General features: G+C 31.2%; 1 protein-coding gene across 1 annotated transcript; it reads left to right on the top strand.

Moving 5' to 3' along the window:
- The first annotated feature begins 531 nt into the window (after positions 1-531).
- Positions 532-29,660, top strand: LOC143054167 (uncharacterized). Its single transcript, XM_076227086.1, has 8 exons — positions 532-644; positions 5,543-5,970; positions 6,713-6,791; positions 8,007-8,428; positions 12,027-12,195; positions 14,227-14,423; positions 18,448-18,496; positions 25,320-29,660. The coding sequence occupies exons 2-8, from the start codon at positions 5,620-5,622 to the stop codon at positions 29,537-29,539; spliced, it is 5,487 nt and encodes a 1,828-aa protein (XP_076083201.1). The 5' UTR covers positions 532-644; positions 5,543-5,619; the 3' UTR covers positions 29,540-29,660.
- Positions 29,661-52,371: the final 22,711 nt, after the last annotated feature.

Raw genomic sequence — 52,371 nt, 5'->3', positions numbered from 1 at the left:
GTAGTCTAGTAAAATATAGGAACTCAAGGAACACAATACTAATTTTTCATTTTTTTTTTTAATAATTCTTTGTCTTTGATATGAATTAACGTTACCTGATGCATTGCGTTTCTTTGTTTACATTGAACATGACGTCATAACTTAAATAACGTCACAAGTAAAATCGGATAGTTACGGTATTTACGTTTCTTTTTTTTTAACAAATATTTAATTTACAAAAAAATAATGCATACAGACTTCGTCCCCATTCACGGGTAATGCCTGTCTCATAACAATGGCCCAACAATGAAAATGTACAAAGTGCCGATACATGTAAATACTTAAAATCAAACAGAAATCATTGAGTTTAGAAAAGAAAATCAGTAGAAATATTATTTCACTCGTATAACGTCCAGATGGGCGACATATACAAAGTGATGACACTATTTCACTAGGCACTGATGAAATTTCAAACTGTAATTATAAAATTTAATTTTTAATTTTTAATTTCAAAGCTTAATAGTAATAATTTTATTTTTGAAAAGCAGGAGCTTGTATAGTCCTCGTGTTGGTAGATAGAATGGCTTCTCAGACCCCAATAAAAAGCTCAACTTCGGTTGATTTAGAGAAAAGAATAAGTGAAATCCAACATCCGTCACATGCAGGTAAGATGATTTAAGTTTTACATGACTCATTTATGCATCTGTAATCCTTTTTCTAAAACAAAAATATCAATAACAGATAAACTAAATTGTGGTTGCTTATATATGAATTCTTCCACTGCACCAAATGTGATACCATATTTTTCCACTAGAGACAGTTTAATTTTCAATGATCCTCCAAAAAGATGTGTTCTCTGAATGTAACGTCATGCATGGTCACCTTTTGTAATGACGTCTCAATTGTAAATTATGTCGAGCACAGTGACGTATTTATCTATTGGAAATTCCATTCTAAATATATATCCTTGTAATGTAGTATTTATAGGTTTGTATGTTTTAGGTCATCTTATTAATACGTTTATTTAGTTGGGTAGGCATTTGATACCTCATACTTTAATTTTAAAATTATAATTTACAAAAATAACATAAATTCAATTAACAAATTCCACAAAACGATATTCAAATTTGTTAAAATTGTTTTGGTTAAATATAATGATTGATTAAAAAAAAAACCTAGCTGTTTTCACATTGGCACTTGTGAGTATTCATGTTACATTGTAGGTACTTGTACAACACAGAATTTAATTAAAAATCTTCTTCATTTCCTTATTTCCCAAAATGAAACATCAGTTATCGCGATAGTAGTTGTATAGATAGGGTTTCTCCTTTCCGGCCAATACAAAAGTGCAAACATTGAATTGTGTGCAAAAGTATGTTATCTCCGATGAGTTTTTACAAACTTTTTATTCTTTGGTATAACTGAATAAATCTCAAACGGGATCATGAAATTCTATTGATTAACACGCACACTTTTTTTTAATTTTAGTTTCTTATTAAATTCAAAAACCTTTTTTTTATCTGCAGCTGTTGAATCAATGATAGTTTCTCAACCTTTTAAACAAAATCATCAAAGAACATGTTCAATTTCTTAATTCTTAAACTGGCTGTTTTACTCCAGTTTGAAGACATATATGACAATAAAACAATGTTTTAAATTTGGTTAGCCCATCTAGTATATATATCTTAAAGAAAAATGAAATGTTGTAACTTGTTATATATATTTTTAAAGTGTGTTTAACTTTCAATACTAAAAGAGGTGGATTTAAAGGGGACAGAGTTCCTCGACCCCTACCCATTGTGTGGGAATTTAAAAGGGAATCAATGAAGCATGACTGGAGCCGGCCCTCTACTAGACAGTCCTTATCCCCCTTTATGAAAATCTCTGGATCCACCACTAACTAAGTAAAAAGGGATATCAGTAGTCGCCAGATAAATTGCACAGCATGTACAACACATCAACCACCGACTTCACTGACGTATGAACTGTTTACAGATCAAAATGGGGTAGGGTTAGGCATGCGAATCTTCCTTTTGCCTTTTAAGACATATGTCTTAAAACTAAAAACGCAACGAAAACCCTACACAGGGTATCAATGAATAGGATGACCACTTCAATATATATACGGCAAATTGGCCCCTTGAAGGGTTATTCTAAATACTATCGTTTATTGGCTCCCATGTAACGTCTTATATTATAGAGGTTAGAAAAAATACATAAAACAACACAACTAATTTCATGCGTCTAAATCGCTATTCTGGAATACATTGATGTTCAACAGGTACGCTCAAAGTTGAACACCTGACAGTCCAGGAAGTATAAGAACAGTTGAAAAATTATATGACCTTTGCAAACTTTGGGAGTTGAAACTTTATCAATAATCACATCTGTTATACAAGACTACACAATTTTTTTACCGTTCGCACTACGTTTCTTGTCCCAAAATAAGTTCATGGTCTGGCTTCGAAACGTAATAAGATTTTTTTGTTTCATATTGTTCAAATAACACTACAAGATGTGAAGATGCACACTTTAAAAAAATGTTGGTCTAATATATCAAAAATTTAAATTATAAGTTGATCAATATTGGGAAACAAATATAACTATAAAGAGTAAGACCATGAATGTCAGTATTTGCACAATCATCAGTCATTTAATTCCATAGCCATCTAGACGAACCAATATAAAAGTAAAACAACAAAATATACCGAACTCCAAAGAAATTTAATTTTGGTCGTATATTGGTATCACGTTGGCGTCATCGTCTGCGTCGTCGTCGACGTCCGAAGACATTTGGTTTTCGCACTCTAACTTAAGTAAAAGGTAATAGAAATCTATGAAATTTAAACACAATGTTTATGACCATAAAAGGAAGGTTGGGATTGATTATGGGTGTTTTGGTCCTAACAGTTTATGAATTAGGGGCCAACAAGGGCTCAAATAAGCATTTTTCTTGGTTTTCGCGAAATAACTTCAGTATAAGTAAACAGAAATCTATGAAATGTTAACATACGGTCTATGACCATAAAAGGAAGGTTGGGATTGATTTTTGGAGTTAAAGTCCCAACAGTTTAGAAATTATGGGCCAAAAACAGGTCCAAAAATAAGCATTTTTCTTTGTTTTTGCACAATAACTTTAATATAAGTTAATAGAAATCTATGACATTTTAACACAAGATTTATGACCACTAAAGGAAGGTTTGGATTGATTTTTGGACTTTTGGTCCAAACGAATTAGGAGCTAAAAGGGTCAAAAATTAAACTTTGTTTAATTTCATCAAAAATTGAACTATTGGGGTTCTTTGATATACCACATCTAATCGTGTATTTAGATTCTTAATGTTTGGTCCCGTGTATAAATTGATCTTCATTAAGGTCCAAAGGGTCCAAAATTAAACTTAGTTTGATTTTAACAAAAATTGAATTCTTGGGTTCTTTGATATGCTGAATCTAAACATGTACTTAGTTTTTTTATTATGGGCCCAGTTTTCAAGTTGGTCCAAATCGGGGTCCAAAATTAAACTTTGTTTGATTTCAACAAAAATTCAAAGATATGGGGTTGTTCAATATGCTGAATCTAACCATTATTATTAAGGAACGGTTATCAAATTGGTCCACATTGAGGTCTAAAGGGTCCAAAATTGAACTTTATTTATTTTGATCAAAAATTGAATTCTTAGGGTTTTTTGCATATGATGAATCTAACCATGTATTTATATTTTGGATATTGGAATACCACAAAGGGCTTGTAAAAATTGTCTTTGGGAGTTATGGCTCAAACTGTTAAGGAATAAGGTGCAAAAAAGGGGAAAAAAGGGTTTCCGCTCAGTAAATGGACAATTACTTAAGTACAAAACATAATTTAAAAGAGGTGTAAGGTTGGTAATTGAAACTCATTTTAATATCTCACCTCTTAAATTATGTATATCGGAAATTTGCTAAAAACTTTATCATTAATAAATTCCATCGGAAATTTGCCAAAAATGTTAATTTAATGAACTTCATTTGAGATTGCCAATATAAAATGTTGCATTGGAGTTATCTTTCTTTGTCCAGAATAGTAGTTAAATCAACTTACATCATGACTGTATGACAATTTATATTTTATGATTTATTTAAATTAGAAGTTATTGTTGAAAGCTCCATTAGAAATTTGAATTGAGATCATTTTTGGAATAAGGGAAAGGGGGAAGTGAAAAAAAATTGGGAGTTCAATTTTCTTATTTCAGATTTCAGAAATGAAAAAGAAAATTTCTTCATATATCAAAGGATTAATATTCAACATCATAGTGAATTGCTAAAAAGCAAAACAAAACCAGTTTAAGTTCATTAGACCACAGTCATTCTGTGTCAGAAACGTATGCTGTGTCAACTATTTAATCACAATCCAAATTCAGAGCTGTATCCAGTTTGAATGCTGTGTCCATACTAGCCCCAACCGTTCAGGGATTCGACCTCTGCGGTCGTAAAAGCTGCGCCCAGTGGAGCATCTGGTTATACTATTATATTATGATATCCTATCCAGTAATGGCTAATTTCATTCAGTTTTTCACAGAAATTGGCTTTAAAAAAATTGAAAACAACACGTTTTACAATTTCTTGCGTCCGAAGCGCTTTTCTGGATAAACCTTCATCAGGAACGCTCAAAGCCAAATATTAGAAATCCGAAGATAGATAAGTACTGAAAACTTTTTAAGAGCTATACGTTAAAATTACCTCAAATAAAAAGCCAAATTTATCTAAAACCAACTTTGCCTGAGGGAGTTGAAACCATAGTTAAAAAATAATTTCAAAATTTATTAACGGACATGTCAGTACCGAAGCCTTTATAGTCCACCAGCAGAGGTATTGACCCAGTGATATGAAAAATTGAAAACAACACGTTTTACAATTTCTTGCGACCGAAACGTATTTCTGGATTTTTCAGGAACGCTCAAAGCCAAACATTGGAAATCGAAGATTGATAAATACTGAAAATCGTTGAAAAGCTTTATGTCAAAAATACCTAAAATAAATAGCCAAAAAAATTGAAATCGACTTAAGCGTTGCGGTGTGAAATCGACTTAAGCGTTGTTATAATCGTAAAACGAGAAATGAATTAAACTTTTATTTGTCAAAACATTACAAATCGGATTTATGGTTTCAGCTTTTCTTTTTTATAATCAAAATAATATTTTATAGTACAACGCATTTAGCCGGTATTTGACACTCTTCCACATACATGTTTATTAATAGAAGACATATTTATTAAAGATCTTGTATTAAAAATAAACATTTTACTATTTGGAAAAGGACTGAACATATAACAACTCAATGACCTACAGAAAGGTCACGGTTAGTTTTTTGTTCTTGATCATGGCTACAATTTCCAAAGTTAGATTCCATAAAAAATTACGCCTAGTTGAGAAGACGTTATAAGTACGAAACAACTTCAGTGTATATGCTGAAAGTCTTTGTGTATTGATACGCTCTTAATTGCATAAATTTTGAATTTAGGTTGTTCTGCACCTTTGCTTATTTGCTTTAAATATTCTTATTAGTTTTCAAATATGTTCTATTACAGATACGATTTTTCACAGAACTACTTTCAGTTATTAACAATCGATTTTTAAGTACTTTGGGAAAAACAAACCTTTGAAAATGCTGCTGGAAAAAGAACTTTGTGATTTTAGTTCGGAAATGTATTTGGACTTAATAATGAAATTCAACAATGATATTGAATTTGAAGAAACCAATAAGTTTTCGGAAGAAGAAGATTTGAGAACTTTGGATGTTGACCAGCTGAAGAATCGGCTAGAAAAAAGCTTGTCAGTGTCAATTGATAAAGTAGAAAAAATGCTAGACAGAAATCTTGAGACTAGTGACATAGTTCGGTTATGTCACATTGGAATAGAGATAGCAAATGCAAAATGTGGACAAAGTAAAAAGAGTTTAAGTTCAACTGAAAGTGAAGACAGCTCACCAAATGAAACGCAATCAGATGAAAACACAGTAAGTTCAGATTGATAAAGTATCGTATAAGTTAATTTATTCCATGTTACCTAGATGAATGCAAAACTGTTGTCCAATGATTTGTTAGGAGGAAGAGTTGGACGGGACATATATTTTATAACGACAGGGTTGAGCAAGTTAGAAGTGTCTCTGATGCTCTTCATATAATTCCAAATAACGGAACAGGTCGAAAACACAAAACTTGGTATTGAACTTGTAAAAATAAATTGATGATTGAAGTTTGAAAGATTTATAAAAACCGGCCGGTTGGTCATTCTTAAAGTTTAAATTGATTTAAACTTAAGATCAGTTGTGGTGGACATTAAGGAGATGCTCATTTTATTATACGGAAGCCAAATGTGCAGGAGGATTTGTTTTGTAGACTGTATTTTCTTTTCCTCTTTAAACTCGACCGGCGTTTTATATCGTGTGGCATAGCTGCTAGATAAATTATTAACACGTTTGTACACTTATATTTGTATAAACTTCATTTCGGGCGCGCATAATATTATATTCCTTAGCATTTTTGGCAAGTTAAACTTATACAATTCTTTTCGTCCAGAATATTGTTTTTCTTCCCTCCCCCTTCCCCGAATACCAAATTTATGCTCCTAGTAGTTTTAGATACGACGACGGCAATAACAGAGTTTTAGGGTTTGATTGTTATTTTTGTGTCAATAATGCAGTTTTGTTAACAACCATGTAAACATTAAAATTAAAAAAAGACATTTTTCCTCTTAAGGCCAAAACCCCAATACAGAGTTCAATTCCGATTGATTTAGAGAGAAGAATAAGAGAAATGGAATATTCGTCACATACAGGTAAAGATATTTATGGCATTTAAATGAAATGTAACAACTTCTTTTGTTATAATGCAATATATTTTTGAATTTCTTAAAAAAAGCATTGTGTTATAAAAGATTCAAATACTGTCTTAAAGTAACTTTTGTATTTTTTTTAAATTTTTAATACACATATCTTATATTCTTTAAAAGAGGTACGAAAGGTACCAGAGGGACAGTCAAACTCATAAACAAACTGACAACGCCATGGCTAAAAATGAAAAAGACAAACAGACAAACAATAGTACACATGACATAACATAGAAAAATAAAGAATAAACAACACGAACCCCATTGTTAATGTAATCGATTAAAAATCATATGGAATTACGGTCTTTTGATATTAAGGATGTACTAAAGTGAGGTTTTGGAATAAATGTCGAATGTTCGGACTCTTTGGTGTTTTTCCATACGATACAAGGTAAAATATTTTGCCCATTAACATCTATTTATCTTTTAACGTAAGACTTAATAGCTCATAAAAGGTCATTCGGTAAAATTTAAGCAGATTCTTGATTTTCTTTCTTTTGATTTGAGACTCAAATAACAATGCAAATATAAGGTAAAAGTCCGAGTTAGCCATATTTTATTATTCAAATATTTCGAAAAATAGCTCCATGACCTATCAATATTTTTAGCTTATTTTGATCCTTTACTAATAATCTTCCAGCTTAAAGTATCAATTTTAAATTCTTGATTTATGTAGTTTACCTTAAATCGCCTTAGTACATCGTTAATTCCAAAAATATGTACATTAGACATTTTATTATTATAGTCGTGCATGTTAGACATATTAGACATCTTGGAGTACATGACGTTCAGATTTAACATTTTCTAAATATTAATACTCTGACTTTTAAATAAAAACATACTCCTATAAAAAAAAATAGTACTGGTATTGAAAAAATGTCTTATAAGGAGGTACTTACGTAGTTTAATTAACATTAAAAAAAAGTTGCACATCAGATATCAACTGTGCACCAAACAACATTGATAACTAAAAAGGTTCTTATTTTGAATACTTGAAAATGTCCAACTTCGTGAAGAGCATATGTCTTTATGACTCAAATAGTTATTATTTTTAATAGCTCAAACATTGATATGCTACTCTTCGCCTTAAGTAGTTTATGCTGTAAATTCAGATCGTCATGAATGTAATAGAAAATCAATCAAGATTATAATACATTTACTTAGGTCCACCAGCAGAAATAGATGACAACACGAAAAGATGGCTTGTGGTTGGCATTTGCTTGCATAGTGTTTTAGCAGCAGCGTTACGAAAATATGTGGAGCCTGTCATTACCAACCTATACAACTCGCTTAAGCTCTCTGATCAGATTGACAAACAAACTTACACAGGACATCTTAAAATATATGGCGCAGTCAATTTCTACCTTAATTACAAGACAATCAACAATAACAAGACGCCTCCAGGTAATCGAGCACCCAATTATGATTACAAGGTACAGAATGCTGTTGACTTGTCGAAGTTATTTCTGGAGACCAGTATGGCACATTATAAAGGGTTCGACGAGTCATGTGATTCATCAGCTTTGTTTGGGATAATTGTTAATACAGACAAGTTTCCAGCTAATGTTCAGATTGCTGCAAAAGATGTAAGAATATATAGGAACATTTTCAAATTCCTAACGTTTATATTTCTATAAATACACGTAACATATATGACATTTTCTTTATAACACTTTTATATTACTTGACCATAACAACTTGTGAATAAGGCTAATTTTGATTACATGGGATCTTGATTGTCAAGCAATGCTCAATCTATCGAGAGAAAAAAAAAACAATTTACTTAATGTAAAATATGATTAACACACATGCAATTTTATAAAGTGTATGCCATTATGAGATATAGACGAACACGTTCTACAGGTAAATAAAAATCAATCAAACCATAAACATTTCATATGAACCCTAAAATAGTAAATCGATAAAAAATATCAAACACTATCGATAAAATCTGTCAATAAAGCAACATGAAAAAATAATTCTTTGCTAGAGCACTTTAATCATATAACCTTTTTTGGATTTAAAGTCCTGACTCTTTTTTTTTTTTTACAATTAATAGACATTCTCCCAGGATGCATTTGAATGGATTAATTTTTTATGGTATTGATTGTACAATCGCTAGCGCATTTTCTATACATTTGTACAACCACTTTGGTCTTCATAATAACATTGCTTTTCCGAATGAATTATCAAGAGCACCTGGTGTATCCAAATAAACAACGATACAAACTTTACATCCTTGTTATTCTTTCGAATTGCGGAGCCACTTCATGGTCGACGCCACTGCTGGTGAACGTTCCTTCCCCGTGGGTACACCAGCCCAGTAGTAAGCACTTCGGTGTTGACATAAAAATCAATTATGCGGTCATTTTTATAAATTTTCTGTTTACAAACATTTGATTTCTTTATCCCAGGTATATATTACCTTAGTCGTATTTTGCACAACTTTTTGGAATTTTGGATTCCTAATGTTCGGCAACTTTGAACTTGTTTGGCTCTATAGCTATTTTGATATGATCGTCACTGATAAGTCTTATGTTGACGAAACACGTGTCTAGCGTAAAATATAATCCTGATGTTTCTTGTACCTCATAGTTTTTATAACATACATTTTTGAAAATTTCATAGTTAAAATTAACATACTTATAAACGTCGTATGTTTGTGTTGTGTCTAGAAACAAAAAAACTACACGTTTTAAAGTGTCTTTATTTTCATGTTGTGTACGCTTCGTTGTCATTACACCTTTTTATACTGTACGCTTCGTTGACACAATATTGCGTTTTTCAATGAATTTTGCGTGTATGAAATAATGCTTTGATATGATTATAACCAATATGCATGTTTAAAAAATAAATAATTTACCACCATAACATGGAGACAGCAACCCAAAATATCCGTTGTATTGTCGAAACACTCTTGGAGGTATTTTGTACATGTAAAAAAAAATCCTTATGAAAGTTGAATTGGTAGAAATACATTAACTCGACAGATGCAAATATGACTAAGCATACAGATGCACACGTCCGAATATCTAATTAGATAGCATTTTAGAAAATGTTTACCATACGACAGTCATTGTACGGTTAGGGGTGGGTTAGGTGCCCGATAACATGTTTAATCCCGCCATATTCTGTATGTGCCTGTCTAAAGCCAGGAGCTTGTAATCAGTGGTTATATATATTTTTGTGTTCACTATTTTTGCAAAAAATAGGCTGTTAGTTTTCTCTTATGAATTGTTTTACATTTGTCATTTCTGTGTGATTTTTTAGCTGACTATGCGGTATGGGCTTTGTTCATTGTTGAAGGCCGTTCGGGGACCTATAGTTGTTCATTTTTGTGTCGTCTGGTCTCTTGTGAAGAGTTGTTTCAATACCACATCTTTTTTTTTATGTAGACGGCAATCAAAAACAATTAATGGATTATAGGCTTTTGGCCTGAATCTCAGAGGCAGGTCCAAGGGTCCTAATCCAGTGAGTACAATAGAGTTACATTAAGGCTAGATAATATGTGTATACAATGAACATGTAACTTATAACCGTCAATTGTAATACAGTTTCTTTAATTAGTTTAGTTTAAACATATTTATTTATAGTGGATTGGGAAACAAGTTTTGCAACTTATATTAATCCCTTTCCACTTTGCGGGTGCGAGTGCTGCCTTGTAGCGGCATTAGCCTGCTCTTTTTCGAAATCTACAAGGGTGTCTTTAACGTGCAAGAGATTTAATGTAAAGATATAAAGATGAAGAGATACTTCTTAATATTAACTGAATTGCTTTCTTCGATTATGTTTTTTTTGTTTGTTTAATTTTTAAGGTATAAGGATTATGTTTAGTTTCCTCGAACATTACAGTTTTTTTTATGTTTTTTTTATAAGTTGTGCTGTTACACCGGTGTCCCAAGTTAAGGAGAGGGTTGGGGGCTCACATGTTTAATCCCGCCGCATTTTTTTTCGTGTCGGTCCTACGTCATGGGCCTGTATAACATAGGTTATATAGATCTGTCATATATTTTTTTTGATAACTAATCCATAATTTATAAATAAATAACCGTTAGTTTACTCGTTTTTATTTTTTCACATTTTTTTTATATTAGTGTCTTTTATAGCCGACTATATGGTATAGGTTTTCCTCACTGTTAAATGTTGTACATTGGACTATAATAATTGCTTTATTCACCACTTCATTTAAACTTTGGTGGAAAGTTGTATCACTGGCCATCACACCACATCTAAAAAGTTGGAATGCCATCTAAGGCATTCGGCAAACTAAGTTCAACGAGCTCCTATGTCTGCTTTCGTCTATGCGAATTTGGACCAACATCAGCATTTTGAAGAGCCTCAAATTGTGAAAAGGAAGTCATTAATGTTTTAATGACTGTTCTATACTTTTTGAAACTTCATTTCCTCTGGAATATATTTATTAACTGTTCATTTCATCTGGAATAACGTTGAAAGTCCCAATTTTCAATACAAACATTCCTATCAGATGTACGCTGGTTAAACACTGTAGTTTTGGCTTTGGGTGACTGGTGATTTAAGTTCAACTATTTTGACTAATTTAACGGATAAACATTTACAATAAAATATAGAAAAAGGGTTGCCGACATCATCTCGAATACCTTGACAAGAAAGTGATTTGTGACGGTTTTTGTCAACGAACTGTACAGTGATTTTTTTAAAACGCACAACGAACGCGACACATTTAGTGGAACGAACAATACAGTAAGATAAAACTTATTTACTGTGATATTGCGTTTATTCTTAGTTCTAGGGAATATTTGAAGGCACGTAGTAATTCAAAGTATAGTTATTTGTTATTGCTTAAGGTATTAATACGAAAAGGTGTATGCACGAAAAGATATTCAGCATTGTTTATCTCATAAAACGTATGAAATTGCACCATGTCTGTGCGTTTTGCATCTAGCAGTTTTATCGATCGTTCTATGCAATATCTAAAACTAACAACAATTGTATTATTGAATAAAAAAACTATCATGCACATTGACATATTTATATATACTCTAATACGTTCTAGAGAGGCATTCCAAATTGCTGTCATCCTAAATATTGTCCTGATTATCGCTTCGAACGCGTCAACGTCCGGTTTCATTTGTATCGGGGTTATACGGGGTGATACATATAGTCCATAATCTTATGTATATTCATTTTATGCTTTATGTACAGATCAGACTAGAAATAAGAAATCGCTGGGCTCACTGTGATTTTACAGAGTGGAATTCCGGACTGTACAACTGGTCACTACAAAAGATTGAAGATTTCATTTATCTCCTTCATTTAAATAAACTAGAGGAAAGTCAAGCCATAAGGGACTTAAACAAATGGAAAACTAATGGTAATAAAAAGTACTTGATAAGGCAATTTAATTCAATTTCCAAGTTACCGTACATTGTTGGTTATGATTTATTTTGGTTATTTTAACTTTATCAAAACCAAATTAATTACAAAGACGTCTCTATTTACAGTCTTTTGAAATTTGGTGTAAAAAATGTTACAACGTCCTACTCAACAAGCCATGCCTACAATTTACATGTTTATCACTCCTTTTGCGGTTTTAACACAATGATTCTAAACTTGTAAATACATTTTTATAGCTGATGGGTACACTCAAAACCATTAAAGTCTGAAATGGCCTCTATCTGTACTCGACTGTACTGATTTTTACTCGACCAGTCTGAATTCTTCTGACTTTTACTTGATATTACTCGACCCCAGTCTGAACCATACTTGACTGTACTGAATCGTACTTGACCCTTATCTTTGCCGTTGAAAATAGTCTGAACTATTACTCAACCAGTCTGAAACAGTTTTAACCCATTCTCGACATGTACTCAACCTAGATTTCCAGTCTAAACCATACTTAACCAAAGGTCTGAACAATACTCGACCAGTCTGAACCATACTAGACCAAAAAACCTCTACTTTTTTAACTGTTAAAATAAATTTCTTTTTAACTGACATATATAAGAACAGCCAACAATTTATAAAAAAATTTAACCTTATAAAAGAAATATATCTCTGAATATATTTAGGATAAAAAAATATTAGATATAACTTATATCAAAAAGGGATAAATTTATAATAAATAAATAAAATTGTTTTTCTGATTAGTGGTGAAATATATAAATAAGTATAACCTCTGCTTGGGGGCAAACTCATAAATAAGATCACACCTGGTCAGAGGTATTAAATTCTAAATAACATTGATTCAAAATTGCAACATCCTGTTTAAATTAAATAACAAGGCCTTTCGAATATACATGTATTTACTAGATAAGTAATACACGAATTTAAGAAAATAGGGCTTTCTTTTTACCTGTAAAACACACATGTTCTGAGGTAATTAGAACATGTTAAAGTGCTTTATGTATGCCATGTTAATTTGACAAAAAAATACTTAAATTAATTGAAATGTTTTTTTTACTGTTATTTTGGAATACATTTCCATTTTTAAAAAGGTTATCAAGGATTGCTATGGAAATTCTATTATCATGATTATATTAAATTCTTGGTTTAATAAAACAAAACAATTAAGCTCTCATTTTTTTTTAAATTTATTAAGTTGTTTTATATACTATTTTATATATATCTTAATAAAAAAAAAACATTCACTGCATTATTACCTGAACTCAACTGACACCATAAATCTATACTAGGCTTAAGTTAATGGTGAAAATAGTCCAGTTACCATAAAATGTCCGAAATATTCATATAAAACCAGACAGCATGTGATTTCAAAAGCTCAAATAAATAGTTTTGGTAAGGGGAACAATATTACTATACCTCACATGCAGATCGAAGGTATATTGTGATAGGGGAGTGCGTTCGTCCATTCATCTGTCCGATCGAACCAATTTCGAAGACATAATCTTTAAAACGTAACGAACTATAACGTCTACTATTAAACATTTTGTGAAGAATTATTTTTATGATTCCCATACAAAAATATGGACTTCATTTTTTTCTTAATTTGCCTTTTTACTCAATTTATGTAATTTTAACACCATTGCACTACTGGTGTCTCTATAACCCATAGCTTTGTTCTCTCATTACAACTCCATTATCAGTTGTTAACCTTAAGATAAAAAATCTATTTCCAAGCTAAAACAAAATAAAAAAAAAGTATTTCTCTACAAATTCTTAAGTATTTATTCATTATTTGATAAGTATAATAGTGAACTTTTCTGAATGGTTACTTTTATTCTTATTTCACATAAAATAAGTCCGCTGTGGTCCTTTCAGTATAATTTTGACATGCTTCTTGCTTTGATATTCACCACTCGATGAACCTTTTGATTCCTTCATGTATTAATGAAATTACTATTGATTTTGCTAAAATCTTATGAATAATACATGATGACTTTAGGCATTAATTACTTGGAAGATACTACTCTTGGCCTTGAGTTGGTGAATGATATCCGCCGGGAGATAACATCAATTATGGAGGTTGAGAAGATTATTTGCAAGTCAGCGGACAGAGAGTTTTCAACAGTTCATACTAAGCTTACAGAAATTGGAAACACATTAAATAAACATGACAAAAGAATCTCTTCTCTTGAAAATGTAAGTCGTAACAAATAAATATTATAAATGTATGTCACCTATCCACAATAGACTTTGCACACTGGTTCTTTTAGATATCAACCACTCTTGTTTTGTGTAAGTATTTAACAAATAGCAAAATAACGTTTGTTATTTCTAACACTCCACTTAAATAATACAAACATATCTTTTATTAAAATTCATTGATGGCGATCCGATGGATACATCTGTTGTAGAGTTGTCACCGACTCAGACGTATTTATTAAAATTCCTATATATTGAAGTCTCTCTGAAAACTGTTTACTCTCAAAACAAATTCTGCCAGAACTTAGGTTTACTTGCAATTCAATGTACAAAAATTAAATGTGCATATGTATCTTTCTAACAAACTTGACAAATATTCACTTGTTGAAGTTACAAGTATGATTTGTTAATCATCAAACAACGGAACTCGATACGATCAAAACGCTAGTGAGACTGAATCCGAAGCTCATTTGGTTTCTAGAATGAAATAGTTGGTATCAAATGCTTTGTAATAACATGACACATATACGGTGGTATTAGTACATTTGATTTCTTCGTGACTTTCTTATTCCTCTTTCTAGTTTTTTCCAAAAAATTTAACGAACAAGATAATAGGTATTCCTTGTTGACAAATAGTGGTCTTTGAAATACGTTTTTATGACATTAAATAAATACATCTTGAAACACAAGATGTGGTTTGATTATCAACTATATAAATAAGATGTATTAAAGAGACCATATGACGTATGGAGGTGCGAAAGATACGAGAGGAATGGTCATATTCATCAATCAAAATAACCTGACAACGCCAGGGCTTATAAAGAAAACTACAAATAGACAAATAATAGTACTAAAATGAAAAGTAAGCAACAACAGGTCAACGTACAACCTTCAACAAACAGCAAAACCCTTATCGCTTAGCATGGGATACAAGGCCATTAAGGGAATGATATTTGTTGTAAAAGATGCTTACTCAACGATTTTAATGCGATTACCTAACATACGGCTAAAACATGTTTATCATAGAGAGGTTTATTATCTGTTCTTTCTGTTTTTCCCGGTCGTCCATAATTTCTATAGTGCATTTGTTGTTAATTTGTTGTTAGGTTGAAACAAGAAAAAAGCATAATCTCAAAATTAAATAATAAATGCACAAACTGCCATTTGTTCCTTCTTGTTTGGTATTTTTTTCTAAAAAATCATATGAACGTAATAAAACAGAATACCATAGTTCCAAATTAAATGTACGTTGTAATACTAATTCTGCCATTTTACAAAAAATATCTTATAAGATCTTTCAACTTGCGCTGACAGGAAAATATTGCTTTTTGTATCAATATTCATAATTCAAAAATGAAATTGATTTATCGTTTATAGGTTAAGGGACTTTTCGTCATTTTCAGCTGCAATTAATAAAGAAATGGTCAGGAATCAGCAAAATCAGAAATTTTGGAAATTGCTTTAAATATCTGCAAATAGAAATCATTTCACTTTGTATTGTTTAGATCACACGTCGATTGTTTCCAATTCACAATATCATAAGATAATGATTTGTCATATTCCCAAAAGGGTAATACAAGTACTTATTTACATTAATGTAGAAAGGGTGTCTTTCTCCATCTTAGATCTTTAATAGCAGATAACAATCCATTAAGATCCTTCATGAAATATGCAACTTTCGAAAGAAGGCTGTAGTTCATGTGTAAGACTTTTTATGTTTATATAAAAAGTATGTTGTTTATCATATTTACTGTTGTTGTTTACAAAAAAAAAAATGGAATATATTTTTCTTCAACTTTGCCACAGATTGGGAGATAACACAGCTGTAAGGAGAGATGTCTTTGATAAAGTAACTTGTATTAAAGAATGTGTTGAGATTTATCTTTTTCATTATGTAGCAAGAAAACAATTTAGCGTGAAAAAAAAAACCTGGTACACCATAGTTTTTACTATTTAATTGACCCCCATTTTCTTTTATAAATCTTTAACATGTATAATAAACCATCTGTAAAAGTCTTATAAAATAGTAATTAGTTTTTAATATTTGTTTGAGAACTTAAATTTGCAAATTATAAAGCTATGAAAAGTCAAGAGAGATTATTACCTTAAGGAATATGCTAGGTATATATATATACACCGTAAAACTATGTTGATTGTTTTTTATGTCGAAAGTCGACGAAATTCAAGTTTAGAAGTTAATTTTCGTTTAATATTCGAAGTGAGGACATTATTTCAGACTATGTTAGTTGTTTATCAAATACGACTGAACAATTGATATTGTAGAAAATGGATTATCATCCGGGCCAACTGCATCCCCACCGTTTAAGGGTAGCTATCGTACATTTTGGTGTAATGCATGAGTACTCTGTTTTTCTGTCCTACTTTAATTGCTGTGGGTTTTTCGAAGATGTAAAAAATTATTAGTTCCTATACACATTTGTTTCACTTGGTCCATTCATATGTCTATCTATTAGTATTAAAAAAAACTGGCAATGAACAATACCACTCCTCATACTTAACATCCCATCATTGTGTTCTTGTACTATAGTGAATTTGTGTTTTCCTGTCTTACAATGTTTGCTAATTTGCCTGGTATATAAGCCATGTTGTGCTTCTTTGTGATATGTTTGGTTTTTTTCAGGGATTAAAATTATAACACAATGTTTTCTACTGTACCCCTGTTTTTGACATTTTTACATAATATGTCTTTTTCATTTTTGTTCAGACCTCGTTGTCGATATAATGGAATTTGATGAAACTGTCATACAAGTGAAAAGTTTAGCTAGCTATAAAATCAGGTTCAATCCACCATGTTCTACATAGGAAAATGTCTGTTCCAAGTTAGGAATATAAGAGTTGTTTTCAATTCGTTTGGTGTGTTTTATCTTTTGATTGTGCTATTTAATTATGGATTATCTGTTTTGAATTATCGTCGGAATTCAGTATTTAAGTGATTTTACTTTTTTTACTTTTTTTACTTTTTTTTTAATCAACTGATCTCAGACACATATTGTAGGTTATAGATTTTTGCACCTTCAGATACCCAAACGAATAGATTAAATGAAAAGTATTTGAACGTAAAACAAACGATTTTACTTATTCATATTATTGTTTGGATACAGTATTAGTGTGTTTTTTTTTTATTTATTCATGGAAAAGACATTATTATAAACCAACTAGTTTTGGAAAACAATTCATTTACCCAATGTTTGTGATTAAATTAGCATAAATGATCGATATATAGACTATTAGTTGTTGTACATAAACTATTAATTGATACTAGGTTTCAAATGATGTAAGCAAGACTCAACGTGTGGCTCGAATTAAAAATGTAAAAAGGAGGCAAATAAAGCTCGACGTTAAAGAGCAATGAGGACCCAAACCACCGATTTTGCCAAATACAACTAAGGATATCTTTACATTGTTTAGAATTTGAATTTTTCGAAAAACTAAGGATTTTCTTACCCCAGGAATATATTACCTTAGCCGTATTTGGCACAACTTTTTGGAATTTGGGTCCTCAATGCTCTTCAACTTTGTAATTGTTTGGCTTTAAAATTATTTTGATTTGAGCGCCACTGTTAAGTCTTATGTAGACAAAACGCGCGTCTGGCATATTAAATTTTAATCCTGGTACCTTTGATAACTATTTATCTCTCTATTTTGTACAGATAATTACAGGCTCCTGACTTGGGACAGGCACAAACAAACAGAAAGTGGCGGGGTCAATCATATTACCGGGATCCTAATCCTCCCCATACCTGGGACATTGGTATAACAGTAAAACATAATAACAAACTATAAAAATAGGTTGAAAATGTGTTTACTCATCAGATGGATACAAATAAAATATATATACTAACAACATGTGATGTGACAGGATACTTGTATTCCCCAACAACAAAGAGACACTAAAAGCAGATCTGAGAGTAATCGCAGTTACAAACTGTTAGTTCAAAGTCAATAACAACTAATATATTAAAATCATGCATCTTTGACTGTTTCTTTTTTTCCTTTTCAGAAAGTAGCTTTACAAGATGCGACTTTATTAAAATACAAATCCTTATATGGTAGGTACATGTAGTATTTTCAGATTAACAATAAGTCGATTTGCATCCAAGTCGGAACAGTAGTCCGTAGTAATTTTTTGTAAGCATCAGTGTTTGAAACATAATCTCTAAATACTTTTTTGCCCTTGAATGATTGAAATTAGCACTTCTTTGTGAAATTGCTTATAGTTTTCAAATCATTTAAAGGAAAAGGGAAAATAAAAATATAAAAAATGAATAAAAGAATAAGTTCTTCAAATATTTCAAAATGACTGAAATTGTCTGTCAAATTCGTATTAGAAGTATTGCTCCATAGAAAACGATTTATTCCAATTGTTACATTTTTGAGCCAATAGCATAGTATACTGACAAAAAAACCATGCAAATAGCAAAATAATCAACAGCACAAGATCTACTGGTTTGTAATTGTTTACAAAAAATTACAGTTGATTTCATATAGGAGTCATTGCCTTTCATAATGACTCTTGCATGCATTTTGGCTTTAACTATATAAGATAAAGAAGGAAAAAAATTACATAAAAAAAGGATGAGCCCAATGTTTCCTTAAACTTTGACTCCCTATAAGTGTCATTGCCCTTGAATGACAATTTTTACCATTTATATGAATTTGGCAAAAAAATTATTAGCTATTGTATGATGTTCTATTTTATACTTAATTTTAAATTATATGATAATGTAGAAAACATGTACTCTAAATATTTTTGATAAACAGAAGTAGCTTTTCCCCAACATAACCATTTAAGATACAATTCACAATACTGCATTTATTTCTTTACGCATAACGAAACGATACATGCAAAAAATAAAGGCAACGGTAGTATATTGCTGTTAAAAAGTCAGAAATGGATTGTGAGAAAACAATTCCGGGTAACAAAGTAAGACCGAAGGACACATATCAACGATAAGTAGGATAACAACGGAACAACAGAATCACTGAGGTGCACCAAAAACAAACTCCAACATACATAAAAACTACGGAGGTGTATAAGCGCCACACAACTTTTTTTTAACATTTCTTCCTATTTTTGCGTTTTAACACAAACCTTTGCGTTGCGTTACAACGTTAACCTTTGCAAAATAACACAACCTTTGAGTTATAACGTAAACATTTGCGAAATAACGCAAATATTTGTTTTATCTTATTTCTTATTTAAGATTCACATAAACAACAGTTATTAATGGAGGAGGCTCTATGTATTAAAATTTATCACATTTGTAGTTATTGCAAAGTCAATTGCTTGAAAATTTAGAACATATCATTGACTAATAATGAACAGAATAATAGATATCATAAGATGTGGTATGAGTGCCAATTAGAAAACTCTTCATCTCAGTCACTATTCGTAAAAGTAAACCATCATAGGTCAAAGTACGGTCTTCAACACGGAGCACTGGCTCACAACGAACAGCAAACTATAAAGGCCCCCAAAAATGATATCCATGATACTTCTAATTATATGTATATATATTGAAAAGTTTTTGTATTTTGTCCACGCTGTGCGCAAAATACGAAACAAATAAAGCTGAAAATGCACCAAATATTTATATTTTATATAAATATTTACATTTTGTCTATTTCTATATCAAAATGTTTACAATGTTCTTTATAATATCCGCCATGGTATCCTACCGGTTTCACTGTTTCACAGATCTTCAAGGATATAATTGCTGGCGACGTCGTCAGGGGTAACGTTATTATCTAGTCCTGAACGTCATAATATAGTACAACGTAGTAACTATATAAAACGAAAGTGAAAGCATATAATTAAAGAGAAATAGCTTCTAGATTATCGTTCATCTATTCAATTTCGGACGGTATTTCTTAATAAGATAATTTTCTTTATCAGTTCTCATTGGTTCCGTTGTATTATCTGAACACTGATAAAATGGAAAATGAAGAAATTTTGATGATTTGATTCAGCGCCTCTATCAATATGTACACTGAGAGGGATTTTTCTTAGGCTTGGTTTGCGAATTTGCTGTTTGTGCAGTTTCATTCGTTTTCTAATGGTGTTGCCGGTTTGTCCAATATGATTTTCTTGACAACCCCTGCAAGTGATGATGTATAGAAGATTTCTCGATGCACATGTACAACTGTTCTTGATTTTGAAAATATGTCCGGATTTAAAGACGAATTCAGTTCCTTCAGACAAGTATACACACGATTCACAATTTGGTCGTCCTCATTTTTGTACCTTTGGTTTAATATTTCAGTTTATTATATGACTATAAATTTTCTGTTTTCTCATTGGCTAAAAGCATAGGAAATCCTCTTTGATAAAACATTATATTCACCGCGTCAAAAATTACGAGAGGTTAATATAAGATTTGGAACAGCGTCCGTGTACCTAAATATAGAAACGGGGAATTCTTGTTAGCTATTTAAGGGATGTATAAATAAAATGGTTTTTAATTGGACGACCGAATAAATATCAACCAATCAGCGCTCTCGACATAAAATCGTTTCGATCTAACAGACGACAGTTACATGTTTCCGGCAACAAAGTATGGCTGTAGCCTTGGCCGTTGGCCTTGGTGAATATCACATCTCTGGGGTTGATAAATCATTGTATCAACCTCATCAAAAGTCAATAATTGTATATTGGAATGTTGCGCGTGTCAACAATTTTTTAAAGGATTTCGGTTGTCGTTTGCTTTTAGTTACTTTGTGTGAATTAAGAAATTTCAACATCCTTTGGTTGCTCTGTAAAAATGGTATATTGTTATGTATATTGTTGAAAGCTTCATTATTTCTCGGGTTGTGAGTAGAAATGTACGGTAACACGTTTTTTTTTATGCTGTTTAGTTGTCCGTAATTCCTGTAAGTTACATGATTTGGCTCTAGTTATACCGTCATCAATTATTCTCTTGGGATATTTTCGGTCCAAGAGCATTTATCTTAGTTCCTTTAATCTTGTATTCCTTAATTATGGATTTGAAATTATAGTACATATGCGTTTAGCTAGGTTATATGGTATATTGACTCTAGTATGTTTAGGATAACATGATGTAAAATAGTAGATACTGTTTGGAATCGGTCGGTTTATAAAAAAAATATCGGTTTCTATGTTGGTTCCGTTTTTGGTTTTGACAGAATATCTAAAAAGTTACTAAGTCTGTGCGTTTCACAAGCAGGACCAGCAACTATTGGTCGCATTTTAAGATCATTTGGTGCACATATATGTATACAAGAACTTTTAGTAAGCTTACGTGCTTCTGTAATCTTCTAACTTTTGTGAATTTTTAGGAGTCCATACATCTGACTGGTCTTACATTTAAAATTTGTTATGTAATCGCATTCTTTCTTGGTTAACCCTTCACGAAATAACTAATATATATATATTACAAAGAAAATTGAGTAAATATAAGTTATACCGATAATAAAAAATCAACCCTGCTTATATAGCTATAACCGAGTATAAATATACTTCCAGAGTGAGCTCTCATTTGAGGACTGTTTAAAGTTGGTTAGATTATTATATTTGAATTCAAATAAGTTAATAAACAAAAAAAATGAACCGCTTAAAGTATGGAAATTAAATGATATACACTCTTATCATTTATTTATATTTTTTAAAAAGGGACAATAGAACTAGTTTTACAAAAGCATTTAAATTGTCTTAAGGATGTACTTAGGTGAAATTAGGTAAAAATTAAGAAAGTAAGAAATTAAAATTGATACTATAAGCTGGTAGAGCATCAATTAAGGATAAAGATAAGCTAAAAATATTGATAGGTCATGGACCTCCTTTTCAAGATATTTGAGATTTAAAATATTGCGGGAAAAGGCTGAATCGGACTTTTACCTTATATTTGCATTGGTATTATTTGGGTCTCAAAATAAAAGAAAGAAAATCAAGAATCTTCTAAAATTTTGATAAACTACCTATCATGAGCTATAGAGTACTTTTATGAAAAAATAAATGGGTGTTATGGGGCAAAATATTTTACATTGTATTGTATGGAAAAACACCAAGGAGTCCGAAAATTTGACACAAATTCCAAAACCTCACCTAAGTACATCATTAAATAGGCAAAAAATATACGGGAACACTTAAATTTAGACATTTGAAACCAATCATCAAATGAAATGTGTACCTGTATTACATTTTTACTTCTAGCGTTTGGCATTAGCTTTTAGCTGAGACTACTATAGCACATAGTATCAGATTTATGTGAGGTCGGAAGTGTTAATCGTATGAACAATATAGATTATCTGATATCATTTGGATTATGGAAGGAGCTATACTATAAAAATACATAAATTTATTATCAATACACTCGAGATCAAAGGATGTTAATTTTGCTGTTCCAGTTAACTTTTACTCATATATATTTTTTTTTTATTTTTTTTGTTTGCTTGTTTTTATATGACAGTTTTTTTCAGTTCTCTTATCTCGTTAGACGAATTAGACGAAAGCAAACCTGCACAGTATACTCTGCATTTGTATAGTCCGAGGTTTACTAATTGTAATTCTTATTTCACATGTAAAATAAAGGAACAATTATTAAAAAAAAACCGGCATTCATTTTGAAATATACCACTGCTTTCTAGAGTTTAAATGAAGTCACATATGTAAGGATATAAACAAAACAAATTACTTATTACTAATTAATTCATATCGGGACCAAAAATTATATATAAAAACGGAAGAATAGGTGCTGAAATATAAAAAAAGTAAAATTGAAATTAGATAACATTGGGATAATCTATATATTCTTACAACCACTCTTAAATTTTGTACACAGGCCGTATATCATGGACAGTTTTATATTGGTATGGTATATTTTATAATTTTTACCTGGGCACACCTGGTTCACTCGCGATCACGCATGTGATTCATTGACCTTGTTCATTGTATATTAAATTAAACAAGACTGTCATGAAGTCTACCGTTAGAATACCCGAATATGTCACATTTACAATACCCCGGTAATTACCGGTATTAAGCCATGCTGATTACAAGAAGACAAATTTTTGAACGTGGGTCAAGTTAGGTAAAAACCCAAAATAAGCTAAAAATATACATTAGAAAAAAGGATTTAATAAACTTTTACATAAGAGATAAATCTCAGTTTATAATAAATATCTCCGGACTTTTTTTCACTTTATTGAGACTATACTTTAACATTATGATAACATAATTCCTATATAATTCTTGATACTGTATATTGGTGCAAAAAATGTAAGTTTAAAGACGAGCTAAAACCATTGTACGATCTTATGTCATTTACAGCTTTTTAACCTGACCTCAGCATTGTACGTTGAATATTAAACCCTCTTAAAAAATTAAGATGTCTTGTTAAGTATTTTTTTAAATATTCTGATCAATCTTAGTGAAGCATTACTTGATTTGATGATTTTGGAAACTATGCAGACTTCTTCGGCTTACATTACTTCCATCAGCTTGCCAGATCATACAGACACTGATTAAAGAACATGTCCTGCCGTGTACTAGGACTTTGTGATAATTATATATCTGTGGTCATTAGTTTTTAAGATGGCGTCTTGCCGAGAATTTAAAGTCGATTTTAAAAATCTAATAACTCACTTATCTAGACGAATAAAGCTTTAATATTTTGAGAATATGCTTATTTATTTAGGATGAACATGATATCATTTTTTTAATTTTTTGGCGAATTTTCCCTTTAAGAATACTTTACTGTATTGAAATGAAAGAATCTTTATCATATCCTGAGATTTAAAAGATGTTTTTGCATCAAAATTTAATTTTTTTTTATTAATAATTCATTTTAAAGCAGAAAGATAATTTGGTCTATTTGACCTGGCAGTTTCACAATTAAATGACATTATTTTTTATCTTTTAATTAAAATATGCCTATATACTATACTATATCTTTTCTAATGCACAAATGATTATTAATTTATGTATAATTGCACTTCAAGTATTCCCTTATTCCTATGCATATTTATTATAATGATTTTACCTTGTATGCATGTTTCTTTTTTTAATCTACTAGTAAATCACAACCGAAATGAAAAACAGACGGACATATATCGAAAACTTAATATATAGTTGAAATGAAGATATTTGCGTTATAACGCAAACATAGGGAGAAATATTTTTAAATAGGAGTTGTGTGGCGTTAATACGCTTCCGTTGAAAACAAACTACTTGATAAAAAAAAACATGGTTCATGTTTTATCAAGTTTTTGATATAAATCAAATTTAAATTGTGTGTGCTCTACAATTTCATCAAAATCTTAACCCTAGCTCGAAGTCACCATAAAGAAAGTTTGTCACACTTTTGTGTCTATATTTAAAAAAAAATACCACTACAACTTTGTTATGACACACACGGAGAATCGAGAACATATTTTTGAGGTTTTTAATTTTGATGGTCAATTTTTAGTCAAACACAGATAAATAACCCAGATTTGTTTTTTTCTATCGATTTATGAGTTTTGAACATCGGTGTACTACTGTTGCCTTTACAGATTGAGTTAACATGCCATATGTGAGTCTTTCTTTCCTTTCACCTATAGTCGGTATGAAGACGATAAATATGTTGTATATTTTATCATTTTCTTTTTTCTAAAAGATATGTCGATTATATATCAAGCCCTTATAATTGTTATATTACATCCTTGGTAGAACATACATCTTTTTGAAACGGACAAAACAATAAAATCATTTTTGAAATTTCAGAACCACAACAAAATAGTTCTTTTTATACGTCTGGCGTTCAATTAAACATACACACATTACAAACTAAAAAGTTACCAAGTTATAAATCATAAAAAGAAAGGAATGGAACCTTAAATAATTTTGAAAAAAAAATGTCTTGATTTCTTTTCCAGATGCTGAACCCGTAATTAATTCATGGAAGCAGAAAATGGAATTTTTTGTCGAAACCAACGTAGTCATTGATATATTAGAAATCCTTAAAGACAGTCATTGTGCACTTTTGATTGGGGTATCTGGAATGGGAAAAACCCTGACTGCACAGAATGTAGCGTTGCGTCTTTGGCATGAAAAAGAATACAGTATAGTCCCTTGCTGTAGCCTTAACGACATCCAAACGCGATACAGGGAAAATGTTAATCAGGTGTTTTTTATGGATGATATATGTGGTAGATATACTACAAATATCATGAAGATCGAAAACTGGATGAACATTGAAGAATTTGTTAAATGTATTCTTGGAAAGGGAAAGACAAAAATATTGGCAACTTGTCGTACAGAAGTCTTCCTTGAAGAAATATTCCAAGACACATTTGAAATATTCAGTAAGACTACATACAATTTATCTGAAAAATATTCATTTAAAGATAAATTAGTTATTGCTGAAAACTATTTAAAACAAGATGAAGAAATGTTATCAGCTACCATACGAAGCGTTGAATTCAACCCGTTAATGTGCTTTCTGTATGCCCAGCATGAACATTTTGATATAAATGATTTTTTAAACTGTCCATATGAAATGTTCTGTAAAGAATGGAATAAGCTAAAATCTTTTGACAAAGAGAAATATTGTGTTTTATTTCTATGTGTATTATATAATGGTACGATTGATGAATCTTTAGTTGATTTTTCTAAAGAATTAGATAAGAATGAGAAACGGAAATTAAAGGACATTTTTGAATGTTGTAATTTAGGCCGTGACACATCTCGTGTAGCTATTAGAGACAAACTGAATGCCTGTATTGACACTTACGTAATAAAGGTAGACAAAGAGTACAAAGTTATACATGATAAAATGTTTGATTTTCTGTGTTGTTACTTCGGTAAAATATTGATCGCGCCAATTCTCAAATATGCACATGATACGGTCATTTGCGAGCGTGTACAACTAGAATCATTACAGGAAGCACATAGATATTTTACAATTATTGTTTCAGAAGATGATGAAGAGAAATACAATAAAAGAATAAAAATGGACCTTGAAAATGGAAAAATACATTGTTGCTTGAATAATGCGCAAATGAAATATAAGGAATACAGGATTAAGTTTCGAGATATCATTAGAAATTTAGAAAATAACTTGATGACGAATTTGATAAATAGTAAGGACGACAATGGGATAAATTCCTTCATTGTTTCATGCTTGCGTGGTTATGAGGAGATAGTTGCTTTTTTTATTTCTGTAGGAGCTGATGTTGATTGTCAGAATGGATTTTTCACGCCATTAACAGCAGCGTGTCATGATGGACACTTTCATACGGTTGAAATTCTTCTACATAAAGGATCAAACATAAACCAAACTAATACTCATGGAGAAACACCACTGTATACTGCTTGTTTTGAAGGCCATTACATCTTAGTAAACCTTCTCATAGACAAAGAAGCTGATATTAACAAAAAAAATAAATATAATCACACACCCTTGTATGCATCGTGTTTGACAGGCCATGAAATCATAGTAAGCCTTTTAATTGACAATGAGGCAAATGTTTCCCAAGATTGTCTTATAGTTGCCTCCTTAGGGGGCCACAAACAAATAATTGAAAAACTTCTGTTATCAGGATGTGGTATAAATAGTGTTGATACGAAAGGGAAAACCGCCTTATTCATTGCATGCGAGGAAGGCTATACTAATATAGTGAAGTTGCTTATTGATAATAATGCTGACATTTATAAAGTTGATGGTGAGGGTAGAACTCCACTACATGCCGCCTGTTACTTTGGGAACAATGATATCGTTAGCATTTTGATAAGCAACGACTTAGATGTGAACATGCTTGATGTAGATTTTGAAACACCTTTACATAAAGCATGTAGGAACGGCTCTATACGCGTTATACAAACGCTGTTGAATTATGGAGCAGACGTTCACAAGCTAAACAAAGAAGGACATACCCCTATATATTTGGCAAACACAGAGGGTAACATTGTTGATGAATGCATTTTGAAAGCTTTACAGAAAAAAGAAATAACACCAACTAAAGGGGAAAATATAACAAAAGGTCACAATAATGAATTTCATAAACAAACAGCTGTTCTTACCAACAATTTGATACGGTATGGATGGACACCTTTATATGAAGCATGTGTTTACGGAGACATAAAAACTGTCCAATCACTCATACAAAACAGGGCAGATGTAAACATGAAAACTGACTCCGGAGAAATGCCTTTGGTTGCTGCTTGTCAACAAGGCCATGGTTTCTTGATACAAATGTTACTAGAAGAGGGAGCAGATATTTACCAAGCGCTAGTTTGTGCTGTTCTGAAAGACTGTGATAGAGCGGTTAAAATTCTTTTACATAAAGGGGGAGATTTAAACTATAAAAGTGTTGATGGAAAATCGCTCATAAAATTAGCATGTGAATATGGTTCAATTAAGGCAATCAAAATTCTGTCAGATAAAGGTGCAGATTTTACAGAAATAAATGTAAATGGGAGGACATTGATACACGTTGCATGCAATACAAATAGCGTTGAATTACTCCAGTTTCTAATAGACAAAGGTTTAGATCTTAGCATACCGGATAAAAATGGCAGATTTGCGCTTTTTTTGTCAATAGATAAGGGTTTTTATGATTTATCAAAATATTTAGTACAAAAAAGATGTCCTATAACTATATCAGAGAAGGACACAAAAACAGCTTTAATATCTGTTTTTGAGAGTGGAAATAAGGAAATGTCAAAATTGCTTGTATCCAACGGTTACACAGACAACTTATTACAATTTGAGGAAACTATGTTATATCATGCGCATAAGTTAGGCCTATATGAAAAGGATGAGATAATTCGTAGATATGGAACTGATACTAAGAAAAGATATAAATATGGATACACTCCTATGATATTAGCAGACATTGGCGGAAATGATGATCTACATAATCAAACGTGCAGCAGCTATCTTAGTAGGAGTACATCACACGGAATAAAAGGAAAAACATATACTTCGGACAAAAAGGATAATGATACGTTTAAATTTGATCCCTTTTTCGAGGAATCTGAAGATGAAACTTCAAACATTTGTTTTTTTGGAGAGAATAAAGATATATTTCAAGCATGTATGTACGGACAAACGACATCGCTTATTCGTGGTATGCTATTCGATGTATTCTTCAACCCGATAGATCCCTATGTATCAATTTGGTTTGAACAAACTCCGTTGTTGTTAGCAATACGGCGAGGACATACTGAAGTAAGCAAATTCCTTATAAGACATGGTGCAAATGTAAACCTGACTTTCGAAGAAAGGAGAATGAAGAATGATATTTCCTTATCCACGACTATTGTATATGGATATACCCCATTGTTTGCAGCATATCAACGAAAAGATTATGAAATAGTTCATATGCTTTTAAATAAAGGGGCAAATTTAAACAAAGCTTTGTATGACGCATGCAGAGAGGGTTATTTGAATACTGTTCAATTTCTTCTGCGGAAAGGAGCCAATGTTAATCTGATTTGTCGGTTTGGTCAAACAGCTTTGTATGCTGCTTGTATCGGTGGACACTCTACCATAGTAAAATTTCTGGTGGATCGAGGAGCTTTTGTTGATGTGAAAGTTAGTAGAGCAAGTATTTTTGACGAACCTACTTACCTACATGCTGCATACCTGAGTGATAATCATGATATAGTTAAATATTTAATAAATAGAGGAGCCTCTGTTGATACAGTTGGTAACTTTGGGAGAACTTTGCTCCATAAAGCGTGTAGTGATGGAAACTATAAACTTGTTGAAATGCTTGTTGATAAAGGGTTTGATATAAATACATCTGATGTGTACGGCTCAACACCTCTCATAGCGTGCGTGTTACAAAACATTGAAAATAATCATCAGATACAATATTTCTATCGTTTCATGGAAAGATCTTATTCAATAGGTAATTGCGATCAATACCATGAGTTTCATCATCTATATGAAAGGTTTCCTCAATGTGAAAAGGAGTATGAACATCCTTCCGAAAATCACTATAAAATCATTCAGCTGCTTATTGAAAATGGGGCCGATATCAAGAAGGCTGATAAGAAAGGCAGAACACCGTTGAATTTAGCTTTAAAGATCGGGGTTTTAAAATTGACTGTATTATTGTTAAATAAAATGATAAATGAGAACAATTAACAGGAGCGAGACCAGTATTCCTGAAAAAGGAGAGGGAGTAATTAAAGTGAACATTAACAAAATTATATTATTTTTTTTGAAATGATTCTTTGATAAAAGAAATAAAATTTACAATCTCAGAGAGCGTTCGCTCTATACTTTCTTTGAACAACATTTATTTTTTCTCACTGAGCACAGTGATGGGCGTCATTTGAAAGTATTGGATAATTAATCATTACTACTAAATAAAGAAGCTGGCAAATCGTTGACTTCATACACATACAATCACCATGAACTTACTACCAGTCTTGTGTTTTAAGTGCAATCGTAACATACATGTCGGAATCCTGAACTATAGCTTGTTCAAGAGATCCTTTCTTATCATCTTGAATATGGTCTCGAAGTACATATATCAAGCGTTATATCATGTAAATGGTGTTGTATCTGGCCGCATAGTCTATGTGCATTAGTATGATTAGTACTCGGATGTTTATAGGGAAACGGATATGCGAATATCAACAATATTTATACATTGATTTATATTAAAATCCAATAAATCATCTATATTATGTTTCCTTTGGGCAAAATACTAGTAGGTTTAGTTTAAACATATTTTATTTACTAAAAGTAAAATAGATTGGACACAAGTAAGACATACTCATGAAGTTCGCCCGAATGACAGTAAATTTAAAATATAATACAAATCATCATCTTGAATATGGTCTCGAAATACATAATTTTATATACGATCGTTATAGCATGTATATGGTGTTGTATCTGGCCGCAAATTATTATGTGGAAGATATGTATCCGTATGTCTTTTATGATATTATAACATATATTTCAAATAATAAAAACAAAATGAAATACTTGATTTAACATAAAAGAATATCAAAATTTGTCTACAATCCTTTTACACGTATATTACTTTTTATTAAACTCATTCGCAAAATTACGAAAACTCTTGTACAAAAGAAATATACTTTTGCTATCAACATCTCTGTATACTTATCATTCAAGATACCAGGCTAGCAAGTCGTCAGCCGAACTATTTACAGAGTTGTTCTCTAATTAAAAAATGATTGAATGTATGTTTTAGCAAAATATGTATTTTGCTTAAGTTATACCTCATATATAAAAATGAGACTTATTTGCTTTTAATATAGTTTTTTTGATTTTGTATTTACATTCACCTTTGATGTCAATTGATGATAAATAAACTATGAATGTTTTAATATGAGTAATAAACAAATACCCATTCCATCTTCATTTCAATCAGCCTTGGATATCAACAACTTGCGTTCGTTTATAAAAAATCAATTCTCATCAACATTCTCATCAACTTCGTATTTTCATCTATGAAAAGCCCGGAAATGACAAATGTAAAACAATTCAAACGAGAAAACTACCAATCTAGTTAAAGAAACAAAAAAAAAAGGTCAAACAAGGCTTTACTCAGCAGATGGATCCAAAGCTAATTTATCTAACAAATACACAGAGTGGACGAGGCCGGATACTTGTACATCTCTACAACAACAAGACATCATATTATGCTATTGTTTTAGAAAAAGAGAGAAGGTTTAGTACCATTAAAACGTTTAATCCCTCTGCAAATGTTTGCACCTGTCCTAAGTCAGGAATCTGATGTACAGTAGTTGTCGTTTGTTTATGTAATTCATATGTGTTTCTCGTTTCTCGTTTTTACATAGATTAAAACGTTGGTTTTCCCGTTTGAATGGTTTTGCACTTGTAATTTTTGGGCCCTTTATAGCTTATTGTTCGGTGTGAGCTAAGGCTCCGCGTTGAAGGCCGTACTTTGACCTATAACACTACAAACCATTAAAAGTCTGAAATGGCCTATATCTGTACTCGACTGTACTGATTGTTACTCGACCAGTCTGAATTCGTCTGAGATTTACTTGATAATACTCGACTGTAGTCTGAACCATACTTAACAGTCTGAATGTGTACTTGACCAGTACTTAACCATTTTATACGAGTCTGAACCGTACTCGACCTAGTCTGAACCGTACTCGACCTAGTCTGAACCATACTCGACCTAGTCTGAACCATACTCGACCAAGCCTTAACCAACCTAGACATATTCTTTGTATCTATCAACTGAATTTTATCAATTTAGAAATTTTTTAAATAAAAATAAAATTTGAACAACAACTTGAAATTAAAAATGTATTCAATACAGTATTAAAATTAAAATTTTACAATAATCAATCATAATATAACTTCAACTCAATATTAATCAACACTTACATAATAATATATAGCAACTTTTAAAATATAAATAAATAAAACAAGCTGATAAAATAATCTTAAAAAATGAAGTGTGACTAATATTTTCAATATTATTAAAAATTTTATGAATATTTCGGAAGTATTATATGGTACCTGGACTAATTTCACCATTAACTTAAGCCTAGTTTAGATTTATGGTGTCAGTTGAGTTCAGGAAATAATGCAGTGAATGTTTTTTTTATTAAGATATATGTAAAATAGTATATAAAACAGCTTAATAAATTAAAAAAAAAAATGAGAGCTTAATTGTTTTGTTTTATTAAACCGAGAATTTAATACAATCATGATAATAGAATTTCCATAGCAATCCTTGATAACCTTTTTAAAAATGAAAATGTATTCCAAAGTAACAGTAAAAAGAAATTTCAATTGATTTAAGTATTTTTTGTCAAATTAACATGGCATACATAAAGCACTTTAATATGTTCTAATTACTTCAGTACATGTGTGTTTTACAGGTAAAAAGAAAGCCATATTTTCTTAAATTCGTGTATTACTTATATAGCACATACATGTATATTCGAAAGGCCTAGTTATTTAATTTAAACAGGATGTTGCAATTTTGAATCAATGTTATTTAGAATTTTTAAATACCTCTGACCAAGTGTGATCTTATTTATGAGTTTGCCCCCAAGCAGAGGTTATACTTTATATTTCACTCCTTATCAGAAAAACATTTTATTTATTTATTTAATTTTATCCCTTTTTGATATAAGTTATATATAATATATATTTTTTAATCCTAAATATAATCAGAGATATAACTCTTTTATAAGGTTAAAATTTTTCATAAATGTTGTTGGCTGTTGTTATATATGTCAGTTAAAAAGAAATTTATTTTAACAGTTAAAAAAGTAGAGGTTTTTTGGTCTAGTATGGTTCAGACTGGTCGAGTATTGTACAGACCTTTGGTTAAGTATGGTTTAGACTGGAAAAATAGGTCGAGTACATGTCGAGAATGGGTTAAGACTGTTTCAGACTGGTCGAGTAATAGTTCAGACTATTTTCAACGGCAAAGATAAGGGTCAAGTACGATTCAGTACAGTCAAGTATGGTTCAGACTGGGGTCGAGTAATGTCAAGTAAAAGTCAGACCAATTCAGACTGGTCGAGTAAAAATCAGTAAAGTCGAGTACAGATATAGGCCATTTCAGACTTTAATGGTTTGTAGTGTAATGGTTTACTTTTATAAATTGTTGTTTGAATTGAGAGTTGTCTCATTGGCACTCACACCACATCTTCATATATCTATTATGTACAAATGCTGACAGTTAGTTCAAAGCTAAAACAGACTAATAAAATAAATCATTTAGGAGTCTAGGACTAAATTATCAATCAGTACACATCCAACATTCAATGGTTTAAGTGTAAGGACGTCATAAACAGTCAGAGAGAAAAAAAACATGAACTTGTTCAATGCCAAGTTACAGTATCGATAGATTGTAGATTCATCAACAGATTGCATATGTATGTAACAATACTATTTAGTTTGCTTTTAATTTACTGATAATAGAAATCAAAAGTGATACCAGTAAAACCAATATAAAGAGATCTGATTGCAGTGTTGAATTGGTAACCTTTAAGAATAACTTTATTTAAAGAATCGATAACTTTACCTGGACAGTTTATACATTCCAGACACGGTAAATAACATCTCTGTAAAAATAAAAATGTTCAATCCTGTTTGAAATAGGTTTTCTCCAGGTATAACAACACATCAAAACCAAATTGTTATATTTCAGTTCGGTATCTAAATTGTATGACAAGTTTTATTTTCTGAAGCTGAGCAATTTTGTTTATTTTTTGTTGTTGTATTATATGTTGTTTTTGTAAAATATTGCATTTCTCAATTTTCCAAAAATCTACAAAACTTTAAACAATCATCATCCTTTACGATAATACGTGTAGTTATGATCTACATGTTTATCAAATATTTATTGTAAATAAAAACATTTTTGACATGAAAATATCGGTTTTGAGTTATTAAAGTATGAAAATTCTGTACTTCCTTTTGTCTTTGATTAGCTTAAACAGTATGCAGTGTATCGGAAATATAATGCCGCTTTTATTTGTATTTTCTAATTAATGCAGATTCTATGAATATATTTCTTGAGAAAGAATTTTCTTATACCTGCAAAAATATGAAGTTTTTACTTTGTTTTTTTTTTTTCTTCAAAACGATCATAAAGAGTTTGGGTAGCCGTGCTATTTTCAAAACTATATGTCGTTGAAAATTGCCTAAATTTGAATAGATTGTTAAAAAAAACTCATTTCTGGACATAAAAAAAAAATATAAGACAGAATTTTGAAATAATTTGTGAAGAGATAGGTTTGTTTATATGTTCAGAGAAAATTAAAAGACAAATTGGTGTCACCGAATTTGTCTTCTTGTTACATATAAAGACTAAATATTCTCAAATTGTCCAGTATGTTTTTTTTTAACTTAAAGACTTACATGTATATCCCCTTAAATGGCTTATTTGAATAAATTCATTCCAAAATACAAAATTTGATATCAGTTTAAATACTTTGGAATGACAATAAAGCATAACGTTTTCTTTATATACATAAACAGTCAAACCAATAAATTGAAAACATGTCTTCAAATTTGTAAATTTAGGCAATTAACTAGACCGATTTTGAACTAGGATTGTACAATCCAAGATGGCGATATACCATGAATCTACCTTCACGATTTATATTTGTTATAAGATATAAGAAGATATGGTATAAAGATAAAAAAAAAATATATAAGAAGATATGGTATAAAGATAAAAAAAAATATATAAGAAGATATGGTATGAGTACCAATGAGACAATTCTCAATCCATGTCACCATTACATGTGGAGCAGGATCTGCTTACCCTACCGGAGCACCTGAGAATCATTCACAGTTTTTAAATGGGGTTCGTGTTTTTTAGTCTTTTTTATTTGTCTCTATGTCTTTTTATTTTTAGCAATGACGTTGTCAGTTTATTTTCGATCTATGAGCTTGACTTGTCCCTCTTTTATAAAAGTAAAACATTATAGGTCAATTGATACTGTCTTATGTGCATTCATCTTTTACTTATATACTTATTTCTTGAGTTGCTTTGAAGAGTTCTTTATGAGTAAGTGATTTTACAATCTAACTCGGTGTTTATACCTCACTAATTATAACACTTCCTCCAGTATATGAGTCTTTTATTTCTCGTTGTTTGAGGTACCTATGTAAAAGAGGGACGAAAGATATCAGAGGGACAGTCAAACTCATAAATCGAAAATAAACTCACAACGCCATGGCTAAAAATGAAAAGGACAAACAGACAAACAACAGTGAACATGACACAACATAGAAAACTAAAGAATAAACAAAACGAACATATTTTGAAGTTGTACATGATTTTGAATTAAATATTCAATGTATACCTCAACTCATATACTATTCTAATCTACAAGAAGATTTGAATCAATGATATCAAGTTTGCTGTAGAAGTTTAGTCTAAGTAGTTTACATTGATGGAATTATTGGTGAACACCCGAGTCCTATTCCTCGGCCAGTTCCAGGAAAAATAAAAGATGTACAGTCCCTGTAACGTAAAAGTTAACACTTTTTTCGTTCGGGAATCATACGTACAGCGTTTGGTAATCGTTCGTATAGAGTTCGGTCATCGTTCGTACATCATTCGTACAGCGTCCGTACAACGTTCGGTCAGCGTTCGTTCATCGTTCGTTCATCGTATGGTAAATGTCACCGTTGAGGGTTTTGTATAACGTATGCTTCATGGTTAATCGTTTTATTTGTCGTATGGTTTATGGTATGGTTTAGCGTTTACCGTTTCGTTTATCGTATGGTATGTTAAATCGTTTAGCGTTTCATCAATCGTATGGTATATCGTTTTGTTAAGCGTCTGATATACACGTATGTTAGGGTTTTATTTCAGAAAGTTATTTCAATTATTATAGTTTTGAGTTAAAGTGATTTAATATAAAAAGATGCGGGATAAAAAAAACAGTTATTACTTTGGATTGGATTAAATCTCTAACTAATATCATTATGAAATATATATAAAACGAATGGGAAACTTTTCCTCCAATCACATTTTGACATGAATAACATGAGACCAAATACCGCGATATAAGTCAGGCTCTCTACGTTTCTCTCTCTCCTCCGCCAAACAATTCTCTGATCAAAATATTTCCTTGACACAATAAATTATAAAAAAATGTTCTATAAATGAGGCTTTATATGAAGTACATGTTTTATATCTAAATGTATTAAAAAAAAAAAGACAAACACATCCATGGTATTTGTTCTCCTCAATGTCAGAGTCTGGTATAAACCTAAAACTGCCAGGGGTATATAAAAATTCGTTGAAGATATCTATGGAACCAGCGTCGCTTGTGATTCCTGCTGTCGGTGTTAAAACTGTATTTTTGACTGTAAAAAGTGCATGTATGAGTAAAATACAGAATTAAAAAATAACTCTACCTTTTTATATTTCTTTATTTTAGAGGTAAGTTTCTGGCCAAGTTTCACATATTCTGTCGCAAATCATTTACCTTAAATAACCAATCAATTGTATTCTAAAAGAAGTTGATTTGTTCTTTGTACGAATACATGAAATATTTCTCACTGGACGTTATGTTTGCAATCGATGATCAAATACAAATCTACAGTATTTATATGAAAGAGACTAAATAATGTATTTTTTTTATTATTATTCTACACATATACACGGCCGACACTCGGCTAACCGAGAGATTGGTCGGTTAATCTATATTGAGTATGCGGCTATATCGGCAGTTGGTCTGTTAATCGGGTTGGCTAAAGTCTGTTAATCAGGTGTTATCGAGAAAATCATTGAAAGTTCAGCATGTTTCATTGTATAACTTTCTAATTATATTTTCATCATAAAAAGTATTCATGTCTAACAAAACAATTCATTGTACTGAATTCAGTGGTCTAATTATTATTGTTCTAGCTTCGATGTACGATCTATAAAATGAAAAGGCGGGTTACTCATCAACAAATTTTTTCACATTTTACACACATAAAATGTACACAAAATGACACATTGGTTAAATTTACTTGCATTCAATATTTTAAACATCGAAAAAAGAAAGGCATTGTGTTTGTTAACCATATTGATATCATTGTGTGAAAAATCTACACGAAAATCTGTATTTTGGTGACATAAATCAATCTTTATTTAAAACCTGGTCTGTTAATGGGTCGGATGTATAAAACCCGGTCTGTTAATTGGTCTGTTAAGAGTTATGAATGGCAATAAAAGTATAATTTTATTGCTATATGGGTTGTTATCGGATCAAATGAGTAGTCTCAAGACGAGCGGCTAAAATATACGAAAAAAACACATGAGCAATGAAACATAACATATACGGAAACAACACATGAAATTGAAAATCGATAAAAATTGTTTCAAAAAGTGTAATATTAAAGTTATATTAATTTCATCCAAGAATGATTGCATATATCATGTTGATTCTGTTTAATTGTCATGAATGACACAAATTTGTCATCTACATTGGTAACTAGTATATAAATCAGAGATAAACGTCGTAATGTAACTAAACATCAGTAAGTAAAATATATTGGGATGACAAAATATGAAAAATAAAGAAAGAATAATGAGTAAGATAAATAAAATGTAGAAAAAAATTACATAACAATTGAAAGAATACAATCCGGACCATCATGGTATACACGAGAATCTGGATGGAAACGCAGAATATAGAATAATATATAAGAACAGTAGAGAGTGATACATTGCTAAAAACTAGAGAAAAATAGTACTTGTTTAAGTATACACACATGAAACACCGATGGCTGTTGAAACATTAACGGATTGCGATGTACTTATATTGGTGACAAATTTTAGAAGTTTACATGCGGACAACTATGGTGACAGGTTAATGCCATTTTGCGTTTTAGCGCTTTAGCGTTTTCGCCTTACATATTCTATATGGCAAAAACGCGAAATTGCGAAGTCGAAAACGCGAAAACGCGAAACCGACTTCGACTAAGCGTTTTCGATTTCGCGATTTTGCCTTTTCGCCCTATAGAATATGAAAGGCGAAATCGCGAAAACGTAAAATGGACTTCACCAGCCACCATAGACAACTGTAGTTTTCCTCTGCACTTATTTAGAAAGGAACTAAACGGAATAAAATGAATTGAAACTTAAAATAACCAAATGTAGCTGCATTCGCTCCTTTCCGTTTACTTCTTTAGAGTGATTTGTAAACAACACATGATTAAGTACTGTTCATAGAAGAAAAGAACCAATTGGATGATGCTGACGAATTAGGGTTTAACGTCCAGTGACACATATCATGTTCATATGTAAACGAGAACACGTTATATGTACCCTGTGTTGTATTAGAAAGACACTTTTAGTCGGAATTGAGAACGTGCTACTTCGAACAGACACAATTAAGGCTGATTGAAAACGTCAATAAAAAATTCATGCATATTCCAGAGGCCAATCCATATCACGCTATAATGAAGTGACACACCCTTCTATAAAATGCAAAGAAAGTCAAAATAAAAATGCTCTTTCTAGGATAATGTGGCACCGTATTGTCATTTTTGTTTACTCAGGAACATCTCATTCTTAAATTTTTCAAGGGGAAAATATAAAAGTAGCAAAAATATTGTCGTGGCTAAATAACTCTTAACTGACACAATTTCAATTGTCCAACCCATTAACAGACTTTATTCCCATAATTTTCACTAAAGCGTGGTATCAATCACATTATTTTACAATTATGAAATATTTACTAATGTCAATTTATTTTTTAAAACCACAGTACTATTTTTTGTCCTTTAAATGATATCTAAATTTGTTTGTTTCGCCTTTTAAGTGCAAAATGTTCTATGATAGATATCATTTTGTCAGACACTTTTCTTTTTTCGATTTGGTTCTTATAACATGCCAAAAATCTGTATATTTAATAGAGTTTAACATTAAATTAAGCGTTTTACTCTTAACAGACGTATAACCAACCCGATTAACAGACCAATCGCCCATATAGCCACATACTCAATATAGATTAACCGACCAATCTCTCGGTTAGCGGAGTGTCGGCCATGATATATGAAGGATCGATTTTATCAGTTCTACAAATGGATGTCATTTAAAGAAATGAAATTTTACAATTATCACATGCATCCATGAAATTTTTTATCGACGCACCAAACTTTTCCCTTTCATCGTGCATAGCTCATTTTTAAGGTTTCTAACGATCTTCTTACTTGTTCATTACATTCTAAAATTAAAATCCTACACAAATTGCAAAAACTTTTATTCTCCGGCAAGAATGCGTAAAAGATGAATACTGTTTTGTTTGTGTACACACAATGTTTTTAAGGCCGATATCCAGTTTCACTAAAAAAGAATTAATTTGCGCCACAAGTTAATTACGCCAATTCTTTTTTTTTTTTTTTTTTTGCATCACTTTATTGTAAAAACTGCAGCATTCATTAGCGCCAATAAAACAATCATTTAATTGCGCAAATATTATAGCCTTGTTTTCAAATGTTTCTTTTTAGTGCACTGAGGAGGTCCTTTCTGGTATTTACAGGTACATATACATCAAACTGAAAGGGCCTTCTTAGTGCACTTAGAACAAAATAGTGCACTAGGGACCTGATGGAAAGATAGAATTGACACAAAAAACATGGCATACGGAAGGAGAAAGACATAATTTCAAATTTTAGTAATTTTAATAATTTTAAAGTTATTTAAGGATGTACAACTCTGAGGAGCCAAAAATTTCTAGAATTAAACTTTTTTTCTTAACCTGATTTTTGGGTTCATAAGACTGTAACAAAATAATTGGTGAAGAAAAAATCATATGGTGGTGCACTTCTTTTTTTGCTACGGCCCTTTGAAAATGGCTAAATTTGATGATTTTCCCATTTTTCATCGATTTTTACCTATTTTTGGGCTATTATCGTGAAAAAAATCACAGTTCTACAATTAAACTTTTTTTCATACTTTCTATAAAGATGAAGTGTACCAATCTAAATAAATTTTACTTAAAAAAATATAGGTAGGTGTTAATAAAGAAAGTTTTATCATATTTTGACGCTTTTTTGTGTAAAATTTACCTTCTTCTTCTTTGTATAAGCTTCCTATAGACAGGAACACCTCTAATGATATTAGAGTATATATGAGGGTAATTTTGTGGATAACTTTTTTTGTTTTTGTTTCTTTACAACTATGTACAGCACATTATGTGTATGTTTGTTATTATATGTACTTTTTGGTTTTGTTGTGTCTTTTAAAGTTATATATTCAGATATTGCTTTTTAACTGGTTTATTATCATATGCTTATCTTATTTACATGTGTCAATGATGTGTTTTTCCTATTCATGCAAGTGACAATAAAATTACCTATATAATAGATGCTTACATGGGTGTAATTTACATAGGGAGTTTATGATGTTAAAAGAAAAAAAGAAAACTTGTTAAAATATCAACATAGTAGCCAATGCTTAAAATCTAAAACATATCTTTCATTTCATCTAGATATGATATCCAACTTTGCTCAGTATGATAAAACAAATTTCATATTAAAAATACATTATGATTTTAGTATAATTATTTTGTGCTTTATTTTAAGATGTTTGTACCATTTAAAATTTCAATGGTTTATTCTGTAAAAACAAAATCCTATTCATTTTACCTTTAAAAAAAATAGGAAATTAAAATGGATAAAAGTATTAACAACGTAATATTGACTAAAGGAAATTAAAAAAAAAAAAAAAAACAACAAAAAAACAATTAAAATTATTACAAAAAAGATTAAAAGCCATGATGGTGATGTTAAAAGTAAAGACTTTATCTGCTTCACTTGTAGTTTTTAAAACTACTTTCACAAAATCATAATCATTATATATGGTTGTTGTGCTTGCAAACGGGTGATTTTCACCTTCATGTTGATATTATTATCAGAATATATCCTTCAATGTCCTTTTTCACTTTGAATATAGGCTTTTGTTTCAAACCTCTACACACGTATAACTGTCACTACATGTATATATTCATTGGCACATATTATTTGTTGTTTAATGCATCCAGTACTTCTATTCTCTTTGCGTGAAGTTGGAATAATAGATTTCTACATTTTTCTTCTATCTTGGTCATGAGTTCACTACTTATGTTCAGTGTTTCTTTGAAATTATTACAATCCAGTATCAATTGTGTTATTTCCATCTTATTGCAGCAGAAAGTATTCCATTTAATTGGATCAATATTATCCAATATTTCCATTTTCATCTCTACATAGTATTTCTCTCTTATAGTACTTAACACTGGACAAGAGGTAACCATATGAATAATGTCTTCATTTTCTGTATTGCACAGCTGACATAACGGTTCTGCCACAAAGTGTGTGAACTTGTGTTTGTCCGACTGTAAGATATATGCTCCCGTCATCATTCTGGCTTTTATAATTGCTTTTCTTAATTCAAGTCGTGGTTGATTTTGTAGATTCCATACTTGAGCTGTTTTTCCAATTTCTAAATTTTCTATGTTCATATTTTTTAGACTGGTTTTATTACGAGCTTCAGATTTTAATTGAGCATTCCAATATTGGTTTACTTTTTTCTTTATTTCTTCTTTCCATATATCTCTTTTTGGAAGATTTTTCTGCAAATAGTTGATGGAAGGAAGATCATACATCTCAAGTATATTCAGTATCCTGCTGAAAAAACTTTTCTTGTTGTCATAGTTAGTGGCAATTTGTCTAATCATAACATCTTTAATTTTGCTGTTGTCACATGATAATATAGAGTATAAAAGTGATAAATGTCTTTTATGTATTTCAGCTTCTATAGGCAATGCTCCAAGTAGTAGTAGTACCACAGCATTTGATGTTCTTTCTGGTAGTGACTGTAGGTGCCTCAAGTTTTTCCTATGGAATATCTCTAGTTCCTCTATATTTGATTTTGTTAAAGGTAGTACTTCTAAACCATATGTTAATCTTGGTATTACATAGGTTTTATATATTTGGTATGAGATTGCAGGGTTAAGTCCATTTGTACCGTGCACACCAGAACCCATAAGTGCATACTTTGTTCTTCTAGCGGTTTGTATTCTTTCTTTGATGTTGAAGTTATGTTCTTTTCCATCTGTTCTCTTTATTCCTAGATGCTCACTACACTCAGATGTTTTTACAACTTTGCCTCCCATTGTCCAGCTGTAGCTAGATTTACGCTTTGAACAGTCGATTATTTCTGTTTTGGTTGGATGTATTTTGTAATGATGCTCTTTAGCATATCTGTCTATTACATTCAGCATTACTTGTAGCTCATACTCGTTGTTTGAGATAAAGGCTATATCATCTGCACAAGTTGGTGCCCCTACATATATGTCTCCCAAATGATAACCCAAAGAGTTCTGTTCTAGCTCTACTAATAGGTCTTGTACAAATATTTTGTATAAGTGTGTTGAAAGTATACCGCCTTGCCTTACACCTTGCTTGATTTTAAATGGTTCACTAAGTCCATCCATCCATTTTACTTTGGAAGTAAGCCCTTCATATAGTTCTGTTAGTATTTTCCAATAAGTTGGATGCATATTTTGGTCAATAGCCTTATCCATTAAGATGATATGCTGTACGACATCAAATGCTGATTGTACGTCAAGAACAGATATAAAGAAGTTTTCAGTTGGTTTTTTTATTTCATATCGAGATTCTGATATGAGCAGGCTTGACATGATTGGTGACAGTCCTTCTGTAAATCCAAATTGTAGGAGTGTTTCTGATTTTAGATTAAGCTTTTCCAGAAAGGCATATTCAAAAGTTTTTCCAATAGTAGGTGTTACTGTTATTCCCCGATAATTGCCCATAACAGTTGGATCTTTTTGTTTTTTCAGTACTGGTGTAAGTATGCCAAATTTAAATGATACTGGTACTGTTCTTTTCAATATTATGTTGTTAAATATTGAGGTTAGCACAGGAGAGACGCTTGATTTTGAATTTTGTAGATGCTCAGCTGTTATTCCAGATTCATCTGCACTTTTTTTAGTATTGAGCTTGCCAATTGCCTTCATGACTTCAGACTCTGTAAACTGTTCTGGGTCTTCAGCTTTGTCTATTGCTTGTTCGTACAGTTGCTGCCTAATTTTGCAGAGATTAAGATAGCCATTTTCATATATATTCTCTTTTGGTACACTAAGATCTTCATAGTATTTGGCAAAACTTTTCCTTTGTTCTTCAGGAACATAATTATAATTTTCATCAATTTTCAAGCAATTTGTTGAGGTTTGTTGATTGCTGCGATTCCTATTTATGAGTCTGTAGAAAAGTTGAGAATTTGGGTTGTCCATTATCTGCTGGTAGAGATTTTGCCGACTAAGTGCTTGTTCCATTCTTACTTTACTACGCAATTTTCGTTTCTCATTTCTTAACATTGTAGCCATAGGATGATCTTTCTGTTTACCAACTTCTTGCCATTGCTTATATAAATCTCTGCATGATCTTAGCAGTATTTGTACCTCTGGAGATGCTTTCCATTTTGGTCCCTTCAGCTGTAGTAGTTTTTTTGGGATTGTAATGTTCCCTGCTCTTATAAGGCTGTTTGTGACCATATCCATCTGAGTGTTGACATTGTTTTCTTCAATAATTGATGTAGAATCCTGCTGAATGAGGTTATTGTATTGTCTCTTATCTATTTTATCCCATTGGAGTTTGAACTTTGCTTTTTTGTTCTTAATTGCAGGTTTTGTATTTGCTGGTATCTCTATTGTAGTTTTCACTGTCACTGAAGTATGTGCTGAAAGATTGATACTTGATTTTTCATCTATATTATATTTTGAGATAAGTTTTTTGTCATTTACCAATATATAATCAATCTGTGATGAAGATGACCAAGCATGGTGAAAAAAGGTATGTCTTTCATCTTTATCTACACCTGTAGAAAGTCCCATCTCGGACACAAAGCTTTTAAGTATCTTATCATGCTTATTGTTCCTTGAATCCAGTAACGTTCCATTTAGATCTCCACAGAGTATAATTTTATGAGATTCTTGATATTTTTGTATAATATCATATACTATGTCTAAACATTCTCTATATTCATATTGAGAGTCGGTGTTACATGTTGGCATGTATGTATTTATAATACAAATATCTTGAGACGTTGTTATTAGAATTGCTATTACTCTTTCATTGCCATCCTTTAGTTTTTTAACATTATTAGTCCATGAATTTGGCCATAAAATGGAAACCCCCCCTTTTCCTTTTGGAAGTTTAAAGCTATCTCTTGGATCATTTGTGTCTGAACATCTCGTATGATTTTCCATTGAAGGTATCAGGTTTTTTAATTCTCGAATTTGGAAGTCCCATAAAAAGTGTTCCTGAAGACATATGATTGTTTTTGCTAGATCTAATGAATGTAAGAACGCTATATTTGTTTTCAGTCCTTCAATATTGCTTGTAACAATTTCTATTGATGAATTATCTCCCTTTTGTTTATTATTGTTTGTGTTTGATCTGGTGGGCGGTTTTCTTGGGCTCGCATCCGAAAATTTTGCATTTCAGAATTGTTTTCTTTGTTGCTGCTGTTTGTTGGTATTTTTGAAATGCTCTCTCTACATGCTCTATTTGTATTCTTTTCTATATTCTCCTTCTGTCTTGTGATTCTTTCTACGTTTTCAATATTGGTGTAAGAATCAGACCTCCTAGTTGTTCTACCTTCTATAATAGAGTTTTCTTTACTCCTATGACTATCATTTTGAATACCTGTACTTTGTTGATCCTGTACGTTCTGTATTTCTGAATTTGCGAGACTGTGGTGAGATTGACTTGTTACTATTGGAATGTCATCTGCATGATTTATTCTCGCCTTGATATTTCGACAGTTACTCTTTGGATGAGGTAGCAGCCCTGGTTTTGTATGTTGTTTGATATTCTGGGGATTCAACATCTGGTTTGAATCGTTACGTCTTTGAACATTTGGCTGATTTGTATGAACGTTATAGTTTAAGTCGTTAGGCATACCATGTGGACGTGTTCCTTGATGTATATGTTGATTTATTCCTGGTGTAGAGTGGGTATTAATTCCTGGCATCTGTTGTTGATTCACATTTGTTGGTGTTCTATAATGCAAATTCATATATGTTGGCATTGCATGGTGCTGATTCACATATGTGGGTGTTCCATAAGGTTGATTATACTGCTGATTCATATATGCTGGTGTTCCATTATAGTGATTCACATATTCTGGTGTTCCATGAAGTTGATTCATATATGTTGATGCGCCATTATAGTGATTCATATATATTGGTGTTCCATAATGCGGATTCATATAGGTTTGTGGATCATATGTTCTATTCATTCCTGAATGTAAATTTGGCATTGAGGTATATTGATTCATGTATGCTGTATGCATATTACTTGGTGTTCCCCTTTGAGCAATGCCTGGTTGTATTGGCCATTGTCCTGTGCATATATGTGGTAAAACAGGTGGATGCTGTTTTGCTTGTATTGCAATTTGAGTTGTTATGGCTGTTTGTATGCACATGTTTTGCATCATTTGGGTTTCAATTCCTCGTAGTCTTTGATCAAGGAGCATGTCTTTGATGTGATTTTGTGCCATATGATCTTGTTGGCAATATTCTCTTGCATGAGCATTTTGATTTGACGTCTGATTTTGATTTGACGTTTCTTTCCCTGCTTGAATGGCATCAATGACAGTTTTCATGTGTCTTATTTCATTTTCTAGGTTCAGTATCCTAGTTTTTTGCGTCACTATTATTTCATCCTTCTCAGATGTTTTTATTGCTGGATTGGATTTAGTACATTTTCTCTTCTCACCTGTTTGTACTGGTGTTTTCCCTCCATTTTTTTTATCATTTGGTTGGCCTGCTGTGTTATCATCGGTGAGTCTTTTACCCGTTTTGCTTGGCTTTGGTGACTCGACTGATTTTAAGATGGTTTCTTCTTCTGGATCCGGTTGGAATGCATTTTGACTAGACTCATTAAGAGTGTTTTCATCTACACTTATCAGTTTTCTAGTACACTGTACTATCTCGCAACTGGCTATGTTTGTATCTTTATTTTTCTTTGCGTTATCTGCATTTTGTGGATGGTCTTTTTCTCTATTTGCATTTATATCATTTACTGGTTGGAGAGCCGCAATAATGTTGGATTCTTCATTAGCATCACATTCCAGATGGTTCCTATTTTCATATAACATATCATCGTTACAAAAACGGCATATATATTCAATATGTTTTAATGCTTCATTTGCAATGTTACTTGCGATGTTTTCACATTCATAATGGTACCAAAAGTCACACCGATCACATCCAATTCCATCGTCTACATATTTTCTACAGCCTGGACAGATATTTTTATCAGATTCTATATATTGAGTATCTAGAATTGGTCTATTGAAGTTCTTGGATTGGCTATTGTTCATATTTTTGAATTGGTCAGCCTGATCATTTTCTGGATGGATTTCCTTGTTGGTTATGGACTTCTGTATCACTTTAGAAGTGTAGTTTTTCATCTGAGAGAGATAAGATTCAATACTTTGGTTGAGGAGTTCTATTTCGTTGTATTCCTTTTTTACTTTTTCGCATAGGCTATCGAATATATCATTTATAAATAGGTCCACTCTTTTACCATTCACATTCATTGAGCAGCTGGTATGATAGAGATTGATTGTAAACTTCAGCATAGTGCCTACTTGGCCATTTTGTTTTTTATTGTATACTCGATAACAGGAGTCAACAGTTAACCCTGCGTTTTCCACGCCATCTTGTTTTTGTACAACTGAATACGATTTGCATTCCTCAGAATTATATAGTATTTCATGGATCTCTTTCTTTATAATTTCATAGGCTCCAGTACTCATTTCAACGACGAAATTCTTTCCTGATTTTAATTCATACATGAGATGTTGTCTTTTGCATGCTTCTGATTTCTTTTGCAATGCTTTCTCCTTGTCTAATGTATATGATCTTGTGTTTTTTGAGGTTGGATGTAAATCTCCCATGGAAAAGGTTTTCCTCATCTTTCTGAGCTCCATTTTTACTTTTTCTACCTTTCTTATTAATTATTTATTTATTTATATAATCTTTTATTTATTATTTCTTATCTTTCTATCTTCATTAAATTTGAAGTTGCTTAATTTATATTCCACTAGATATTGCTTTATTTATCAAAGGTTTCAGGACTTTGATCTAAATAGGTTATTCCAAGTGAGCCCAATGGTTTAGCGCGGAGTCCCACACTGACCTTACTCAGTATTTGGATAACCAGTCACAATGTTATGGTATAGCGCGGAATCCCACGCTGACCTCAAATTTTGATGCCCTGATTCCTTCAATAATATAAAGTTGGATTTTTTTTCTCTTATTATTATAGCAATTTGTTCTGCCCTTATTATCTGCTATGCACTATAATAGGTTAAATGTCAATTTTATTTTTTTTTTTTTTCTTTTTTTTTTTTTTTTCTTTCTATTTTTTTCTTCTTATATTATTCTTTTTACTACACTAACGCTATAGCAATCTGCTTTAACAGAAAATAACTTAGTTTGCTACATCTATTTATTTACATATTTATTTATTTATTCTCTTAATAAAAAAATAAACTAGAAAAAATCTTTAATCAGATACAAGTCTCAGGACACTGGCCTATATAAGCTAATCCAGGTGAGCAACTTGGTATAGCGCGGAGTCCCACACTGACCTTACTCAGTATCTGGATAACTACTTACAATATTTATTTATTTATTCTTTAAATAAAAAAAATAAAATTAGAAAAAATCTTTAATCAGTTACAAGTCTCAGGACACTGGCCTAAATAAGCTAATCCAGGTGAGCAACTTGGTATAGCGCGGAGTCCCACACTGACCTTACTCAGTATCTGGATAACTACAATAATGGTATAGCGCAGAATCCCACGCTGACCTCTAGATTTTGTTGTCCTGAATCTTATAATACCCTATATACTTTGTTATGAATTTCAAGTATGCTATCTTTTCCTTATCACCTGGTGTAATTAAATCATAAACACTACAATTTCTTTTTGTTTTGTTTGCTTTCTCTATAGTAAAATGTTTTTACAATATATTTCCAAGTCTTATTTAGATATAGCTTAATTGAAAGTTATTTTTTTTTTCCCTTTCTCTATAACCTTTTCTAATTCCAGAATTATTGTTTTTTTTTTATTCTTTATTTATTTATATTATATTGCCCTTAATCCTACAAGAGGTGATATTTTATTATTATTATTATTATTCTACAGAATTATTATTTAAATCTGGTTCTCTGGCTTCAAGATGGTTGCCTGATATCCAGCAGTCTTTAATCGTTTGTAGAGTGAATTTCATTAGCCAGGCTCTGGCTAGGTGGTAGTTAGGATGTATCCCGTCGTATAGTAGGGTGATATTGTACAATCGACGGCTCTTGGTGTCTCCGTGTCTATTGCTTTCCGTCTTGCCTTTATATTTTTTGGCTTGTCTATTTGAAGTTCTGTACAAGTCGGAGTTAAAGTTTGAAGGCTTGTGATTATTTTCTTGATTAATTTGTTGTATTGCTTGGTTTACTGCAATTATTTGACCTTCAAGTATATGATCTTCTTCTATTTGTTCTTCTTCCAAATCAACTGATCTTTTCTGTTTGTCTGCCTTCTCTCTTTGTTTTTTATTCCATTCAGTTATTGAAAAGAATGGAATTTCCAAAATGGTGCATTTGCTGTTGGGGGAGAGTTTTTCCAGATGTTTTATTATTTGTTTATATTTGGCTATAAGGTGGTCTACAATTTCCTGTGTATTTTGATATTTGATTTTTATACTCCTAGTTTTTCTGTTCAGGTCAGTGAAGTCACAGGTTCCGATTAAGATGTAGAGCCAGATATCTTTTTCAATGAGTTGAAGTTCAGTCTCAAGGTTTTCCTCTATCCAGGACAGAGCAGAATTTGCGTTTCTTCCTCCCTCACACCACCATGTAATGTCTCTATGTTGTGGATGAAATTTTTGTTTTTGGATTTTCGCACCAATGCTGTCGCCTAAAAGAACTGGTTTATATTTCTGCGGCCCTTCTGGTGTTGGTATTGGGCGATTTGCACTTTTCTTTAGTTTTGCCAATGACATGTATATATATAATTGATGAGTTTTAAATCTGTATCTACCGACTAAGCACAGACAACAATTATTTGTATCACCCGTTATACAAGCACAGACAATAATTCTTTGTATCACCTGTTATACAAGCACAGACCAACACTTATTACAATAAAATATAAAACGTTAAATGTTACTAACAAGTGGGCAAGCAATATGAAAATTTATAATGAAATTTGACAGGCTCGTTTCACGAGGTTAAATGAATAAATAAATACAGCAATAAAGTAATAAAGTTTTAATTTGTTTTTGGGTTGCTTTGTTTTTATCTTATTCTTTTTTTCTATGTATCAGTCACCTGGAGAAATTTCAATAAATATATTTATTTATATTTAATTGGGCTTATTTCAATATCAGGTTGATGTGTTTTTGTTTTGTTTTGTGTTTTTGTTTTTTCAATATGGCGCTCACGTGGTGGCAAAAATGGCGCCCATTTTTGAACACGTTAACTTTGATTTTTTTTTTGTAGTCTCAGTGTCAACTCACGGTTTTGTTTGTGTTTGTTCTGTCTAGATGTATGTAAATGTGCTGTACAAGTATTAAACAATGTGCATAGCACGTGCCAAACTAAACAATATATAACTCAAAAACTCGCTGCTCAAATTTCACGTCTTCTTCTCTCAAGCCTCACTTTCACAATCTCCATGCTGTCAATTTTCTATTTTTGTGATTTTTCTCAGTTTTAAGAACAAAGTGCATATTATTTCAACTTTTTTGTGATAAATGATCTAAGAAATTTGAAAAGACCAAAATGATATGGGATGTACATGATTCTTGTACAATCATTATTTGTATCCCTCACCCATTTTCCTAAAATTTTGGCTAAAAATACTGACTTGATTGGTCGTAAAATTTGATAACTGGATTACTCAAAAACCGTTCATTGTAAATACACAATTTTTTCACAGAGTTATGTTTGATTATAACATTTTTAAAAATCATTGATATTTTCCACTTGTATCACATGTTTTGGAAATAATTCAAGAACGAGATTTAAACGATACTGAACGAGACTGAAAAGTCGGAGGAATACAGTTGAAGTCAGTATTCTAATGTTACATGTACGTGTAAATAGGTTAATCGTTTCGAGATAAATATGACACAATTAATAAAATTGAGAATGGAAATGGGGAATGTGTCAAGTTCCATTTATTGGCGCAATTCATATTATAAAAAAGAGATGAGTGCGATTCAAACCTTCACAATATGAGAAATTACACCTAACCGTTTTGACAAACCAGTAAATTCTTCGCCCGGGGATATACACCTGATAGTAATCTTAATTCATTCAGTAACTTTACAATACCCAGTCGTGTCACTTCCATATATTGTACATGTAGATAGCACGTGTGATACATGTATATACACCAGAAATACCCATTCCAGTGATTTTTATTTTTAGAAGAACTCCATATCGGGTACATAATCATAACATTACACGCGTCGCCAGGTAAACTAAATTTGCGACAGTAAAACTACCGATGGACGTCCTTAAAGCTTCAAATACAATACAGTTTTCTCTCAATTAGACAGAACGTTCTTTATATTTCATTTTAATAACGTCAAAATCGTATGTGGGGACATTGTATCGGACATTTTAGTTTTATCTGATATCTCGTATATTAGATTTAATTTATGGGAACTTAATATCAAAATAGAGATAATTTTATGTACTTTTATCCATTATTTTTTATTTTATGTAGCGAATTGCACTGTATTAAATAAACATCATGAAAAAAACAGAAAACAAAACCCTACGTTTAATTTGGTTTGAAGGGGACAAAATGTCGAACATTGCTATTCAACTCGAATAAAAAGAATTTGTTTTAAAAATTCCTGATTATTGCATGAGGCGAAAGTGTGATCTTTGTACAACATACTAGTAAAAGAATTATTTACTTTCGACATGGGGATTGCTCTGGAATTCCCTTTTTTGGGACAATTTAAAAAAAAATACGGCAACCTTTCGTGCATGGGACACATAATTTGTATCATCTTGATCCCTTTTTTTATATATTTTAAATTACGTCTTTTCGTAGCGTGCGACGTTTCATATATTGTGGGTTAATTATTTTAAGCATAAAGTTCATAAATCGATCTCTGAAACAAATTATATATATAGAATAAAGTCAAAGTAAAGATTAAACTTATGCATGGCGGAAAAGAAATATATGAAAACGATAGATGCAATGGGCATGCAGCCTTGCAAATGATATTTAAAAAAATATATATTTACTTTATTAAACTTGGGACTTTAATTTAAGTATTGTTGATGGGATGTTGAAGTTTACAGAACATAGAATATACACAAGAAAATTTATCAGTACACTATTCTATCAAAATGTGTTTGGTGTCCATTTTACAATATATTTGTTTAAGAATTTAGTGTTTTCTTATTCATTCTGGCATCTGTGTCCATGGATCTGAACAAGAAATTGAGAAGACGTTATGCTTATCTGTTTACCTTTAATTTAAAAAAATGATTTTTCAACAGAATATTTTATATATATAAAATTATTTAATTTTTGTTTGTCTTTGCGAAAACAAAATGGCCCTAAAGCTAAATGTCATCGTCAGCATGTATAATGGAAGGCGATAAACACTTTAGAATATACACCACCTGCTGGATCTTTTTACCTGGCCCCAGATCTTGTTACGTAACAAGTATGAATGTAAAATTCTCGATATGGTATATTCAGTCGATATCTCTAGACTGGGGTATTTAAGGTATTTTAATCTCATAATGTAACATGTAAATTTATTTGTGCTTTATGTAAAAAAAAATTGCATTTGACCATTTTATTTTTAAAACTTCTTTAAAATGAGTTGACTTTGAGCATTTATTTATTTTCAAAAAACGGGTACAAATCACTGATTTCCAATTGTAGACCAATCTCATTATTATCATTTGTGGGCAAAGTATTTGAAAAAAAAATGAATTTAAAAACTTATTTAATCACTTAATTGGTTATATTTCAAATATAAAAAATGCGTTTCTGTTTCTAGTTCATATTTGCCTTTTGAGAATACTAATGCGGGAGTTCCACAATGCTCTGTATTAGGTTCCCTACTATTCCTTATTCGTGTAAATGACATACCTGGTAACATAAGTCTAACTTGATTGTGTGCTGATGAAAAATCACTTTCTTATTCAAGTACTATAGTCCTAACAAATTAGCGAATGTCTTAAATAGCGATTTATAACAAATTTTAGTATGGTCTAAGGATTGGTTTATTGATATTAATCGGAACAAGACTATTACTATGCTATTCTCCTGTAATCCTTCTCCAGATTGATGATATTAAAATAGAACTTCAAAATCAAGTAGTAGAATTGTCTCCTGTTATAAACATTTAAGTATTACTTTTGATTCCAATGATAAATTCTATACA

This window comes from Mytilus galloprovincialis, chromosome 12 (assembly GCF_965363235.1).
Source record: "Mytilus galloprovincialis chromosome 12, xbMytGall1.hap1.1, whole genome shotgun sequence".
Classification (NCBI taxonomy): Eukaryota; Metazoa; Mollusca; class Bivalvia; order Mytilida; family Mytilidae; genus Mytilus; species Mytilus galloprovincialis.
Note: the sequence above shows the minus strand (reverse complement) of the source record. Positions and strands in the feature narration are given on the sequence as shown.

Bases quoted from the DNA above. Each gene is read 5' to 3' on its own strand.
- LOC143054167 (XM_076227086.1), top strand. From the start codon at position 5,620: ATGCTGCTGGAAAAAGAACTTTGTGATTTTAGTTCGGAAATGTATTTG. The intron at 8,429-12,026 runs GTAAGAATATAT...CTTTATGTACAG, and splicing joins TTCAGATTGCTGCAAAAGAT to ATCAGACTAGAAATAAGAAA. The intron at 14,424-18,447 runs GTAAGTCGTAAC...TTTCCTTTTCAG, and splicing joins GAATCTCTTCTCTTGAAAAT to AAAGTAGCTTTACAAGATGC.